Source organism: Rutidosis leptorrhynchoides, chromosome 9, assembly GCF_046630445.1.
Source record: "Rutidosis leptorrhynchoides isolate AG116_Rl617_1_P2 chromosome 9, CSIRO_AGI_Rlap_v1, whole genome shotgun sequence".
In the NCBI taxonomy this organism is placed as follows: domain Eukaryota; kingdom Viridiplantae; phylum Streptophyta; class Magnoliopsida; order Asterales; family Asteraceae; genus Rutidosis; species Rutidosis leptorrhynchoides.
In genome coordinates, this window is record NC_092341.1 from 847,794 (window position 1) to 919,882 (window position 72,089).

The window sequence follows — 72,089 nt, forward strand, 5'->3', positions numbered from 1 at the left end:
TGGCGGTTGATAATTATTCTGATAATTATTTCCAGGCCTTTGGTTTATGTACGAAATATTCTCTCTTTGTTCCATTGTTAATTCAATACTGAGACAATCTTTTGTCAAATGTGGTCCTCCACACTGCTCACAACTAATTCGTATTGAGTGTATATCCTTAGTCATCTTTTCCATTCGTCTCTCCACGGCATCTATCTTTACAGAAATGGAATCTAAGTCATGGCTAGAATCGGCTCTAGCTGCTTTAGATGATCTAACGATATCTTTTTCTTTGTGCCACTCATGTGAGTGGGAAGCAGTGTTATCAATAATTTTGTAAGCATCAGTTTCGGTTTTCTTCATAATAGAACCACCCGCTGCTATATCTATGTCTTTCCTTGTAGTGATGTCGCATCCTTGGTAGAATATTTGTACTATTTGACAGGTGTCTAAACCATGTTGCGGACATCCTCTTAATAACTTTCCATATCTTGTCCACGCCTCATATAGAGTTTCATTTGGCTTCTGTGTAAACGTAACAATTTCTGCTTGAAGTCTTACGGCTTTAGATGCAGGAAAGAATTGTTTAAGAAATTTTTCAACTAAAACGTCCCATGTATCAATCGCCCCTTCAGGTAACGATTCCAACCAATCTTTGGCTTCTCCCTTTAAAGTCCAGGGAAATAACATGAGATATATCTGTTCATCCTCCATTTCTTGGATTTTAAATAGTGTGCAGATCCTATTAAAGGTACGTAGATGTTCATTTGGATCTTCCTTCGGCGCACCACTAAATTGGCATTGATTAGTCACCATGTGTAGAATTTGTCCTTTGATTTCATAATCTGGCGCATTAATGTCTGGATGAGTAATTGCGTGACCTTGGCCCGTGCGTGTAGCTCTCATTCGGTCTTCCATACTTAAAGGTTCCAGATTCTCCATAATTGAATTTGTTGAATCGGAATCACTAGAGGATTCTGATTTAATGGTCCGTTCCTCAACAATCTCTGTTTGAATAATTGGTGGTTCCGGAGGAAAGTTTAGTGGTTCAGGATCTACGAATCGTTCCTGAATATTCTCCGGATTCTCAATTGTGAGGTCGGGTTCAAAAAATGGATTATCGGAAATTTGAACTGGAGTACTTGGTCGACTGGATGACGATTCTAAAGAGAAATTAACGGCAGTAATATTTGCTAAATGTCTTGATCTAGTTACAGGTGGTGAACGTACAAAAGGTGGTGAACGTCTTGCTCGGTGCATTCACTGAATATCCTATTAGTTTTTAAAAGGAAAGAAAAATTATAATAAGTTATCCAATCAATAGACTTTTCTGATTTTGCCCACGTTTCGAATAGCCAAAAGATGCAGCAGAGGGGCAGGATTCGTTTGGTCTCAATATAATTGAGGACTGTTTGGCTCCAATAACCCGGTCCACGTACAAATCCAACTATTACTACGAACCAGAAAATTTTGATGTCTATTAATTTAACCACTTAAAATAAATTTTCGTAATTTTAAGAAATTTAGATAAGAAGTAGAATAAAAATCTATGTCCTAAAACTAGAATAGCGAGAAATAAGAAAGAAAAAGAGCGTGTCGAAAAAGGTCGAAAAAGAAAAATGGTTGAAAAATAAAAGGTGACGGAAAAATAAAAGAAACTTATAAAACTTAAAACACTTGACTAACCTAACCTTATTACTATAACTAACTTAAAATTATAATCGCAAATTGAGATTACTAATTGGAATGATAATTGATACATAGGTAAAAGTTGTCTAAAAATATTAAAGCTTACAGGAAAAACTAAATCCTAAATGGAAATAACTTAAAAAGAAACTAAAACTTAAAAAGGCGTCGCAAAATTCTAAAGCACTAAATCTTAGTCTAAAGAAAAAGCACTTAAGGGATTTTACGGCAAAGCCTAAAAATCTAGAAGTAAAAATAACTATGGCAAAAACTAAGTTTAAAACTAAATATGAGCTAAAAATATAAATATTACGCTAAAACGATTAAAAAGGGACAAAATATAAAAATATACAAAAAGTTGTAAAAAGTACAATTTTTATAAAAATATTATTTTTATATTAATTATTTAATAAAACTACTAATTTTACAATTTAATTAAACTAATTTAACTAAATAAAACAAATTAAATAAAAAGTAAAACTTAAAATAAAACTAATTATAATAATAATAATAATAATAATTAGGGTTAAATAATAATAATAATAATTAATTACCCGTAATTAATTGCAGTTAGGGTTTCTGTCGGTGTCAGAGTTACTCCGCGACTTGCGGTATTTCAAGCAGTAAACCCCGCGAGTCGCGGGGTTTCAAAATTCAACCCTGGAACAGTTTAAAACTGACGCGTTTTTTTTTATTTTCTATTTTCTGTATTTTTTTTATTTTCTGTTTTATAATCTAATTAAAATATTTATATAATTTAAATAAAACTTATCTTTAATAACTAAGATAAAAATAAAATACTTTATAACAATCTAAAAAATAGATTTATATATATTTATATTATTTTTTTTTCGGTCTTTATATTTATAAAATATATTTATAAAATAAATTAAATAAAACTTATATTTTTACAAACTAAAGAAACTTTATAAAACTTAAATATTTATCAAACTTCTAAAAATATTTATATTTTTGTTTTTCTTTTAATATTTTTGAATATTTAAAACGTATTTTTATAAAAACGAATTTTAATAAAAGTAAACTAAAAATCTTTTTTTTTATATTAGCGTTGCGCTTCCGACGTTTAAGAGTATTCCCCGGCAGCTGCGCCAAAAATACTTGATGTTTGCAGCGGGGTATACGAAATAGCTTATATTTTTACAGGAAATACTATTAAATACGATACAATTTTACACAAGATATTTATTTATTTAGAGAATGGATATACTTAAACCTTGCTACAACACTTATAGGAAGTGTACCTAATCGTACAGTAGTGTAGTTTTTAGTAAGTCCGGTTCATTCCACAGGGAATCTTTTTAAACAAAGCTTAACGCTATATTAGTTTACTTTTATAAAAATACAAATATATATATAAGTAATATTATTATTATAAAGGGGGGTTTTTACCGTTTAATGACCGGTTTGTCGATTTTAAAACTTTAGTCGCAGTTAAAACCAAATGTAAAATAATAAATAAATACAAGACTTAATTTAAAGCGTAAAGTAAATAACGATAATGAAATTGCGAATAATAAAAGTGCAATAAAATAAACTTGCGATAATTAAAAAGTACGATAATTAAAAGTGCAATTAAATACAATAACAATAAATAAAAATGCGATAATTAGAAGTGCAATTAAATATAAAATAAAGGAAATTAAATATGAAATAAAAGAATTATGCTTATTTAAACTTCCGTAATCATGATGTTTGACGTGTTGATTTTAGTTTTATGCCCATGGGTTAATTGTCCTTTGTCCTGGATTATTTAATATGTCCATACGGATTTTGTCCATAATAGTCCATCAGTCATAAATATAAAGAGCGTAAGCCTTCGTCAAATTATTCTTATTCCCGAAGTCAAATATTCCAACTAATTGGGGATTCGAATTGTAACAAGGTTTTAATACTTAGTTTAATGAATACACCAGGTTATCGACTGCGTGTAAAGCAAGGTTTTACTACTTTGTTAACAATTACACCAATTACCCTTGAATGTAATTCACCCCTGTTTCAACAAGTTTATTAACTATTAATCCAGTTCCGTATCCGGTAAAATGAATAATTATTGGTATTTATAGATATCCCGCCCACCGTACCCAGTCAAGCGTATGTGGTTATATATAAATACGTCGAATTATAAGTTTGTATATTAAATTAACAAGGTATTGTTTAGTTAATATAAAACCCATTAATAGCCCATACTCTAATTTCCACAAGTGTCGTTCTTTTATCCAAACCCCAATTATGGTACAAAGCCCAATTACCCAATTTTAGTAATTAGCCCAACATCATGATTACTTCGGATTAAATAAGCATAATAATAACTTAGCTACGAGACATTAAATTAAAAAGGTTGAACATAACTTACAATGATTAAAAATAGCGTAGCGTTACACGGACAGAATTTCGACTTACACCCTTACAACATTTGCTAACATACCCTTATTATTAGGATTAAAATTAAAATTAAAATTAAAATATAAATTATAAATATAAATATTACGTATATATTGAGAGAAGAAGGAAAAAAAAGATGATTTTTACGATCAGAATGCGCGAGCTTTATAGGGAGTTTCAGAATTTGGGGCTCCGCGACTCGCGGCATTTTTTGCCTTCAAACTCCGCGAGTCGCGGAGTTTGCTTTTACAGCTCACACAAGTTTGGCTCTTTGTTTACCGACGGATTTATAAATAAATATAATATATTAAATAATTATAAGAATTATTTAAATATTATATTATATTTATGTGCATAGTTGACTTGTAATTTTTAGTCCGTTGCGTCGAGCGTTGAGAGTTGACTCATGTCCCGGTTCCGGATTTTCGAACGTCCTTGCGTACAATTTAATATCTTGTACTTTGCGTTTTGAATCTTGTACTCTTGTAATTTCGAGACGTTTCTTATCAATAATTGGAACCTCTTTGATTGTATTTTGTACTTTTGAGCTTTTTGGTCGTTTGCGTCTTCAATTCGTCGAATCTGTCTTTTGTCTTCACCTTTTATTATTTAAACGAATATCACTTTTAAATAGAACAATTGCAACTAAAAGCTTGTCTTTCTTGAGGAATAATGCTATGAAATATATGTTCGTTTTTAGCATTATCATTGACTTTCGGTTGACTTTGACTTTCAGTTGACTTTTGTTGACTTTCTAATTAAGGAAACTTTCCTAACTTATAAACTTTCCAAAAATAGCAACTCTCTAAATATGGTAACTTTCCAAAAATAGAAACTTTCTAAAAAAAGAAACTTTCCTAAAATAGAAACTTTCCAAAGATGGAAACCTGCTAAAAATAGAAACTTTCTAAAAATTGAAAGTACGTGTCCTTACGCTGTTTTGATCAAACCGAAGCATACTGAGTGTTGTTCTATGTTTACTTGCAACAAGTACTATAGCTATCATACTAAGACTTGACCTAAGTTAGTTATTTATATCGACCTGCTTTATTTATATGTCGGCGTTGTGATCATTCTTGATCACTTTACTTCATGCAATTCACGTTTTCTGTGATACTACTTCATTTTTGTTAAGGTGAGTTATAGTCCCATTTTTCTATTTTATATCTTTTGGGATGAGAATACATGCATTTTTTTTATATTGGACACAAGTGGAAGTTGGTTTAAGTTATTCATTGTGAGTTGAACGAAAATATTCCCTAACCTTGTAACTGTAATCACTGGTTTCTACTGGTGAACGCGAATCCTATGGATAGATCTATCGGGTTTGACAACCCCATTTTGTGCTAGTCGCGCTAGCAATTTTTGAAGAAGGAATGTATTAGTACTTCGTAATTATTTGAAGATACACCTGTTCAGTGTATATTGTGTTTGGTAAGGGTGGAATTGGTTAAGTGGTTACCAGGTGGCTTCGGGTTAATGGAATAATGTTTTATATGTTTTCGAGCATATAATTTTTGTGTTCCAAAATAAGGCTTTATGTTTTCAAACATAAATATTTACGGTTTAAATTAAATATTATTTGCAATATTAAACCTATAATTCACTCAACATTTTTGTTGGCAGTTACTCGCATGTTTTATTCTCAGGTTCATGATTGATTGCTTCCGCTATGCTTAGAGAGTCTGCATATTTATGATGGCAGCTTTTGTTAAACATTAACTTGCATTCTATTTTGATACATTAAATTGTGGGTGTTTGTTGACTTTGTTTGGGTCAACTTTTGATTAAGTATTTATGTATGGTTTTTCTAAACTCACATATTTTGGTAGGTTTCCTTTATAGGAAATCATTTTTAAATAAAAAATGCAAGGTTATTTATTAAATTCATTTAAAGTTATCATCAAGCTGTGGGACCAAGATAACGATGGTCGTCAATTGTACTTTGACGGGTCATTAAACTCTGATACCACATGAAGCGACCCGTCCTAATCCATAAGGACGAATACATTTACAAATGGATACATCGCAAGGTTCTGACCTCTAAATGATACATTTTACAAACATTGCATTTGTTTTTAAAAGACAAACTTTCATTACATCGAAAGTTGACAGGCATGCATACCATTTTATAATATATCCAAACTATAAATGACTTAATAGTAATCTTGTTGAACTCAACGACTCGAATGCAATGTCTTTTGAAATATGCCATGAATGACTCCAAGTAATATCTCTAAAATGAGCAAATGCACAGCCGAAGATTTCTTTCATACCTGAGAATAAACATGCTTAAAAGTGTCAACCAAAAGGTTGGTGAGTTCATAAGTATATCATAAAACAATAAAATTCAGTAATTTTGATAGACCACAAGATTTAAATATTGCATGGTACAAATGGGTCCGAATCTTATACCCACCTGTAATGTACATGCGATTTCTTTTAAATACAGTACACATATCTCGTGTACGAAATCATTTTTCAAAATGATTCATAACCGTACACATATCTCGTGTACAAAATATCATACACATATCCTGTGTATAAAAATCATTCTCTCGATATATAACATTCACTTTACTTTCTTTGCTTGGTAACCGACCTTAACATTTAATGCGCATCATAAATATCCCTAAAATAAATAGAACTTTCAGTCTGTAATAAATATATAAACCTCAAAGTACTAAACACCACGCCCACTAGCTCTTCCGTCTAGTGAACATTCTGGTGGGGGTTTAGGATTCGCGTGAATTAGTGGCCATACCCGTTTCCTAATTCTTAGGTTACCAATCTATAATAATCAAGGGGAAATATTCACATCAATTAGTGGCAATTATAACGTCCAACTAATTCAACAATAATCAACAGAACTTCTGTCTGTATAATAATTCATTCGAGGAATGTTTTGCTTGTGTCTATCTCGTCAAACATTTATAAAAGCATCTCATGTATTCTCAGTCCAAAAATATAGATTTCAAAGGCATTTAATAAAACAGTTGTAAAAACAGCGCATATATTCTGTGTTCTAAAAATATAAAGAGTGAAAGGGAATCAAATGAACTCACAATACTGTATTTCGTAGTAAAAATACATATGACGGTATTGACAAATGCAAGGTTGGCGTCGGATTCACGAACCTATATTAAGTATATATATTTATATGTTGGTCAATATCTGTCTAACAATTTAGGTCAAGTCGTAGTGTATCACAATCCTAATGCTCGAGATTATCATGCAAAAGTCAACAAAAGTCAATTTGACCAAAATGACTTTAAAAATCAATGCATGTTTATTATATAACTTAAATAGTCATTTTATATATTTAAATATATTTATCAGAATTTATTAAAGTAAATAATGCAAGTCATATATTAATAAATAAAAATTTATAATAAAATTTATATATGATAAAAATATACTTTTATATATCTCGAGTAATAAAATTTATATAGTTCACTCCAAAATCATAAAAATATAGTGGTATGTATTATTAATGTAATTATATTAGGTGTGGTAAAAATATCTTTGTATCACATATTTATTTGATAAAATAATATTGATAATAATAATAATGAGTAAAAGTTGTATTATTTTGTAATAATAATAATGATAATAATAACGATAATGTTATTAAAAGTATTTTAATATAAATAATAATGGTAATAATAATGATGATATTAATAATACTAATAAAATTGATAGTAACGATAATTTTAAATAAAACAATAGTTTTAAATTCTATACTTTTTAATGATAATATATTCTAATAAAAACGATAATTTTTAATAATAATAATAATTTTTAATAGAATGATAGTTTTAATAAAAATGATACATTTTAAATGATAATCGATAGTATTGATACTTTAATATTAGTAAAAAAAATAATATAACTTATCTTAATAATAATATTTACTATATATAATAATTATCATAAAAAGAATAGTAATAATAATACGTTATAAAAATAATTCTATCAAAAATGATAATTTTTAATAATAATAATCCTAATATGATAATAATGATAATATTTTATAATAAAAATGATATTTCTATTAGAAATGATAATTTTAATAAAAGTGCTAATTTTAATATTAATGATACTTTTAATAATAATAATAATAATAATGATAAAAATAATAAAATGATAGTTTTTACAAAAATGTTAATTTTTAATAATAACGATAATTTCAGTCATAATATCAATGTTAATGATAATAATAATAATAATAATAATAATAATAATAATAATAATAATAATAATAATAATAATAATAATAATAATAATAATAATAACCTTTAGTGATAATAACGATAGTATTAATAATAACAATAACAATTTTAATGATAATAGTTATATTGATAACTGTAACGACCCAACCCGTTATCCGACCAAAAACACGCCTTAAAAAAATTTTGTGGGACAGTACATCTGGACGGCATCCAGCTATCTGGACGACGTCCAGCTCTGAAGGACTGGAAGGCATCCAAGCCTTTTGGACGGCGTCTAAATGAACTAAAAGATTCTGATCAGCATTACCATTTTACGTGAGCGGAAAACCCGCTTCCCGACACTTTCACACGAAAACACTTTCACAATATGTTATAATAATTAAAACTAAGAGTTTTCCACGATAAAACCGAGTTTTAATACACCGGGCCCACATCGGCCGTTTTACGACTTTCGTACAAAATTACGAGTTTTCGACCACGTAAGTTTTAACATAAACTAAAGACCGAACATGGCGATTGGGGATACGCTACCCAATCTTAATCAATCCAAAAGCAATATCTTCTAAAGCATCTACGCGAGTCCACTAGTTCCCACGCTTACCCGAGCCACCGCATCCATGCATATCTATAAAAATGTAAACAACGAGAGGGTAAGCTAATGCTTAGTGAGTGAGAATATACTACATACATATATATGCATAAAATGAACACGCCACACGAATAATCAATTAACACATACCAGAGCATCCACGTATAAAGCAAACTAAGCATACCGTTCAACCGCTATATATAACAAGCTAATAATCAACAAGTAAGTTCACCAACGACGCTATGAACAACACCCACAAGCTACACCCGGAGGGCTAGCTACATCACAACAATACGATGATATATATATAACAATAAAGCGTAAAACGCCCAAGGTTAACCCCTTAACCCAATACCAAAAGAAGATTGGCCAAACTACACGAGCCTTAGTAAATCCGCATCCACACGAGACTACTATCTTCAATATCACAACAACATCGAGGTTGGCCGAACTACACGAGCCTTAGTGAATCCGCAACCACACGAGATCACTACCTCAATAAGATGACCGAACTACAAGTGTCATCGTGAATCCGAAATACACGAGAATCACTTTCTCAATAAGATGACCGAAACTACACGCGTCATCATGAATCCGCATCCACACATGATCCACTTCTCCAGTCACAACTCAATACTAACCCTTCGCCATTGGGGTTGTATAATCTACATCACAAGCACATGTGATAACGTACACGCAAAGTGTGCACCTCGCCAAAGGTGGTCAACCAAAACGCACAACCGTGCCAATTGGACCTATACGCAAGTCCATCAAATCCACCTATATGTGAAGTGAGCTCTATAACCGAGAACCACTTCACCCAACCCGCACCCATCCTACACATACATATGCACATAGGATATTAACACTCACCTTGTTGTCTTGATGAAAGCAACCGAATAATCCGCAACTCGCCAATGGAAAGTACCTATTCCATTATCACAATACAAACAACACTCTTAGAGTGGATTTACAAACCAACTCAAATCGACACTTAGTGCAATTTCGACCCATTGCACTTCCAAGCACCAAACCGCGTCCAAACCAACCAATAATCACTAACACAAGTGAGAATGGTCCTAATATGCCAATTAAACCCGAACACGAGTGTTAAACACTTGTCTTGTCCAAATTGACACCAAACCCTAATTTTGACCCATTTCAAAATTAGCCAACCAAATACCCAAAATGGGTTCCAACACTTCCATAATCACTAACACTAGTGATTATGCCCATTATCAAAGCCTAATCATGGCTAAATTGTCAACCAACCCAAAACCCGCCAAGTGACAAGAATAACTAGTCACCATAAACCCACTTCATCATCTAAAAGGGTTTCATAACTAAACAAGCTCGAACCCTAACTTGAATATCAAATCTAACAAATGAAATTTAGAGTTTGAACTTTTCAATACTACCACAACGTATCCGTGAACGAGATGAACAACTTTAGAACCCGAGCTTTGGCGAGAATCCGACTCCTTCTTCTCCAAATCAAGCTCCCTCTCACTAAAAGTGAGTTTCTCTCACTAGGGTTTGAAGAGAGTGTTTGTGTGGGTGAATGAGATCCACAAATGGCCAATGGATCAGCTATGAAGGCTCCAAACCGACACCCAAGTGAAATTAAAAATTTGCCCCTTTTTAAAATAAAATAACAGCTGGCCCGTCAGTTATGTTGGACGGCGTCCCAAATCTTGGACGACATCCCGCCTTTCTTTACTGGACGGTGTCCCAAAATTTGGACGGCGTCCCATTCTACTGAAACAGGATAAGGGTCTTACAACTCTCCCCCACTTAAATTGGATCACGTCCTCATGATCTCCATCACTTAACCAACCGGACTAACACTCAATGGTCCTCAAACATACGTTCCAAAATGACTTTCGCCACACTTATCGTTAATCTCGAGGATTATTCCACTTACTAAATACATACGTGTACGCATGCCGGAACATGCAATGCACACAACATCTAAAATCTACCACAATCTCTTAACATACGCGGAAACATCGTGTTTCCTTCCAACTTCTCTAGGCAATCCTTCTCAATGAATCGCCTTTAACACTAAATCGTCATCCGCAATTTATCAAATTCACAAATTCGAGCACTAAAACTTGCTCAATCCCTCACATCAGGAAAACTCAACCAATCTCGTACCGAGATATCACCCCTTTAGCATACCCCTAACAAGTACAATGCTAAAGTAACCACATACCAAAATAAGGTCAACAACCCGAACGGTGAAGACCGAACAAACAAATCCTTACGGATTACCCTTACCTCTTAACATCCCTTGTAGTGCGTAATACGACTAATACGCAACTATCGTAGCATCATAAGCAACAGCTAAAACCGATAGCGTCCAAACGACTATGGCAACGCAAATCCCAAGGTGTACAAAATCGACTATTGTCACACCCGTAACAACATGTGAGTGAAACGCGGCTATCGCATCACTAATCACACAACATGGTCCTCGCGACCCCACCATTGGTGTATAAAACAACAAATAGTTTACAAATCCAATCAACATGAAGGCTGGCCGAAACTACACGCGCCTTAGTGAATCCGCAACCACACCCGACTCACCACCTCCATCGCAACAACAATCGGGATTGGCCGAACTACACGCGCCCTAGTGAATCTGAACTACAAGAGAGTCACTATCCCAATAGAATGACCGCATCCACACGTGTCATTGTGAATCCTGTGACAACCCAGAAATTTCTGACCAAATTTAAACTTAATCTTTATATGTTTCCGGCACGATAAGCAAAGTCTGTAATGTTAAGTCTTAAAATTTTGGAACTATGTTCATGTATTCAATTACCCTTCGACTAATTCCAACGATTCACGGACAATTATATCTAAATAGATATGCATATATAATTATATATATATATATATATATATGTATATATATATATATATATATATATATATATATATATGTATATATATATATATGTATATATATATATATGTATATATATATATATATATATATATATATATATATATATATATATATATTGATTGAAAACTTTAACAAAGTATTTAAATGTATGATACCATACATTAAACTTAATTGTTTCAATATCTATTTGATATATCTAAAACGTTTTTCGATAAAAAAAGAATTTGATTGTTAAGTGTTGGAATATTAATTGTTAGAAATAATTATATAAATAACTTGCAACGTGTATTAAAAATGTGTTTATGTATATTGTTAAATTGTATAAATATAAAATATATATTATATATATAAATATTAAATATTTCATAATTAATAATATATAATATTAATATAGGTAATAACAAGTTAAAATATAGTTACTATAATAATATTGTTGTTATTATATTTATTATTATTATTAATATCAATAATATTATTATTATTAATACATTCATTATTATCAATATTAGTATTATTAGAATAAAGATTTTAAATATAAATATTATAAGAATGATTAAAGTTATATTTAAATGAATTGTTAATTATTATCAAACTTATTTTTTTTTTAAATTTATCATTATTGATATTATTAATATTATCATATTATTATTATTATTATTGTTATTATAAATATTATTATTAATATTAATATCATTATTAACATTATTATTAATAATTATTATTATCATTAATATTATTATTATTATTATTATTATTATTATTATTATTTAAAGTATTATTATTATTAATATATTTTAATTTATATATTATTATATATAATAACCATATAAGTCAAAATCTGTTATCAATTTGGATCAATTATTTCTTCTGCTTTCTATTTATCCGTGAGTGTATGTCGACTAGATGCAGCTCTTTATATAACAATCCATTACTCTGGTTGATGGAATCAATCATTTTTCTCCAACATCTATATCAAATATATCTGCTAATGTTTATAGTATCTGTTAAAAAAATTATTATTATTACAGCTCCTTCAAATCCAAAAATCACCAATCCAATTCTGGAACTCCTCAATACGAATTGATTACTGTAAATCATTCACTTTATGATTCCTAAACCGCGTAAATCATCACCACACCTTTACAACAACATATTCTTTGAGAATTAAATCAAATTCGTCGAAACGTGTTCATCTTTGACCCATTTAACCTTTGAACTGATTCGAAACGATTTGAAGAGAAGTAGAAATGCAGAATTTCTCTAAAACATGTCGTGAATGTGTGTGTACAATCCCAGATTCCAATTCTTTAAATCAAGGAGGAATTTTGAGGTCAAAGCTTTTAAATCAAAAGTCAATATTTTTGTTCTTCATAAAATTCATGATCGTTTTAGTGTTTCTGTTTCAATTAATAATTTAGAAAGTTTCTAACAACGATTTACAAACTATTTTGTGTAGGAATCGTGGATTAAAACAGCCTTAATTCCAAAATCACGATTTATGTTCATTATTTTTTTTTTTCGAACTCAGCTACTGCCATTCTTTCTTTGCTCTCGTGTCTGTCAAATTAAAATAACAATTACCAGAGTCTGTGTTTTGTTATTAAATCCTAAACCCGATTCCATCTTTATTGTTATGATTAAATTAGTGCCTGATTCGTTTGAGTTAATGAAGAAGAAGACGAATTAGAAAGACAGTTTAAATATTTATAAGTTGGATATAATATCAGAAAAATTGGAAACGGAGCCATGGTTAAGGGGTGTTTGGTATGAACGAGAGGTCTTGGGTTCGAGCCCGGCTAGTGGCGACTATATTTTTAAGCACTTTTGGAGGTAGTTTTCAAAACCAAAAATCTTTATTATTAATATTATTGTTATTTTTATTAGAATATAAATTATATACATTAATATTAGCATGATCTTTAATTATTATTATTATTATTACTATTATTATTATTATTATTATTATTATTATTATTATTATTATTATTATTATTATTATTAGTATTAGTATTACTATTATTATTAGTATTATTATTATTAAATAATATAGATATTATTATTATTATTTATTATCATTACTAATTATTATCACTATGATTATGGTTGTTGTTGTTGTTGTTATTATTATTATTATTATTATTATTATAATTATTATTATTATTATTATTATTATTATTATTATTATTATTATTATTATTATTATTATGAAAATGATACAAATTATTATTATTTCATTAAAATTAGTACTTGTATCATTTTATAATTATTAGTATTATCATTATGTATTATTACTATTAATAATATTATCAAATCATTATAAATATCATCATTAATGTTATCATGAGTATTATTATATATAATTACAAAAATCATTATCATAAATATCATTAACAGTAAAATAAATATTTTACAGTTATTAGTATTAATATCATTATCATTAATATAATTATTAACATTATTACCTTTATTAGTAATATTAAGTATTATAATTATTATCATTTTTACCAACATTAATATAATTTTAGTATCAATATAATTATTATTAACAAACAAATGATATATATATATATATATATATATATATATATATATATATATATATATATATATATATATATATATATATATATATATATATATATATATATATATAATACATATAAAATAACAAAATTAATATTTTTATATACAAAAAGAATATATGATATATATATATATATATATATATATATATATATATATATATATAAGTTATTAATATAAAAATGATATAACTAATAAATTATATATATATATATATATATATATATATAAATTTGTTCGATTATAATTACATGAGTTAATATATATGTAATTGATATAGGTTCGTGAATCTGAGGCCAACCCTACACTTGTTCAATGTCGTCTTATGTATTTTTACTACAAAATACAGTATAGTGAGTTTTATTTGATCTCTTTTTAAATGCTTTTGCAATATATATTTTTGGGACTGAGAATACATGCGCTGCTTTTATAAACATTTTACGAAATAGACACAAGTAATCGAAACTACATTTTATGGTTGGATTATCGAATCGAATATGCCCCTTTTAGTCTGGTAATCTAAGAATTAGGGAACAGACACCCTAATTGACGCGAATCCCTAAGATAGATATATTGGGCCCAACAAGCCCCATCCAAAGTGTAGTGACCTGAACTTTTCCATGTTTATATATATATTAAATGAAATTGTTATTTACATGATTAAGTGTTTCCAACATGTTAAGCAATCAAACTTGTTAAGACTTGATTAATTGAAATATGTTTCATATAGACATTTGACCACCCAATTTGACCGGCGATTCACGAACGTTAAAACTTGTAAAAACTATATGATGACATATATATGGATATATATATATATATATATATATATATATATATATATATATATAGTTAACATGATAGTATGATAAGTAAGTATCTCACTAGGTATATTAACAATGAGTGATATACATAAAAATGAGTTTATTGAATTAAGAAACTCGAAACGATATATATAACGATTGTCGTTATAACAATGTCTTACTAATTGCATATGAATCATTTTAAGATATTGATACACTATATATAAACATAATAAATGATAAGTAAACATATCATTAAGTATATTAACAATGAACTATATATGTAAAAACAAGACTACTAACTTAAGGATTTCGAAACGAGACATATATGTAACGATTATCGTTGTAACTACATTTAAATGTGTATATATCATATTAAGATATATTAATATATCATAATATCATGATAAATATAATAATTTAACATCTCATTAGATATAATAAACATTGGGTTAACAACATTTAACAAGATCGTTAACTTAAAGGTTTCAAATCAACATTTACATGTAACGACTAACGATGACTTAACGACTCAGTTAAAATGTTTATACATGTAGTGTTTTAATATGTATTCATACACTTTTGAAAGACTTCAAGACACTTATCAAAGTACTTCTACTTAACAAAAATGCTTACAATTACATCCTCGTTCATTTTCATCAACAATTCTACTCGTATGCACCCGTATTCGTACTCATACAATACCCATCTTCTAAATGTAATTACTATTGGTATATACACTCCAATGATAAGCTCTTAGCAGCCCATGTGAGTCACCTCACCATGTGGGAACCATCATTTGGCAAATAGCATGAATGATTACACAAAATTACAAACTAATGGAGCCTATATGGTGACTCCATTTTCACTTGAATGAACACACACATATACACTTTCATTTTGCAACTTACATGCATCAAACTACTCTCTCTCTCAAGTGTTCTTCCATTGTTCTAAGTGTTCTTCATCATCTTCATCAAAATCTAGCTCAATCTAGTTCATAAATCCATACATAAATCAAGTTATAAAACAACTACTCAAGAACACACCAACAACACTTCCAAGTTTGCTAGCTTACTTCCAATCTTGCAAATCCACTTTGAGTGATCATCCAACCTCAAGAAATCTTTCTTTTTTATAGTAAGATATCTTTCTAATACAAGGTAATACTCATATTCCAACTTTGATTCGATTTCTATAACTTTAACAATCTTATTTCGAGTGAAAATCTTACTTGAACTTGTTTTCGTGTCATGATTCTACTTCAAAAACTTTCAAGCCATCCAAGGATCCTTTGAAGCTAGATCTATTTTTATCATTTTCAGTAGGTTTATTCACAAAACCTGAGGTAGTAATGATGTTCATAACATCATTCGATTCATATATATAAAACTACGTTTTTCTAAGGTTTAAATTTGTAATCACTAGAACATAGTTTAGTTAATTCTAAACTTGTTCGCAAACAAAAGTTAATCCTTCTAACTTGAATTTTAAAATCAACTAAACACATGTTCTATATCTATATGATATGCTAACTTAATGATTTTAAACTTGAAAACACGAAAAACACCGTAAAACCGGATATACGCCGTAGTAGTAACACCGCGGGCTGTTTTGGGTTAGTTAATTAAAAACTATGATAAACTTTGATTTAAAAGTTGTTCTTCTGGGAAAATGATTTTTCTTATGAACATGAAACTATATCCAAAAATCATGGTTAAACTCAAAGTGGAAGTATGTTTTCCAAAATGGTCATCTAGACGTCGTTCTTTCGACAGAAATGACTACCTTTACAAAAACGACTTGTAACCTGTATTTTTGACTATAAACTTGTACTTTTTCTATTTAGATTCATAAACTTAAGTTCAATATAAAACCATAGCAACTTGAATCACTCAAAACGGATTTAAAATGAAGAAGTTATGGGTAAAACAAGATTGGAAAATTTCGCTTGTTGTAGCTACGTGAAAATTGGTAACAAATCTATATTAATTATATCCTAGCTAACTTATATTGTATTATACATGTATTCTTATATATTATGTAATCTTGGGATACCATAGATAGGTATGCAAATATTTTGACATATCATATCGACCCATGTATATATATTATTTGTAACAACCATAGATACTCTATATGCAGTAATGTTTGAGTTAGCTATACAGGGTTGAGGTTGATTCCAAAAATATATATACTTTGAGTTGTGATCTAGCCTAAGATGTTTATACACTGGGTCGTGGATTGATTCAAGATAATATATATCAATTTATTTCTGTACATCTAACTATGGACAACTAGTTGTAGGTTACTAACGAGGACAGCTGACTTAATAAACTTAAAACATTAAAACATATTAAAAATGTTATAAATATATTTTGAACATACTTTGATATATATGTACATATTTGTTAAAGGTTCGTGAATCGGCCAGTGGCCAAGTCTTACTTCCCGATGAAGTAAAAATCTGTGAAAGTGAGTTATAGTCCCACTTTTTAAATCTAACATTTTTGGGACGAGAATACATGCAGTTTTATAAATGTTTTACAAAATAGACACAAGTACGTGAAACTACATTCTATGGTTGAATTATTAAACCGAATATGCCCCTTTTTAGTCTGGTAATCTAAGAATTAGGGAACAGACACCCTAATTGACGCGAATCCTAAAGATAGATCTATTGGGTTCAACAAACCCCATCCAAAGTACTGGATGCTTTAGTACTTCGAATTTATCATGTTCGAAGGGAGTCCCGGAATGATAGGGGATATTCTATATGCATCTTGTTAAGATCGGTTACCAGGTGTTCACCATATGAATGATTTTTATCTCTATGTATGGGATGTATATTGAAATATGAAATCTTGTGGTCTATTATTACGATTTGATAAATATATAAGTTAAACCTATGACTCACCAAAATTTTTGTTGACGTTTAAAGCATATTTATTCTCAGGTGATTATTAAGAGCTTCCGCTGTTGCATGCTAAAATATGGACAAGATTTGGTGTCAGCATGTTTGTATAATATTGTTTAAAACTGCATTCGAGATTTACTTTGTTGTAATATATTAATATTGTAAACCAATATATATTGGTAGTGTGTAAGTGTGATATTTTTAGATTATCATTTCTGGATAATCTAGGTGGTGTCCTTTTAACCTTGTCGATAAAATAAAAGTTATGGTTTGTTTTATAAACGAATGCAGTCTTTGAAAAACGTCTCATATAGAGGTCAAAACCTCGCAACGAAATCAATTAATATGGAACGTTTATAATCAATATGAACGGGACATTTCAGTTGGTATCCGAGCGTTGGTCTTAGAGAACCAGAATTTTTGCATTAGTGTGTCTCACCGAGTTTGTTAGGATGCATTAGTGAGTCTGGACTTCGACCGTTTTTTCTTCAAAAAACGATTGCTTAACATTTTTTGTTGGAAATTATATATTATTAACATATAAATATTATGTGATATATTAATCTCTTAATGTGTTTGATATTGTGTGATAGATGTCTACCACTAGTACAAATCCCATCAACTCACTTAATAATAATAATAAGTCAAATATATTTTGGGAAGATTCACAAATTCCCAAAGAATAACCGGAAGAGGAGGAACCGGAAGAGGAGGAACCGGAAGAGGAGGAACAGGAAGAAGAAGAATCGGAAGAGGAGGAACCGGAAGAGGAAGAACTAGAAGAAGAAGAGGTTCCGGAGGAAGAAATATTGATACCTACGGTAAATCGGTTAAATAAAAGAAAATCCTCAACCAACGGACCAAAGTCAATAATGGTCAATGGTGTTTCCGCCGAGGAAGCAAAATATTGGGAAGATTACCAATTTTCCGATGAATCGGATCCCGATGAGGATTTCGATGATGTTATAGAAATTACCTCGACCCAATTTAATAAAGCAAAAGAAAATAATAAGGGAAAAGGTATAAAAATAGAGAGACCTGATTCCAACCCCGATGAACTTTATATGTATCGGCAACACCCGTATTTCCTAAAATGTAACAATAACCCGGGAACCTCTAAACCACCAGGTTTTTCTAAACCATTGTGGAAAATGACAGCTCGTATTAGAGGAACACCATATATCCTTAGAAAATTAGGAAAACGAACCAAGTTCGAAGAAGAAGAAACCAGTGATTCAGATTAGAGGGTTGTAATCATGTTGTGTATTATATGTATTGTAGTATGCTTGTACTTTTATGTTCTATGTAAAAATTGCTTGTATTGTTTGTTAATTATTTTTTACGAATCTAATCCTTGTCTATTTTATAGTATAAAAACAAAATGGACGTTAAGGGTAGACAACCGAATATTTTAGAAGACCTACCAGAGGATATGATTGAGGAAATCTTGTCTAGAGTCGGTCAGAATTCTTCAGCACATTTAGTTATGGCGAAATTAACTTGTTAAACATTTGAAAGACTTTCCAGAAATGCCTTAGTTTATAAAAGGCTTTCCTTTGATAGGTGGGGTATATCACATTGGGGAGACTGTAAGTTACGCCGTGTTTTCTTTAAAACATTAAATGCGGGGAACCCAAATGCAATTTTACGCTACGGGTTAAGAACCTATTTTGACTCAACATATCCCAACATAGGATTTCGTAAATTAGAAAGAGCTTCTAACATGCAACATAAAGAAGCATGTTATGCTTACAGGTTAGTGATGTTCGCTTCTCACCAAAGTGAGAAAAAGAACATCGGATTACAACTATTAAATGAAACATTCCCACAAGTGACGGATTCAGTAGTTGGGGTGAGAAACAAGGTTTTTAGATTATTACGGGGCTGTTGGACATTACGAAACCCTCGTCCTTTTGACGACATTACAACATGCTGCCCAGCCAACGGTCACAACGGTTACTTTCCACAAGACCAAGGATGGGAAGTCGTCTTAGTAAAACCAGAATGCATGACTTGTTTCTGGATTTATGAATTACGTGTCTTTATTTCTTTTGCTGAACGACTTGCGTATTAACTAGAATTGCCTTTATAGCTGTCGGGTAGCAAAGTTATTATGTGATATATTTCATCCTATATGTATAATAGCGGTATTGTAAGTTTATAAAATATTGTATAAAATTTGAACGCGAAATATTATTATAATCAATTTTTTCATATAGAATTGTAGTAGTTGAATTGTATATTAGCTACTAAGTATGAACTTAACGGGTAGGTACTACCCGAATTAAAAACTATAAAATGCTAATACGAAGAAAAAGCTTTTATAAATGAGTTCATACTATGCTACGAAATACTATTGACTACTCTTAAAAATTCTATATGATTAACTTAATTCTTTTGGGCTATTTTTGAAGGAAATGGCACCGACGACTCGTCAGAATTTGAACATGAGCGAGGAAGACTTCCGTGTTTTCCTTGCAGCAAACATAGCCGCAGTACAGGCTGCGATGCAAAATAACAATAACTCTGGATCTAGCAGTGGAACTAATTCCACAAGAAATCGTGTAGGATGCTCCTACAAAGAATTCACTGCCTGCAAACCTTTGAAATTTGATGGAATCGAAGGACCAATTGGATTGAAACGGTGGACCGAGAAAGTCTAATCGGTGTTTGCCATAAGTAAGTGTACTGAAGAGGACAAAGTTAAGTACGCTACGCATACCTTCACAGGTACTGCGTTAACATGGTGGAACACCTATCTTGAACAGGTAGGACAAAATGCTGCTTACGCACTACCGTGGTCAGCATTCAAGCAATTGATGAACGAGCAGTACCGTCCTAGAAACGAAGTCAATAAGCTCAAGGTAGAACTTAGAGAGTTACGAACACAAGGGTTCGACATTACCACATATGAACGACGATTCACATAGTTGTGCCTATTGTGTCTGGGAGCGTTCGAAGATGAAGAAGAGAAGATCGACGCGTTTGTAAAAGGGTTACCAGTAAGGATTCAAGAATATGTGAGTTCACACGAGCCAGCTTCCATACAGAAGGCAAGTCGAATGGCTCATAAACTCATAAATCAGATTGAGGGGAGAATTAAAGAGCAGGCGGCCGAAGAAGCCAACACGAAACAACTCAAGAGGAAGTGGGAGGAAAACGGTGACAAGAGTGACCAGTACAACAACAATAACAATTACAACCACAACCGCAATAACAATCGCAACAATAACCGCAATCCTAACAATAACTACAACAAACGTTCCAACAACAGCAACAACTACAACAACTGTTTTAACAACAATAACAATCCCAACAACAACCTCAATAACAACAAACAACGAAAACAACCATGCTTCAGGTGTGCAGAGTACCATCCAAATGCGTTTTGCACAACATTTTGCACCAAGTGTAAGAGAAGTGGTCATGGCACGACAAAATGTGAGGTTTACGGACCAAAGAACAACAAAAATAAAGAAACAAATAATGTCGGAACAAATAATGCCGACGTAGTTTGTTATAAATGTTGAAAACCGGGCCACATTATTAGAAATTTCCCAAACCAAGGGAATACTAATGGGCAAGGCCGCAGAAGAGTTTTCAATATTAATACGACAGAAGCGCAGGAAGACCCGGAGCTTGTTACGGGTACGTTTCTTATTGATAATACATCTGCTTATGTTTTATTTGATTCGGGTGTGGATAGAAGCTATATGAGTAGAGATTTTTGTGCTAAATTAAGTTGTCCACTGATGCCTTTGGATAATAAATTTTTACTCGAACTAGCAAACGGTAAATTAATTTCAGCAGATAATATATGTCGGGATAGAGAAATTAAACTGGGAGATGAAACATTTAAAATTGATTTAATACGAGTCGAGTTAGGGAGTTTTGATGTAATAATTGGCATGGACTGGTTGAAAAAGGTGAGAGCAGAGGTCGTTTGTTACAAAAATGCTATTCGCATTATACGTGAAAAAGGAAAACCTTTAACGGTGTACGGAGAAAAGAACAACGCGAAATTAAATCTTATTAGTAGTTTGAAGGCGCAAAAACTAATAAGAAAAGGTTGTTACGTCATTCTAGCACACATCGAGGAAGTTAAACCTGAAGAAAAGAACATCAGTGATGTTCCCGTCGCAAATGAATTTCCCGATGTATTTCCAAAAGAATTACCGGGATTACCCCCACATCGATCCGTTGAATTTCATATAGACCTTGTATCAGGAGCTGCACCAATAGCTCGTGCTCCATACAGACTCGCACCCAGCGAAATGAAAGAATTACAAAGTCAGTTACAGGAACTTTTAGAGCGTGGTTTCATTCGACCAAGCACATCACCGTGCGGAGCTCCTGTTTTGTTTGTCAAGAAGAAGGATGGTACATTTAGGTTGTGTATCGACTACCGAGAGTTGAACAAACTTACCATCAAGAACCGCTACCCACTACCGAGAATCGACGATTTATTTGATCAACTACAAGGCTCGTCAATTTATTCGAAGATTGATTTACGTTCTGGGTATCATCAAAGGCGGGTGAAGGAGGATGATATTCCAAAGACTGCTTTTAGGACACGTTACGGTAATTACGAGTTTATGGTTATACCGTTTGGGTTGACTAAAGCACCAGCTGTGTTCATGGACCTCATGAACCGAGTGTGTTGATCAAGCATATTTTCACGGGTTCAAGGTGAACCTACACTTGAGTGCATAAAAGGGGTTTAAGGACTAACAATATTCGAACCTCCGATGCTTGGTCTTGGATAACCCACATCGGTATCGTTTCGATTCCGACAGGGTGGCCGATTTAAGAGTCCACCAACAACCTAGCATACGAGGTTGAGTGGCCTAAAGACATGAAGGTTTTATAGTTCAATACATACCTGAAAGTCTTTGGAGATCATAAGAAGCTTTGTTCGTACGATAGAGATTTGTATGTTGTAGTTTACATATGAGTAAACAAGTGAACGTGTCTGTTTTTAGGGTTTATGAGCTATATATTTATAGGCTCAAGAATTAGGGTTTCGGTAGAATCTTTTCCCTAATTAAATGCAACCTCATCCTTAACTAACTTTCATTATTTAAGGAAGAGAATCCGACTTGATTATACCGTACACTCTTCTAGAATGTACCGGACCCTTATGCAAGTATACGAAACTCGCATCAGATGGTATAGGCGCATAGGGTGCGACTATACCCATAATGTATGCCTTTGTGTGCGATTTAGTGCTTCGGATGCGCATTCGCACAACCCTGCGGATATGCGTATCATTATGTGTGGACCATACCTTGACAAGTTTGTCATTGTTTTCATCGATGACATACTTATTTACTCAAAGAATGACCAAGAGCACGAAGAACATTTGAGAAAAGTGCTAGAGTTGTTAAGTAGAGAAAAACTGTACGCTAAGTTTTCAAAGTGTGCATTTTGGTTGGAAGAAGTTCAATTCCTCGGTCATATAGTGAACAAAGAAGGTATTCAGGTGGATCCAGCAAAGATTGAAACCGTTGAAAAGTGGGAAACCCCAAAAACTCCGAAGCATATACGCCAATTTTTAGGACTAGCAGGTTACTACAGAAGGTTCATCCAAGACTTTTCTAGAATAGTAAAACCCTTTACTGCCTTAACGCATAAAGGGAGGAAATTTGAATGGAAGGATGAACAAGAGAAAGCGTTTCAATTGTTGAAGAAAAAGTTAACTACGGTACCTATATTGTCATTACCTGAAGGGAATGATGATTTTGTAATATATTGTGACGCCTCAAAGCAAGGTCTCGGTTGTGTATTAATGCAATGAACGAAGTTAATTGCTTATGCATCTAGACAATTGAAGATTCACGAGCAGAATTATACGACGCATGATTTGGAATTAGGCGCGGTTGTTTTTGCATTAAAGACTTTGAGGCACTACTTATATGGGGTCAAAAGTATTATATATACCGACCACAAAAGTCTTCAACACATATTTAATCAGAAACAACTGAACATGAGGCAGCGCAGGTGGATTGAATTGTTGAATGATTACGACTTTGAGATTCGTTACCACCCGGGAAAGGCAAATGTGGTAGCCGACGCCTTTAGCAGAAAGGACCGAGAACCTATTCGGGTAAAAGCTATGAATATAATGATTCACACTAACCTTAATACTCAAATAAAGGAGGCGCAACAAGGAGTTTTAAAAGAGGGAAATTTGAAGGATGAAATACCCAAAGGATCGGAGAAGCATCTTAATATTCGGGAAGATGAAACTCGGTATAGGGCTGAAAGAATTTGAGTACCAAAATTTGGAGAGATGAGAGAAATGGTACTTAGAGAAGCTCATAAAACCAGATACTCAATACATCCTGGAACGGGAAAGATGTACAAGGATCTCAAGAAACATTTATGGTGGCCGGGTATCAAAGCCGATGTTGCTAAATATGTAGGGGAATGTTTGACGTGTTCTAAGGTCAAAGAGGAGCATCAGAAACCATCAGGTCTACTTCAACAACCCGAAATCCCGGAATGGAAATGGGAAAACATTACCATTGATATCATCACTAAATTGCCAAGGACTGCAAGTGGTTTTGATACTATTTGGGTAATAGTTGATCGTCTCACCAAATCAGCACACTTCCTGCCAATAAGAGAAGATGATAAGATGAAGAAGTTAGCACGACTGTATTTGAAGGAAGTCATCTCTAAACATGGAATACCAATCTCTATTATCTCTGATAGGGATGGCAGATTTATTTCAAGATTCTGGCAGACATTACAGCAAGCATTAGGAACTCGTCTAGACATGAGTACTGCCTATCATCCACAAACTGATGGGCAGAAATAAAGGACGATACAAACGCTTGAAGACATGCTACGAGCATGTGTTATTGACTTCAAAAATAGTTGGGATCGACACCTACCGTTAGCAGAATTTTCCTACAACAACAGCTACCATTCAAGCATTGAGATGGCGCCGTTTGAAGCACTTTATGGTAGAAAGTGCAGGTCTCCAATTTGTTGGAATGAAGTGGGGGATAGACAGATTACGGGTCCGGAGATAATACAAGAAACTACCGAGAAGATCATCCAAATTCAACAACGGTTGAAAACCGCCCAAAGTCGACAAAAGAGCTACGCTGACATTAAAAGAAAAGATATAGAATTTGAAATTAGAGAGATGGTCATGCTTAAAGTTGCACCTTGGAAAGGCGTTGTTCAATTTGGTAAATGAGGGAAATTAAATCCAAGGTATATTGGACCATTCAAGATTATTGATCGTGTCGGACCAGTAGCTTACCGACTTGAGTTACCTCAACAACTCACGTTTGTACATAACACTTTCCAAGTCTCGAATTTGAAGAAATGTTTTGCTAAAGAAGATCTCACTATTCCGTTAGACGAAATCCAAATCAACGAAAAACTTCAATTCATCGAAGAACCTGTCGAAATAATGGATCGTGAGGTTAAAAGACTTAAGCAAAACAAGATACCAATTGTTAAGGTTCGATGGATTGCTCGTAGAGGACCCGAGTTCACCTGGGAATGAGAAGATCAGATGAAGAAGAAATATCCGCACTTATTTCCAGAAGATACGTCAACACCTCCAACTTCTTAAAATTTTGGGACGAAATTTATTTAACGGGTAGGTACTGTAGTGACCCGAACTTTTCAATGTTTATATATATTAAATGAAATTGTTATTTACATGATTAAGTGTTTCCAACATGTTAAGCAATCAAACTTGTTAAGACTTGATTAATTGAAATAGGTTTCATATAAACATTTGACCACCCAAGTTGACCGGCGATTCACGAACGTTAAAACTTGTAAAAACTATATGATGACATATATGGATATATATATATATAGTTAACATGATAGTATGATAAGTAAATATCTCACTAGGTATATTAACAATGAGTGTTATACATAAAAATGAGTTTATTGAATTAAGAAAGTCGAAACGATACATATAACGATTATCGTTATAACAATGTCTTACTAATTACATATGAATCATTTTAAGATATTGATACACTATATATAAACATGATAAATGATAAGTAAACATATCATTAAGTATATTAACAATGAACTACATATGTAAAAACAAGACTACTAACTTAAGGATTTCAAAACGAGACATATATGTAACGATTATCGTTGTAACTACATTTAAATGTGTATATATCATATTCAGATATATTAATATATCATAATATCATGATAAATATAATAATTTAACATCTCATTAGATATAATAAACATTGGGTTAACAACATTTAACAAGATCGTTAACTTAAAGGTTTCAAATCAACATTTACATGTAACGACTAACGATGACTTAACGACTCAGTTAAAATGTTTATACATGTAGTGTTTTAATATGTATTCATACACTTTTGAAAGACTTCAAGACACTTATCAAAGTACTTCTACTTAACAAAAATGCTTACAATTACATCCTCATTCATTTTCATCAACAATTCTACTCGTATGCACCCGTATTCGTACTCATACAATACCCATCTTCTAAATGTAATTACTATTGGTATATACACTCCAATGATAAGCTCTTAGCAGCCCATGTGAGTCACCTCACCATGTGGGAACCATCATTTGGCAACTAGCATGAATGATTACACAAAATTACAAACTAATGGAGCCTATATGGTGACTCCATTTTGACGTGAATGAACACACACATATACACTTTCATTTTGCAACTTACATGCATCAAACTAATCTCTCTCTCAAGTGTTCTTCCATTGTTCTAAGTGTTCTTCATCAAAATATAGCTCAATCTAGTTCATAAATCCATACATAAATCAAGTTATAAAACAACTACTCAAGAACACACCAACAACACTTCCAAGTTTGCTAGCTTACTTCCAATCTTGCAAATTCACTTTGAGTGATTATCCAACCTCAAGAAATCTTTCTTATTTACAGTAATATATCTTTCTAATACAAGGTAATACTCATATTCAAACTTGGATTCAATTTCTATAACTTTAACAATCTTATTTCGAGTGGAAATCTTACTTGAACTTGTTTTCGTGTCATGATTCTACTTCAAGAACTTTCAAGCCATCCAAGGATCCTTTGAAGCTATATCTATTTTTCTCATTTCTAGTAGGTTTATCTACAAAACCTGAGGTAGTAATGATGTTCATAACATCATTCGATTCATATATATAAAACTACCTTATTCGAAGGTTTAAATTAATAATCACTAGAACATAGTTTAGTTAATTCTAAACTTGTTCACAAACAAAAGTTAATCCTTCTAACTTGACTTTTAAAATAAATTAAACACATGTTCTATATCTATATGATATGCTAACTTAATGATTTAACACCTGAAAACACGAAAAACACCGTAAAACCGGATATACGCCGTCGTAGTAACACCGCGGGCTGTTTTGGGTTAGTTAATTAAAAACTATGATAAACTTTGATTTAAAAGTTGTTCTTCTGGGAAAATTATTTTTCTTATGAACATGAAACTATATCCAAAAATCATGGTTAAACTCAAAGTGGAAGTATGTTTTCCAAAATGGTCATCTAGACGTCGTTCTTTCGACTGAAATGACTACCTTTACAAAAATGACTTGTAACCAATATTTCTGACTATAAACTTATACTTTTTCTGTTTAGATTCATAAACTTAAGTTCAATATGAAAACATAGCAACTTGAATCACTCAAAACGGATTTAAAACGAAGAAGTTATGGGTAAAAAAAAAAGATTGGAAAATTTCGCTTGTTGTAGCTACGTGAAAATTGGTAAAAATCTATATTAATCATATCCTTGCTAAATTATATTGTATTATACATGTATTTTAATATATTATGTAATCTTGGGACACCATAGACACGTATGCAAATGTTTTGACATATCATATCGATCCATGTATATATATTATTTGGAACAACTATAGACACTCTATATGTAGTAATGTTTGAGTTAGCTATACAGGGTTGAGGTTGATTCCAAAAATATATATACTTTGAGTTGTGATCTAGCCTAAGACGTTTATACACTGGATCGTGGATTGATTCAAGATAATATATATCAATTTATTTTTGTACATCTAACTATGGACAACTAGTTGTAGGTTACTAACGAGGACAGCTGACTTAATAAACTTAAAACATTAAAACATATCAAAAATGTTGTAAATATATTTTGAACATACTTTGATATATATTTACATATTTGTTATAGGTTCGTGAATCGACCAGTGGCCAAGTCTTACTTTCCGAAGAAGTAAAAATCTGTGAAAGTGAGTTATAGTCCCACTTTTTAAATCTAACATTTTTGGGATGAGAATACATGCAGTTTTATAAATGTTTTACAAAATAGACACAAGTACGTGAAACTACATTCTATGGTTGAATTATTAAACCGAATATGCCCCTTTTAGTCTGGTAATCTAAGAATTAAGGAACAGACACCCTAATTGACGTTAATCCTAAAGATAGATCTATTGGGTTCAACAAACCCCATCCAAAGTACCGGATGCTTTAGTACTTCGAATTTATCATGTCCGAAGGGAGTCCCGGAATGATAGGGGATATTCTATATGCATCTTGTTAAGGTCGGTTACCAGGTGTTCACCATATGAATGATTTTTTTCTCTATGTATGGGATGTATATTGAAATATAAAATCTTGTGGTCTATTATTACGATTTGATAAATATATAGGTTAAACCTATGACTCACCAACATTTTTGTTAACGTTTAAAGCATGCTTATTCTCAGGTGATTATTAAGAGCTTCCGCTGTTGCGTGCTAAAATATGGACAAGATTTAGTGTCAGCATGTTTGTATAATATTGTTTAAAACTGCATTCGAGATTTACTTTGTTGTAATATATTAATATTGTAAACCAATATGTATTGGTAGTGTGTAAGTGTGATATTTTTAGATTATCATTTCTGGATAATCTAGGTGGTGTTCTTTTAACCTTATCGATACAATAAAAGTTATGGTTTGTTTTAAAAATGAATGCAGTCTTTGAAAAACGTCTCATATAGAGGTCAAAACCTCGCAACGAAATCAATTAATATGGAACGTTTATAATCAATATGAACGGGACATTTCACAAAGTACCGGATACTTTAGTACTTCGAATTTATCATGTCCGAAGGGAGTCCCGGAATGATGGGGATATTCTATATGCATCTTGTTAAGGTCGATTACCAGGTGTTCACCATATGAATGATTTTTATCTCTATGCACTTTGCGAAATACCTGATATGAGATGTATATTTATGAGAAATGAAAATCTTGTGGTCTATTAAAATTATGGAAATGGTCGATTATGATAAACTAATGAACTCACCAACCTTTTGGTTGACACTTTAAAGCATGTTTATTCTCAGGTTTGAAAGAAATCTTTCGCTGTGCATTTGCTCATTTTAAAGATATTACTTGGAGTCATTCATGGCATATTTCAAAAGACATTGCATTCAAGTTGTTGAGTTCTATAAAGATTATTATTAAATAAATGACTGATTAGGTCATTTATAGTTTGGATATTATGAAATGGTATGCATACCTGTCAACTTTTGATGTAATGAAAGTTTGTCTTTTAAAAATGAATGCAATGTTTGTAACATGTATCATATAGAGGTCAAATACCTCGCAATGTAACCATATGTTATTGTATTCGTCCTTATGGATTAGGACGGGTCGTCTCAAATCTGAACTACACGAGACTCACTTCCTCAATATAATGACCGCTGTGACAACCCGGAAATTTTTGACCAAATTTAAACTTTATCTTTATATTATTCCGACACGATAAGCAAAGTTTGTTAAGTTAAATTTTAAGAATTTTAAACTGTTTTCATACATTCATTTAAGCTCGACCAAATTCTGACGATTCACGAACCATTATATAAATGAATAGGATTATATATATATGTATATATATTATAACTTGAGAATATTAACAAGGTATTAGATATATAATACTTCACATGAACATATTTGTTTCAATATAAGTTCATTATATTTATTGATGAGATCAAAAGATAATATCAAATGATTGAATTATCAGATACATTGTGATATGATTACGGGTCTCTATAGTAAGGTCCACTATGATTTAAGAAATCTGTTCTCTTTAATGGTATCCGGAATAAATGGTAAAGTGATTTACAAGTAAGAACAAATGTGTCAATTAACGAATGTTAGACAAAAGGTAGTGGAGAATTGAATTTCATAATATTCAATTGATCTATTTTCAAACGAACGAAAACGCTTTTCGATTCAATAGAACTTGATTATTTAAGATGCCATTGTTCAAATAATGTGTGTTGGAATATTAGTTGTTAGATATATAAATAACTTGCAACGTGTAAACGTGTTTATGTATATTGAATATTTATATATATATATATATATATATATATATATATATATATATATATATATATATATATATATATATATATATATATATATATATATATATATATATATATATATATATATATATATGTATATGTATATGTATATGATTTCAAATTAATTAAGCAAACGATAGTAACACTTGTTTATTGATTCAATTTCTAATTAGATATATTATTTAGAACGTTTGAGAAATTAAAATAAACGTTGGCGCATAAATGAATTATATCAAATTAAGTTCTAGAGCGTAAACGTTAGGTGATATAATAATATCTATTGTTTTAACGATTTTAATTTATATATATTAAACTTTGAAATATAATTACTTTTGGAAAAACTAAAATATAACATTATTAAATATTTCAATTCTATATAATATGTAAAAAATTATATTGAGAATATATATAGATATTTTACAAAGCGATTAAATATATTATTAACTAGATACAAAACGTTTTGGATATAAATTAATATTATCATATGTATATATAACGAGACGTCAATTCATAAAAGTAAATGATCATAATAATCAAAGGTATAGGTTACATTTCTTATAATATAAATTATTGGGATATAAGTCTAATTATTATTAAGGTTACGTGCCGCGAAACATAAAGTACTAGTTTTCTCAGCGTACGAGTTAACGTTCGAGAAATCGGAACCGGGACGTAAGTCGAGTGACAACGTACGAGTAATTGGAACGAAAATTACAAGTTAACTATGCAAGTAATTATACTATAACATTTAAATAATTAAAAGATTAAATATATTATATAAATAAAAAACGTGTATCGGCAGGAAAAGTTAAAACAATTTGAGCTGGACAACATAGCCATGCGATCGCATGGCCTTTGCCCATCAGAACCATGCAATCGCATGGGAGGCTGGCTGCAGAGATGTTTATAAATCGAACTCGTTTCAGTTTTCTTCACACACTCGTCTACTCCCTCTCCTTTACTCTGTAATATATTTAATATTTATATTATTATTATTATTAAGATTAATATTATTATTAATCTTATTATTATTAGTAGTATTAGTATCATTATTATTACATAAAATATTACGACGAGGTCATGAGCGGGTTATTTCAAAACGGGTTTTTCGAGCGGGATAGAGCTAAGGAAATTATGGGTTATAGCTATGGAGGTTATGGGTATTATTCGGGGGTATGCTCGTGAGTCAAAATTTAGTGTTTATCATCTCCGTTGCATCTATGTACTTTCCTGCAATATTAAATCTCAATATTGATACGTGAGCATTCATATCTTATCTTTTATATGTTAATAGTGTATCCCTGACTAGTGCTCGAGTATATATGATCATACATGCTTGTATGTTTTATTTCATCATTAGATAGTGTATGATGAATCACGAATTTAATACATATAATACTGATATAAGGTATATGTTATGCATGTCGTTGGAAAGCTGTCAAAAAATTATTAACTTTTCATTTATAAGTCGTGTGATTTCGATGAACGGATTTAAAGATATGGTCAACTGAATTATCGTTAACTATAATATTATTATTATTATTACTATCATTATTATTATTATTATTATTATTATTATTATTATTATTATTATTATTATTATTATTATTATCGTTGTTATTATTATTATTATTATTATTATTATTATTGATATTATTACTGAAATTATCGTTATTATTAAAAAGTAACATTTTTATAAAAAAACTATCATTTTATTATTTTTATCATTATTATTATTATTAAAAGTATCATTAATAATGAAAATTATCACTTTTATTAAAATTAACATTTCTAATAGAAATATCATTTTTATTATAAAATATTATCATTATTATCATATTATGATTATTATTAAATTATCATTTTTGATAGAATTATTTTTATAAAATATTATTATTACTATTCTTATTATGATAATTATTATATATAGTAAATATTATTATTAAGATAAATTATATTATTTTTTTTACTAACATTAAAATATCGATACTATCAATTATCATTTAAAAATTTATCATTTTTATTAAAACTATCATTCTATTGAAAATTATTATTATTATTAAGAATTATCATTTTTATTAAGAATATAGTATTATTAAAAGTATAGAATTTAAAACAACCGTTTTATTTAAAATTATCATTATTATCAATTTTATTAGTATTATTAATATCATCATTATTATTACCCCTGTTATTTATATTAAACACTTTTAATAACATTATCTTTATTAATATTATCATTAATATTATTACAAAATAATACAACTTTTATTCATTATTATTATTAATATTATTTTATCAACTAAATATGTGATACAAAGATATTTTTACCACACGTAATATAATTACATTAAAAATACATACCACTATATTTTTTTGATATTAAGCGAACTTGATAAATTTTATTACTTGAGATATATAAAAATATATTTTTTAATATAAATTTTTATTAATAAATGAATTGTATTATTTACTCTAATAAAATCTGATAAATATATTTAAATATATAAAACGATTATATTTAAATTATACAATAAACATGTATAGATTTTGGAAGTCATTTTGGGTCAAGTTGACTTTTGTTAACTTGTGCATGATAATCTCGAGCATTAAGATTGTGATACACTACGACTTGACCTAAATTGCTAGACAGATATTGATCAACATATAAATATATATACTTAATATAGGTTCGTGAATCTGAGGCCAACCCTACACTTGTTCAATGCTGTCATATGTATTTTTACTACAAAATAAAATATAGTGAGTTTCATTTGCTCCCTTTTTAAATGCTTTTGCAATATATATTTTTGGGACTGAGAATACATGCGCTGCTTTTATAAATGTTTTACGAAATAGACACAAGTAATCGAAACTATTCTATGGTTGGATTATCGAATCGAATATGCCCCTTTTTAGTCTGGTAATCTAAGAATTAGGGAACAGACATCCTAATTGACGTGAATCCTAAATATAGATCTATCGGGCCCAACAAGCACCCTCCAAAGTAACGGATGCTTTAGTACTTCGAATTTATCATGTCCGAAGGGAGTCCCGGAATGATGGGGATATTCTATATGCATCTTGTTAAGGTCGATTACCAGGTGTTCACCATATGAATGATTTTTATCTCTATGCAGTTTGCGAAATGCCTGATATGAGATGATATTTATGAGAAATGGAAATGAAAATCTTGTGATCTATTATATTATTGAAAATGATTGTTTATGATAAACTAATGAAATCACCAAACTTTTGGTTGACACTTGAAAGCATGTTTATTCTCAGGTATTAAAGAAATCTTCCGTTGTGCATTTGCTTATTTTAAAGATATTATTTGGAGTCTTTCATGGCATATTTCAAAAGACGTTGCATTCAAGTCGTTAAGTTCAATAAAGATTATTATTAAGTAAATGACAGATTAGGTCATTTATAATTGGATATTATGAAATGGCAGGCATGCTTGTCAACTTTCGATGTAATGAAAGTTTGTCTTTTAAAAATGAATGCAATGTTTGTAAAAATTATCATATAGAGGTCAAATGCCTCGCGATGTGACCATATGTTATTGTATTCGTCCTTATGGATTAGGACGGGTCGCTTCATGTGGTATTAGAGCGGTGATCTTAGCGAACCAGGTCTTGCATTAGTGTGTCTAACGGATAGTTATTAAGATGCATTAGTAAGTCTGGACTTCGACCGTGTCTGCATGTCAAAAAGTCTTGCTTATCATTTCCTGTCGGAAATGTTGATTGTACATAGATTATTAGTGATGTACGTATAGTGGGCGAAGTAGGATATTAAATTAAAGCTGACATACTGTTTTGGGCGTCATGCACGCCGCGCACACTTGTGGGAGCGCGCCGCGTACACCACCTGCGACAGAATTCCAGCCTTTTTCTATTTTGAGTTAAATGATGGGCATTTTGGTCATTTCACTTGGGGTCGGTTTGGAGCCTTCAAAGCTGATCCATTGATCATCTTATCCTCATTTCTACACCACAAACACTCTCATCTTCAAACTCTAGAGAGAGAAGAGTTTTAGAGAGAGGAAACTTCATTTGGAGAAGAAGGAGTTGGATTCTCACCAAAGCTCGGGTTTTAAAGTTGTTCATCTCGTTCGCGGCTTTGTTGTGGTAGTATTGGTAAGTTCAAACTCCGAATTTCATTGTTTGATTTTGATATTCAAGTTAGGGTTTGAACTTAAATTGTTGAGAAACCCATTTAAACTCTTGAAGTGAGTTCTTTGATGCTAGTAATCGGGTTTATTGTTGTTGTTGGTGGGTTTTGGGTTGGAAACCGACTTGGCCATGATTTAAGACTCGAAATTGGGTTTAATCACTAGGTTTAGTGATTATGGAAGTATTGGAACCCATTTTTGGTGTACTTGAAAGACTAATTTTGAAATGAGTCAAAATTAAGGTTTATGGGTGATTTTGAGAATGATAAGTGTTTAACACTTGTGTTTGGGTTTAATTGGCGTATTAGGACCATTTTCACTTGTGTTAGTGATTATTGGTTAGTTTGGGCGCGTTTTGTGCTTGGAAGTGCAATTGGTCAAAATTGCACTAAGTGTCGTTTTGAGTTGGTTTGTAAATCCACTCTAAGTGTGTTACTTGTATTGTGATATTGGAATAGGTACATTCCATTGGCGAGTTGTAGATTATTTGGTAGCATTCATCAAGACGACAAGGTGAGTGTTAATATCCTATGTGCATATGTATGTGTAGGAAGGGTGCGGGTCGAGTGAAGTGATTCTCGGCTATAGAGCTCACTTCACATATAGGTGGATTGATGGACTTGTGTATAGGTCCAATTGGCATGGTTGTGTATTTTGGTTGACCACCTTTGGCGAGGTGCACACTTCATGTGTACGATATCACATGTGCTTGTGATGTGGATTATATAACCCCAATGGCGAAGGGTTGGTATTGAGTTGTGATTGGAGAAGTGGATCACGTGTGGATGCGGATTCACGATGACGCGTGTAGTTTCGGTCATCTTATTGAGGTAGTGATCTCGTGTGGTTGCGGATTCACTAAGGCTCGTGTAGTTCGGCCAACCTCGATGTTGTTGTGATAATGAAGATAGTAGTCTCATGTGGATGTGGATTTACTATGGCTCGTGTAGTTCGGCCAACCTTCATTGTGGTAATTGACTTTTGGTATTGGGTTAAGGGGTTAACCTTGGGCGTTGTACGCTTTATTATTATATATCGTTGTATCATTGTGACGTAGCTAACCTTCCGGGTGTAGCTTGTTGGAGTGGTTCATATCGCCGTTGGTGAACTTACGTGTTGATTATTAGCTTGTTATATAGCGGTTGAATGGTATGCTTAGTATGCCTTATACGTGGATGCTCTGGTATGTGTTATTTGATTATTCGTGTGGCGTGTTCAATTTATGCATATATATGTATGTAGTATATTCTCACTCACTAAGCGTCAGCTTACCCTCTCGTTATTTACATTTTTTATAGATTTGCATGGATACGGCGGCTCTGGTAAGCGTGGGAACTACTGGACTCGCGTAGTTGCTTTAGAAGATCTTGCTTTTGGATTGATTAGGATTGGGTAGCGTATCCCCAATCGCCATGCTCGGTCTTTATTTTGTGTTAAAATCATGTGGTCATAAACTTGTATTTTGTACGAAAGTCGTAAAACGGCCGATGTGGGCCCGGCGTCGTAAAACTTGTTTTATTATAAAAACGTGTGAGTTTTACCTATTATAATGTGTTGCGAAAACCGTTTAGTCTAAAAGCGTCGGGAAGCGATAGATCTTTAACGCAAAAACGTAAAATCCGGACAGAAGCTGAACGGCCTTGTGCGCGCCGCGCACAAGGAGGGTTGCGCGCCGCGCTCCCGATCTGTATATATATATATATATATATATATATATATATATATATATATATATATATATATATATATATATATATATATATATATATATATATATATATATATATATATATATATTCTGCATTTTTGGTTGGACAACGGGTTGGGTCGTTACATGTGCATTTGCTCATTTTAAAGATATTACTTGGAGTCTTTCATGGCATAGTTCAAAAGACGTTACATTCAAGTCGTTAAGTTCAATAAAGATTATTATTAAGTAAATGACAGATTAGGTCATTTAGAATTGGATATTATGAAATGGCAGGCATGCTTGTCAACTTTCGATGTAATGAAAGTTTGTCTTTTAAAAACGAATGCAATGTTTGTAAAAATTATCATATAGAGGTCAAATGCCTCGCGATGTAACCATATGTTATTGTATTCGTCCATATGGATTAGGACGGGTCGCTTCATGTGGTATCAGAGTGGTGGTCTTAGCAAACCAGGTCTTACATTAGTGTGTCTAACTGATAGTTATTAAGATGCATTAGTAAGTCTGGACTTCGACCGTGTCTGCATGTCAAAAAGTCTTGCTTATCATTTCTTGTCGGAAATTACCTGCTTATCATTCTTAATCTAGACGCGTCTTACTGCATTCATTGAATAGATAGTGTATAGACAAATTCATATCTTCACATATCTATTACATTAAACTCTGTCTGATATCTCTCGAAAAATTTCTCCGTAACTTATGGGATCTTGGTATTATATATACATATATAAAATATGTAATGAAGAATACCAAACTAAGTCCTATAATCAAATTCATTTCAAAAATTCATATCCTTGATCATACGAGATGAACCCCTCAACTAGTTCAAGTTCCTCGGTTTCCGATATGGAGTTTTACTCGAGCTCCGAAAGCAGTGTGACCGGAATGGATCAACCAATTAGCCATCATCTATTCTGGATGAATTGGGGATGGGTTCGTAGTTTACTAAATCATTGGAGACAAGAAGAAGGCGATCCCTTCCATCCACCACATTTCCCTCTTGGCGAAGAACCTGAAGCATTTACCGGTGAACCTGTTCGAGACACCATTTTCTCTCTCATTTCCAGATTATCTCGTCATGATTATATACTATCTCAAATCCTAGATCTTATTCATCCACTCGTCCGAACCAACAATCACCCCGGTGTAATAGAAGAAGTCAACGAGCTTCGCGCTCGGGTATTGACTTTGGAGGATATGGTGCGAAGATTACAAGCACCATCAGCAACACCAGTACCATCAACAACATCCACATCCCACACCTCAACGTCACAATCTGCACCTCGAGCATCAACGTCATACGCACCGTAGATACCAAGGAGTACCAACAACAATAACCGATGAAGTATTGATTAGAGAAACATTCTGCGGCGATGAAGTAATCTCTAAAGTCTTAGAGATTATCTATTCTAGCCTTAACCATAAATCAGATGAGTAGAAACCCTGACCGGAATAGTGCGTGATTTACAAACGACACTTATTACACAAGCATTAAAAGCAGTACCGTCAGCATCATCAGCACCAGCAGTACCACCGGCAGCACCAGCAGTACCACCGGCACCCGCAACGCCTGCAACACCACAAATTTAGTAAACTTTGTAACCACCTCAGATGTTGACACCACCATCACCAACAGATATATCGTATCAACAAGTTATGAAGTATTAACTCATTCCCACTGAAGGATTTATATGTATATCTTATATATATAAATTTTGAAACCATAATAAATCTTTCCGTACTAAGCTATTACGTGTGAATCTTAACTACTCGGTTTAATTCATATTACTAATATGCTATGATATACATCCTTCGCCAGCAACTTAACAGTCGTTAACTACAATCTTTGTTTCAATTCAATGAATTCCATTTCATAATAAATCGAGTGTATTATTCAAATATATGTTTGATTTTACACTTCATCATCGATTTACTCAAAACTTTTCAGACAACATCATTCGTACCTTGCGAAATTCACAAGAATTCCATGAACACTAACACCATTCACCAGAGAAATATCAATAAAAATGAATAATGAAGTATTGATTCATGATTTCATTTACGTTGAAGAAATAATCCAAGAAGATTATGTAATTTCTAAAGTTCTAGAGATTATTCATTTCTAGTTCCAGTTGAAAATCAAATGAGTTTAATATTAACTCATTAAATCCGTATTACATCCGAAGAAAATATACATATATTTTCATAAAGACTGTGATAAAAATTCTTTTGTACAAAATATTACTGGTGAAATTTTTTTTAACGGGTAGGTAATATCCGAGAAATAATTTAAAGTTCACAATTAATATATTATATTCTTCGATTTCGATTCAGCAAATCATCAACTTTACTCACTACTTTCACAACAATATACATTCTTTCATAGAAATCAAAACAACCATCAAATTCGATTGCATATTCTGATTTTGACAAATCAAAATCCAAGTCAAGATTTAACAGAAGATATCACTCTTAGATTTCTACATCCTTCAAAGCTATACTTTGACTTCAAAACTGTGATAGAACATCACTTCTATTCATAAAACCTAGAAAAATATTCGTATCATTAAAAATTCCAGAACATCACATGTTTATTGACAATTACAATCTACGTTCAAACCCTTCATGATTCTTGAAAACACCTCAACTAAGGAACAATCGAGAGTATGAACCAATCACACGATACATACGAAGAATATATGCACCTGGAGGACACTTGGAATCTAAGTAAAAGTTTAACACATATCTGCGTCAAATCCTTTGTCATTTATTACCAAAAATAACTTTACAATTCCTTTTCGAAGTAGCAAATTTTGTCACAGCTCCAGCAAGTCAACTTCGACTTTTCAGTCAAAACAGTCTTATTATAACTTCGATATATACGTTGTCCTTTAGCCATCGTTACTGGGGAACCTTTTACATTCCACCATATTAATAATAAACGTATCAACAACTTCGCTACCCTTTAATTTAAGCCTCTCCGAAAAATCACTATACTTATTCATTGAGACCCTATCATGTACTCATCTGCATCTTGTAACGATAATTGCCATACCAAAAAGCTTGAATCATTATTCTCGAATTTCGCAGCAATTCTACGCCAACAGTTATATATACACATATAACGTCTAGCTCCTAGACTTACATACTTCAAATGTGAAGTTTCTAAAAAACACCTGCGAACTAGTTCTCTGAATCTTTGAAAAATGTTGATGAAGCAACAAAAACTGTAAACGACCTTAACAGCCAAAAGTTTGATGATAAAGAATAGTGTGTTGGCAAAGCTCAGAAAAAGAAAAGGTTTAGAACTGGAAAACGGATTGAGCAAACTATGAAGAAGGCTGTGGACAAATCACAAAGACTAAATCTGCCTTCAAAGAATCCAAATGATTCAGTGCCTGCTGAAATCATTAGCGAATACCTTGCTCCTTACTCTAAACCTTTCGGACAATATTCTTCATCATCCTCTGATCTTAGATATTCTAAGATATCATCATATCTTTCATTATAAATATCTTTGATGTTTCTGAAGATATCTTCATAACTATTGTTACCCGAAATCATTTACCTCTTCATGCTATCTGTGCTACATCATAAAAGAAACTATTTTAGTTTCTAAATTCTGAAACCTTCGAGTTTAAAATATGAATGTTTTTGAAGAAGTGTTGGGAACTGAAGCATGAGTTAGTATAATATAATGACACTTGATCAACGTGATTATATTACAGTAAGTCATGTTGAGTTTCTAATGAAACATGATGATTCACAGACCATAATGTCATCATGTGTTATGTTACACGACTCTTATATTCTATCTAATCTCCAAACATATTAAGAACATATCTTCTTGATAATTCTATTTTTCCGGATATTCTGGTAATTTGACAAGTCAGATTGTGCTATTACCATTTCTTTCTTAGAACATTAACTATGTTCTTTCCGAAATTCATATCTATGAATTCTAGACCATTATTCGCTTGACTTGAAGTCGGGAAGAGGAGACAAGAGCATGAAACTCTTAAAAGGAAAAATATAAAGCCCGACAATGACACATAAATTACAAACCGTACATATCAATACGTATTGCAATGTAAAGGCACGGGAAAATTAAGAACACTATAACCCCAAGGTAATAGTAGAAGAAAATAAATTTCTCCGGTGACAGATGAAAAAGAAGAATGAAGGATACCATAGCCAAGAAAATATCAAGAATCAGAACTGGATTAAGCATATGGACGAATACTTTAAAGTATGAATTAAGGGAGAAAGAATAGAAGGTATGAGCTGTGAAAATAAGGAAACGAAGAGGGTGAATTTATAGTGAAATATCAGACGGAGCAATCAAGACAGATCATAGCGTTTAACCAAAGAGGATTCTAAATTCCTTAATTACCGAAGAACCAAATCTTATTACGAAGATTTCCTCTAAAATCCCTTAAATTCCAGAAATTAATCATGACTACGTCACTGGTTAAAACGAATCTGCATTTACTCATTTCACTCTTTTGTGATAACTTCACTTGTACGCTCCATATAAAAAAATTATTTTATCCATGTTACCGCTGATGATAAAACTCTAATTTTTAGCTCGTATGCGTCATGAAAACATACTTATTGTGAGCCATGACCATCTCAATCAAATTTCGGGATGAAATTTCTTTAACGGGTAGGTACTGTGACAACCCGAAAATTTCCGATCAAATTTAAACTTTATCTTTATATTATTCCGACACGATAAGCAAAGTTTGTTAAGTTGAATTTCAAGAATTTTAAACTGTGTTCATACATTCATTTAACCTCGACCAAATTCCGATGATTCACGAATGATTATATAAATGAATAGGATTATATATATATATATATATATATATATATATATATATATATATATATATATATATATATATATATATATATGTATGTATATATATTATATCTTGAGAATATTAACAAGGTATTAGATATATTATATTTCACATGAACATATTTATTTCAATATAAGTTTATTATATCTATTGATGAGATTCAAAGATAATATCAAATGATTGAATTATCAGATACATTGTGATATGATTATGGGTCTCTATAGTAAGGTCCACTATGATTTAAGAAATTTGTTCTCTTTAATGGTATTCGGAATAAATGGTAAAGTGATTTACAAGTAAGAACAAATGTGTCAATTAACGAAGGTTAGACAAAAGTTAGTGGAGAATTGAATTTCATAATATTCAATTGACCTATTTTCAAACGTACGGAAACGCTTTTCGATTCAATAGAACTTGATTATTTAAGATGCCTTTGTTCAAATAATGTGTGTTGGAATATTAGTTGTTAGATATATAAATAACTTGCAACGAATAAACGTGTTTATGTATATTGAATATATATATATATGTATAAGATTTCAAATTAATTAAGCAAACGATAGTAACACTTGTTTATTGATTCGATTTATAATTAGATATATTAATTAGAACGTTTGAGAAATTAAAATAAACGTTGGCGCATAAATGAATTATATAAAATTAAGTTCTAGAGCGTAAACGTTAGGTGATATAATAATATCTATTATTTTAACGATTTTAATTTATATATATTAAACTTTGAAATATAATTACTTTTGGAAAAACTAAAATATAACATTATTAAATATTTCAATTCTATATAATATGTACAAATTTATATTGATAATATATATAGATATTTTACAAAGCAATTAAATATAATATTAACTAAATACAAAACGTTTTGGATATAAATTAATATTATCATATGTATATATAACGAGACGTCGATTCATAAAAGCAAATGATCATAATACTCAAAGGTATGGGTTACATTTCTTATAATATAAATTATTGGGATATAAGTCTAATTATTATTAAGGGTACGTGCCGCGAAACGTAAAGTACTAGTTTTCTCAGCGTACGAGTTAACGTTCGAGAAATCGGAATAGGGACGTAAGTCGAGTGACAACGTACGAGTCATTGGAACGAAAATTACAAGTTAACTATGCACGTAATTATAATATAATATTTAAATAATTCTAAAGATTAAATATATTATAAATATATATATAACGTGTGTCGGCAGGAAAAGTTAAAACAATTTGAGCTGGACAACATAGCCATGCGATCGCATGGCCTTTGCCCATCAGAACCATGCGATCGCATGGGAGGCTGGGGGCAGAGATGTTTATAAATGGAACTCGTTTCAGTTTTCTTCACACACTCATCTACTCCCTCTCCTTTACTCTGTAATATATTTAATATTTATATTATTATTATTATTATTATTAAGATTAATATTATTATTAATCTTATTATTATTAGTAGTATTAGTATCATTATTATTACATAAAATATTACGACGAGGTCATGAGCGGGTTATTTCAAAACGGGTTTTTCGAGCGGGATAGAGCTAAGGAAATTATGGGTTATAGCTATGGAGGTTATGGGTATTATTCGGGGGTATGCTCGTGAGTCAAAATCTAGTGTTTATCATCTCCGTTGCGTCTATGTACTTTCCTGTAATATTGAATATCAATATTGATACGTGAGCATTCATATCTTATCTTTTATATATTAATAGTGTATCCCTGACTAGTGCTCGAGTATATATGATCATGCATGCTTGTATGTTTTATTTCGTTGTTAGATAGTGTATGATGAATCACGAATTTAATTCATATGATACTGATATAAGGTATATGTTATGCATGTCGTTGGAAAGCTGTCGAAAAATTATTAACTTTTCATTTAGAAGTCGTGTGATTTCGATGAACGGATTTAAAGATATGGTCAACTGAATTATCGTTAACTCTAATATTATTATTATTATTATTATTATTATTATTATTATTATTATTATTATTATTATTATTATTATTATTATTATTATTATTATTATTATTATCGTCTTATTATTATTATCTATAAATTATTATCATTATTATTATTATTATTATTATTATTATTATTATTATTATTATTAGTATTGATATTATTACTGAAATTATCGTTATTATTAAAAAGTAACATTTTTATAAAAAAAAACTATCATTTTATTATTTTTATCATTATTATTATTATTAAAAGTATCATTAATAATGAAAATTATCACTTTTATTAAAATTAACATTTCTAATAGAAATATCATTTTTATTATAAAATATTATCATTATTATCATATTAGGATTATTATTAAATTATCATTTTTGATAGAATTATTTTTATAAAATATTATTATTACTATTCTTTTTATGATAATTATTATATATAGTAAATATTATTATTAAGATAAATTATATTATTTTTTTTACTAACATTAAAATATCGATACTATCAATTATCATTTAAAAATTTATCATTTTTATTAAAACTATCATTCTATTGAAAATTATTATTATTATTAAGAATTATCGTTTTTATTAAGAATATAGTATTATTAAAAGTATAGAATTTAAAACAACCGTTTTATTTAAAATTATCATTATTATCAATTTTATTAGTATTATTAATATCATCATTATTATTACCCCTGTTATTTATATTAAACACTTTTAATAACATTATCTTTATTAATATTATCATTAATATTATTACAAAATAATACAACTTTTACTCATTATTATTATTAATATTATTTTATCAACTAAATATGTGATACAAAAATATTTTTACCACAAGTAATATAATTACATTAATAATACATACCACTATATTTTTATGATATTAAGCGAACTTAATAAATTTTATTACTTAAGATATATAAAAATATATTTTTTAATATAAAATTTTATTAATATATGACTTTTATTATTTACTCTAATAAAATCTGATAATTATATTTAAATATATAAAACGACTATATTTAAATTATACAATAAACATGTATAGATTTTATAAGTCATTTTGGGTCAAGTTGTCTTTTGTTAACTTCTGCATGATAATCTCGAGCATTAGGATTGTGATACACTATGACTTGACCTAAATTGTTAAACAGATATTGATCAACATATAAATATATATACTTAATATAGGTTCGTGAATCCGAGGCCAACCCTACACTTGTTCAATGCTGCCATATATATTTTTACTACAAAATACAATATAGTGAGTTTCATTTGCTCCCTTTTTAAATGCTTTTGCAATATATATTTTTGGGACTGAGAATACATGCGCTGCTTTTATAAATGTTTTACGAAATAGACACAAGTAATCGAAACTACATTCTATGGTTGGATTATCAAATTGAATATGCCCCCTTTTAGTCTGGTAATCTAAGAATTAGGGAACAGACACCCTAATTGACGCGAATCCTAAAGATAGATCTATCAGGCCCAACAAGCCCCATCCAAAGTAACGGATGCTTTAGTACTTCGAATTTATCATGTCCGAAGGGAGTCCCAAAATGATGGGGATATTCTATATGCATCTTGTTAAGGTCGATTACCAGGTGTTCACCATATGAATGATTTTTATCTCTATGCAGTTTGCGAAATGCCTGATATGAGATGATATTTATGAGAAATGGAAATGAAAATCTTGTGGTCTATTATATTATTGAAAATAATTGTTTATGATAAACTAATAAACTCACCAACCTTTTGGTTGACACTTGAAAGCATGTTTATTCTCAGGTATTAAAGAAATCTTCCGCTGTGCATTTGCTCATTTTAAAAATATTACTTGGAGTCTTTTATAGCATATTTCAAAAGACGTTGCATTCAAGTCGTTAAGTTTAATAAAGATTATTATTATTAAGTAAATGACATATTAGGTCATTTATAATTGGATATTATGAAATGGTAGGCATGCTTGTCAACTTTCGATGTAATGAAAGTTTGTCTTTTAAAAATGAATGCAATGTTTGTAAAAATTATCATATAGAGGTCAAATGCCTCGCGATGTAACCATATGTTATTGTATTTGTCCTTATGGATTAGGACGGGTCGCTTCAACCGCATCCATACGTTTCATTGTGAATCCGAACTACACGCGACTCACTTCCACAATAAGATGACCGAACTACACGCGTCATCGTGAATCCGCATCCACGCGTGATCCACCTCCCAAATCTCAACACAGGAATGGTACTCCCATTCCGATAACGTTATACCATACCGATATAACACTACTCCCATGGTGAAGTTAGTGGACCGAGTCAGCGGCCATAACTCACCAATCACCTACGCTCTTTTGGCCTCAATCAACGAGTAGTGTAACATCGTGCACTGCTACACCATAGTGAATCCTAACGGAATACACTAACCATCCATTCAACCTGCGCCTTTGATGTTAGGCCCCGGCGGAAAGTTTTCCGAAACCGAACAACAAGTATATATACATACTTAGAAACATTTCACTCACATCGAAAAATCTTTGCACACGCATCACACGTACGCGTACACAACGCCACCACAATCGAGCAAGAAACACCTATATCGCACATAGGCACAAAACTAATTCTCTAGAAGAGAATCCGACACGCACATCCCTTAACCGAGGGATCTCATCTTGCTCATCAAATAAGTCAATTATCTCTAATTGAGATTTGCCACATTACCACCTCGGTGATAATTTAAATCCAAAACCATAAGTACAATTTATTCCAAATCGTACTTTACCACAATCGACCAACGTAGGTCTCAACGCTAGCTCCGAATCCATACGAGCATCGTCCCATATCAATACACTAGAGCACCTTCGTGCGAGAGTACAACTCCCTCACTTAGAACACCATTCCATAATCGCATCTTATACACCCTACAATGCTACCAAAGGTAGACTCTACTAACAATTGGGTTCACACGACCCATCACCACATCTTGCTCCAACCTTGAGCATACGAAGGACTTTAACCAATCCTTAAACACTTCGAACGAAGAGTTCACCACAAATTACACAAGCTTTAATCTTGCAATCCTCCGATTGCTCTAGCTTGTCAAATATCCACCTAGTTGCTCATGTACCTAAGGGTTTCTCTCCGGTACCCTAAGTACAATGTAACCGCAACATCGTCGGAGTCGAATACTACGCTAGTAGGTATGAAAGAGGCACCTAACACCGCGTCACGTAGACTCCATTACCAACATACATCGAGGTCAAACACTCGATCTTTAGGGTTCTAACCACCCGTCGAACCTCATGGTTCATCAACTTCAACACGAAAGCAAAAATACACGCTTAACAACCGAACACCAAAGCCCATACCCATGGCTCGGTAGAAATATTTCCCAACACTAAGGAACGCTTGGTTGCACCATGTCTTACGCTCTTCGTCCGTCAATCAAAACGTCACCATAGGGTAATTACATTAGGAACTTCACCCATAACAATAATACGCACAACACAGTCGCAATCTTAAGGGTCTCACTCGAACGAGCTAAACGACCCGATACCAACCAAATGCTTAAGTACCCAAAGATTCGCACAAAAGGGTCAAGGCACAACACACCCTCCATACACTCTACCGAGTGCAACCCGAAACCATAAACGTAAACCGCCCGCTCGCTACTGATCATCTCCAGCGGAAAATAAAGTTTAGCTAAGACTTAAGTACACACCGCATGTTATTACTATCGAACAACATACAATATCACATTAATAGTACTAACGCAGCATCGTTGGACTTTCGTGCTCCACTACCCATCCCGTAGTCACGCTCTAACCTCTTAACTCGATCGTCAAATGATTCGGAACACTCCGACTTTCGGTGTCCCTCTTTCTGACAAACAAAGCACCTGATCGTGCTTAAAGGTACACCCGTACAATCTCGTGCCAAGTGACCTTGTTCTGCACACTTAAAACACGTAGGCCCGTGACCTCCCAACTTTTTGGTCTGCTCAGCAATCAACTCAGGACACTCTGACTTTCGGTGTCCTTCCTTTCGGCACTTAAAACATGCGTCATTATTAGAAGATGCATCCGTGCAATCACACGACAAATGACCCCACCGTGAACAGTTATAACACGTAGGCACGTAACTTCCCTTACTATTCTTCTTCACATTCTCGTCGCCTTCAGGCGTACTTCTCTCCCTCTTATCAGGAGCACCATGCGACTCTAAAATCTCAAGTACTTTTCCATCATCACTACCTCGAGGTTCGGAAAACCTCTTCTCAAACTTTTCCCTTACGACTTTAGTCACTTGGTCTCGGACCATTTCGGTCACCCGTCCTTTGATTGCCTCTTGGAGTTCTTGCTTAACCTTGTCAGCGAACACCGAGGCATATCGTTCGAACGAAGCCTCAATCTTTAACGTTAACTCATCCTTCCACGTATGAATAGGCTCATCCGTTCCGTAACCATCTTCCGTCTTCATTCTAAGGAATGCAAAACGATTAGACCACGAACGTAAAACCACACACGCAACATCGCCCCATCTTACTCAACACTCGTCGTACATCACTTGTAGACACAATTTGCACCCGTAATAAGGTTTACAAGTCCTTATTACGCACACACGCTGTATCGACTCGTTAGTACAACGACTATCTTGCTCGATGATATTCGCAACGCAAACAATAACAAAACACAACGCAATAGTATATTAATAATATTCGCATATTAATATAAACGTTAGTCCACCTACAACCACGGCACTAACTACATTTCCCATTTTGACCCGTTCACCTACAAGTCCCGCAACAAATAAGCACACACAAAAGTCTAAGTCTAGGCACCTATCTCAAGTCGCCTAAATCCCTTAGACCATGCTCTGATACCAATTGTAACGACCCAACCCGTTATCCGACCAAAAAACATGCCTTAAAAAATTTTTATGGGACAGTACATCTGGACGGCGTCCAGCTATCTGGACGACGTCCAGCTCTGAAGGACTGGATGGCGTCTAAATGAACTAAAAGATTCTGATCAGCATTACCAATTTACGCGAACGAAAAACCCGCTTCCCGACACTTTCACACGAAAAAACTTTCACAATATGTTATAATAATTAAAACTAAGAGTGTTCCACGATAAAACCGAGTTTTAATACACCGGGCCCACATCGACCGTTTTACGAATTTCGTACAAAATTACGAGTTTTCGACCACGTGAGTTTTAACATAAACTAAAGACCGAGCATGGCGATTGGGGATACGCTACCCAATCCTAATCAATCCAAAAGCAAGATCTTCTAAAGCAACTACGCGAGTCCACTAGTTCCCACGCTTACCCGAGCCACCGCATCCATGCATATCTATAAAAATGTAAACAACGAGAGGGTAAGCTAATGCTTAGTGAGTGAGAATATACTACATATATATATGCATAAAATGAACACGCCACACGAATAATCAATTAACACATACCGGAGCATCCACGTATAAAGCAAACTAAGCATATCGTTCAACAGATATATATAACAAGCTAATAATCAACAAGTAAGTTCACCAACGATGCTATGAACAACACCCACAAGCTACACCCGGAGGGCTAGCTACATCACAACAATACGACGATATATATATATAACAATAAAGCGAAAAACGCCCAAGGTTAACCCCTTAACCCAATACCAAAAGAAGATTGGCCGAACTACACGAGCCTTAGTAAATTCGCATCCACATGAGACTACTATCTTCAATATCACAACAACATCGAGGTTGGCCGAACTACACGAGCCTTAGTGAATCCGCAACCACACGAGATCACTACCTCAATAAGATGACCGAACTACACGTGTCATCGTGAATCCGAACTACACGAGACTCACTTTCTCAATAAGATGACCGAAACTACACGCGTCATCATGAATCCGCATCCACACGTGATCCACTTCTCCAATCACAACTCAATACTAACCTTTCGCCATTGAGGTTGTATAATCCACATCACAAGCACATGTGATAACGTACACGTAAAGTGTGCACCGAGCCAAAGGTGGTCAACCAAAACGCACAACCGTGCCAATTGGACCTATACGCAAGTCCATCAAATCCACATATATGTGAAGTGAGCTCTATAACCGAGAACCACTTCACCCGACCCGCACCCATCCTACACATACATATGCACATAGGATATTAACACTCACTTTTTCGTCTTGATGAAAGTAACTGAATAATCCGTAACTCACCAAAGGAAAATACCTATTCCATTATCACAATACAAACAACACTCTTAGAGTGGATTTACAAACCAACTCAAATTGACACTTAGTGCAATTTTGACCCATTGCACTTCCAAGCACCAAACCGCGTCCAAATCAACCAATAATCACTAACACAAGTGAGAATGGTCCTAATACGCTAATTAACCCGAACACAAGTGTTAAACACCTGTCTTGCCCAAATTGACACCAAACCCTAATTTTGACCCATTTCAAAATTAGCCAACCAAATACCCAAAATGGGTTCCAACACTTCCATAATCACTAACACTAGTGATTATGCCCATTATCAAAGCCTAATCATGGCCAAATTGTCAACCAACCCAAAACCCACCAAGTGACAAGAATAACTAGTCACCATAAACCCAGTTCATCATCTAAAAGGGCTTCATAACTAAACAAGCTCAAACCCTAACTTGAATATCAAATCTAACAAATGAAATTCGGAGTTTGAACTTATCAATACTACCACAACGTAGCCGTGAATGAGATGAACAACTTTAGAACCCGAGCTTTGGCGAGAATCCGACTTCTTCTTCTCCAAATCAAGCTCTCTCTCACTAAAAGTGAGTTTCTCTCACTAGGGTTTGAAGAGAGTGTTTGTGTGGGTGAATGAGATCCACAAATGGCCAATGGATCAGCTATGAAGGCTTTAAACTGACACCCATGTGAAATTACCAATTTGCCCCTTTTTAAAATAAACTAACAGCTGGCCCGTCAGTTATGTTGGACGACGTCCCAAATCTTGGATGGCGTCCCACCTTTCTTTGCTAGACGGCGTCCCAAAATTTGGACGGCGTCCCATTCTACTGAAACAGGATCAGGGTCTTACAATAACGATAAAGATAATAATAATAATTATTATTAGATAATAATAATAACGATAACTATAATGACGATAGTAATAATAATAATAATAATAATAATAATAATAATAATAATAATAATAATAATAATAATAATAATAATAATAATAATAATAATAATAATAATAATAATAATAATAGAATTAATAATAATTCAGTTGACCATATCTTTTAATTCGTTCATCGAAACCACACGATTTCTAAATGAAAAGTTATTAAATTTTCACCAGCTTTCCAACGACATGCATATCATATACCTTATTTTAGTAGCATATGTATTAAACTCATGATTTATCATAAACTATTTAACGAAAAAATTAAGCATACAAGCATGCATAGTCATATATACTCGAGCACTAGTCAGGGATACACTCTTAATATATAAAAGATAAGATATGAATGCTCACGTTTCAATATTGAGATTCAATATTGCAGGAAAGTACGTAGACGCAACGGAGATGATAAACACTAGGTTGACTTCACGAACAAAACCCATGAACCATACCCATAACCTCCATAGCTATAACCCATAATTTTCTTAGCTCTATCCCACTCAAAAACCCATTTTGAAAATAACCCGCTCATGATCTCGTCGTAGTATTTTATGTATAATACTAATAATAACGCTATATCAAAATACTAATAATAATAAGATTAATATTAATAATCTTAATATTAATAAAAATAATAATATTAATAATATATATCTATTTATTTGCAAAGTGTGTGTGAAGAGAATTGAATCAGATAAACTGCAACTCGCTCGATTTATAAGATGTTAACCACCTAACCTCACCATGCGATCGATGGGTGAGAAAGGCAATGGCCATGCGATCGCATGGCACCATTGTCCAGCTCATAAACACGATTAAATATCTTGCCGACACTCATTTATTATTATTATATATATTATATTTAATTTATATAATTACTTATATATTATATTATATTCTCGTTCAAAGTTAATTTGTAAATTTAGTTCCGATAATTCGTACGTTGACGCTCAACCCAAGTCCCGGTTCCGGTTTATCGAACATCCTTTCGTACGCTTAGAAAACTTATACTTTATGTTTCGTGACTCGTACCCTTGTCAAAATATAGACTAAAATCATTGATAAACAATATTACACGGGGTGTAACTTATACATTTGAGTGTTTTGGTCATTTTTTTTCTATAAATCAACTTCTCGTTGTTTATTAAAATATATTTAATAATATATATAAAATATTACTTAAATCAAAACGTTTTATGACTATATTAATATTACATTGTAATATATATATATATATATATATATATATATATATATATATATATATATATCTTTATTTTAGAAATATAATTTATATATATGTAATTGAAATATTTACTTAATATAATATTTAATTTTTCAAAACCAATTATATTTCAAAGTGCATTTTATATAAGTTAACTCGTTTAAATAATAACAGTTATTATATCAAATAATATTTTTTTAATAATATGAAAACTTAAATAATTAATTTATCAAGGGACACGAGGCAATCAATGTAAAGTATGCTTTTGAAAATTAAACAGAAATCTCCACTAACTTTTAACTAACTCTCGTTAATGACACTTTTGTTCTTACTTGAAGATCACTTTACCATTATTTTCGAATATCGTTAAAAAGGAAAGGTTTCCTAAATCAAAGTGGACCTCTCAACAGAGACCCGTAATCATAACACAATGTATCTGATAACTCAATCATCTGGTATCATCTTTTAATTCCATCGGTAAATACGATCATATAAAATATTATACCTAATACTTTGTTTACGTTTTCAAGTTATAATATATATACACATATATATATATATACAATCATATCCATTTGTATAATAGTTCGTGAATCGTCGAAATTTGGTCGAGGTTAAATGAATGTATGAACACAGTTTAAAATTTTTGAAATTTAACTTAACAAACTTTGCTTATCGTGTCGGAATAATATAAAGATAAAGTTTAAATTTGGTCAGAAATTTCCGAGTTGTCACAATTTGCATTGATTTTTTAAGCCGTTTTCTTTTACTTCAATTGAAAGATACAATTTATTCGAATGAATCAAGCAACTCATGATCAAATAAATAAAACCCACCCAATACAAAAGGATTTTGTTACATATTATGCGGTGCAATGAAATTATTTGGTAAGATATCAATTATTATTTTAGTCTCACAGAGTTTTAGTCTATATATACTTTCTACACACTATGCCTGAAAAGTAAAACAAAACAATACTCTCTCCGTCCCACTACAAGTGTCCACTTACTTTTTGCACACAGTTTTAAAAAATCCCACTAACTTCATTCTCCACCAATCAGAAATCTTCTCTCCAGAATAACCTCTTCTTATTGGTTGAAACATAAAGTGGACACTTGATACGGGACATCCCAAAATAGAAATGTGGACACTTGTGGTGGGACGGAGGTAGTATAATTTTTCATTTCCCAATACACAGAGATTTTGTAGAAAATACATATAGACTAAACATCGAAGGCGGTGTAATGAACTTTGAATACCTCAGCTCAAGTAACGTAGCGACTGTTTTCCATTTCAAGGGTGACATGAATAAAATTTTGGATGTTATTTTATACTAACTGATGAATTAAATTACCTAGTTTCTACCATTGTAGGGTTGAAAAGAATCACAACAAAGATAGAGGAGGGAGACTCGTGATACCACAAAGAACACAATAAATCCTTGTTTATTGCATTATGTCAATCGACTATATGTATTATATACATCAAGTAATCTGGAAAATGATATCTAATTCTCAGTGGCTAACAATGATCTTTATGCAAGTAAGGAGTTTGGTTGAGTCTCGGAAGGAAAACAGCTCAAGAAATCGCTTTCACAGCCACTAGATAATGTTAGTGGTGCACAGGGATATGAAAGTAATCCAAGTCATAAACCTTATCCTGAACCGAACAGATCGCTACTTTTGGTGTCTGATCGCGACCTCATAACTCATCCTTCCCACCTACCCTATCCTTCGAGGGCACCACTAGTATTATCTTCATAGGAGATAATAGTAATTTCAAGTTTAGATGAATCTCCAAACCCGGCGGCATCGAATAACAATCAATTTGATCAAGACGAGATCCTGACATCTACATCAATATGATGTGATAAAGGAAAAATGGTTCATGAAGGATCTTCACAAAAAGTGAAAAAACGTATCTTGTTTAAAATATACTTGGACTCCTCAAATGAGCTTGAGAAGTTTAGTTTATTATATTTTATTTTAATAATTTAATTTATTTAATCACTTAATTAGATACAAATACTAATAATAGATAATAAACTATTAGATTTTCTTTTCTAAATAAAGATAATCAACTACTCCATCACTAAATCGCTTTGAACATTCTAACTTTTACCTATTTTGAACTTCAATATTAGAACGTCACCAACTTCTTGTCACGTTAAATTAAATTACATTTTAATTTTATTTTATTAAAAGGATACCTAAATATATATAATTATAATATAAATATAAATAATTTAATTATAATTAATATTATATATTAAATTTAATATTATACATATACTAATTGTGGTGGGGTTTGTGGTCGTTTTGGCCACCCCACCATATAAAGCGACACCCACCCCAAACTCAACCCCAAAAAAACGCAAAACCCCCCCCCAACTATAACCAACTTACAAAAACTACCCTGAATTTTACGGGGTTAAAACGTAAATTTAGTCAACAAAAAAAAAAAAAAACTCCACCCAACCCCTTTGACAGCCGTATCTTCCTCCTCGCTCTGAGTTAAATGCCACAGACCACACCGTTAAACTCGAAATAATTTTATGAACAAAACGAAACTAACTACGTTCGAAACGGACACTTTTTAAAAAACGCTAAATACAACGACAGCCCGTATCTTCCCGCTCGCCGCGAGTTAAATTTTTTCGACAGCAGCGTCATACTCGAAATAATTTTATGAACAAACGATAAAAAGTACGTTCGAAACGGACACTTTTAAAAAAAAGCTAAAAACAACGACAACCCGTATCTTCCCGCTCGCTGCGAGTTAAATTTTTTCGACAGCAGCGTCATACTCGAAATAATTTTATGAACAAAACGATAAAAAGTACGTTCGAAACGGACACTTTTTAAAAAACGCTAAAAACAACGACATCCCATATCTTCCTGTTCGCCGCGAGTTATATTGTTTCGCCAGCACCATCAGACTCGAAATAATTTTATCAACAAAACGAACCTAACTACGTTTGAACCGGACATATTTTAAAAAACACTAAAGACGACGACACTAACAACGACGCATAACACATGGGCCGTTTTTCCTTCTGTAAATACATAAAGCTACTGATCATATACATAGCATTGTATATGTATATTTTATTTACTAAATGCTAAAAACATAAGTAACGCGAAGTATATTCGAAAGGCTTGGAATTATCGCTGAAAATAAAGATAGCGGATCAGTTGCCGCGTTAATAAAAGAATGCGGGTCACTTCGCTAAAGTTTCCGCGGATAGTTAAACGGTCCGCACACCGCGAATATTTTGAATACTATAAATAGAGAGCTCGGCCTCTCATTTATGGGTTGTTGATTCTCTGCAATTTGCTTAGACCTTTGTAATTTTCACTTGTGATTTTGCCCAAGGAAGATTTACATCGAGTTACGGTGAATCATGCTAATTAACAATCAAGACCGGGTCGGGGTGGTTGATCACTTGATTGAAAAGTGAAAGACGATCATCAGGGCCCAAAATAATCATCAAACATCCCATCCTCCATCTTTATCATTGCACTCAATCCTTAATTAAGTAACTCATTGATTATGGATTGATCAATTGGCGCCATCTATGGGACTCGTTCAAAATTAAGCTCGAAATTTTTTTTTTTTTTTGTTGATAAACAATCAAATTTGCTTGTTTAATTTTAAATCGTGTATTGTTATGATGATTTACAGGAAGTCGCTGAGGTATATTAGTCGATTTGATCATCGGATATGGCGGCTAATGCGAAGCAAGCAGGCGGTTCTGTGAATGCTGATGTGTTGATTCATGATTCGCAAAATGCCTTGCCGAGTAATATGCAGGCAAATGTTAATGCTACCGTGGGTAGTTCAGTCCAAGAACCGCTGGCTAAAGCGCCTAATGGCAATACCGCTGACACTGACCTGCAACTAAAGGATGCTGCTGAAAAATGGTTGCGCGTAGAAATTTGCAGCAAAATCATGAAGAAACTATCGCTGATGGCAAGCGATTAAGAATTTTAGCTGGAAAAACAAGCTTGGAAGCAGATAAAGTCCTTGGCACTGCTATTGAACAAGCTAGAAAAGATGGTCGCGAACCTCGCATACCGCGAACTTACCTATCGCCATTGAATGATTCTGGATCACAAGTTGATCGCCTAATCATTGAACATCGCGATAGTGATAGCGATGATGCAGAAGAACGTGTTGTTTTAAATCCTGTTTATAATTCAAAGACTGCGAAAGCGCCAAGAGAAGAAAGCGAATTTTCTGATGATTCATATAGTGCCGAGATTTGTAAAAATTCCACATGTTAAGCGCAGGCGGCCACCAACACCCTATCCTCGCCATGGGGATGAGGGTGAAGTTTCTGATGCTATGCGCAGAGAAAATTCTCAAAATTTCTTAGCGGATACTTTCAAAAGCATTGCACCTAAATCAATGCAACACAAGTTTGAGCAACCAAGGTTTTTACAAGATATGATAGCTAAATTTTGTGCGGAAAATACTGATATCTGCACAAAAAGGCGACTGAGATTACCACGACTGCAGACAAGTTTGTCCAGCATATCTCTGATTATCCGATTGTTACACAACCCATTGTGCCGGCAATGTTGAGAGTTTACTCAGGATTAACTGACCCCTTAGATTTTTTGCAGCGGTTTGAAGGGGTGGTAAGCACCTATAATTGGGATGAGCCGGTTGCGTGTAGAGTATTTCCTATGGTTTTACAAGGGTCAGCAAGGGAGTGGTTCCATAGCTTGCAAGCTCGCAGTATTATCAGCTTTATTGATCTTCGCGATAAATTTTTACTACGGTTTCATAATCTTTTACCGCAGAAGAAGACGCATATAGAGTGATATTAAACAAGGCAACAAGGAAACTTTAAGCGCATTACTTACGCGGTACATTTATGAGTGCCAAAACATACCAAGTTTGAATGAAGATCAAAAAATCTCTGGTTTTTTGCATGCTATTAATCCGCAGTGACATCCAACGCTTGTGCATCGATTGCGAAGAGATGTTCCGCCAACTTTTGCTAAGGTGCAAAAAGAAACGTATGATTATCTCAGAGGTGGAGAGGATAGTACTATAACCACTGCATGTGGGTGGGGAAAGGATAAAAGTTGGCGAGATGATAATGATTCTTTCCGTGATGGAAATAGTGATAATTATCGCGGTTCAGGATATCCAAGGCGAAATGGCGGCGTAGGTTACCCGCGTAATGACAGACATCAAGGTTAAAATGATAATTATGGATATAATCGTCGAGATCGTTATTCTTCGCGAAAATAGAATAATGAGTCTTTCAATATCATCCAGATGTTAACAAAAACACCCAAAGAAATTCTTTTACAAGAAAGGGTTGCTAGATCCTTTCCTGATCCTCAATCTTTAGCGGAGAACAGCAGACGAGACAAATCCAAGTTTTGTGTTTTCCATGATGATTATGGTCATGATACCAATCGCTGTAGAGATTTGGCAGAACTGATCGCGGAAGCATATGAGCAAGGCAAACTAGACCATTTAATCGCACAAGGTGCTGCAAGTACTGCGAATGTGATTATCTTGCCTGCAGAGTCTAATGCTCCGCAAGGGCCAAACACTGCTGATCGAAAAGCCCCTGCGGTGAAGAATCTTGGGGTAAAAATGGTAAGTAAGAAAGAGAATTTGCGCGGGATTCAGGTCATTAATGTGGTAGAGGTACATGGCGAGATGTCAGTATTCCAAATCTCTGAGCAAATCGCAAACTGGCAGTGTCCCTCTATTACTTTTCCTCCTGTAAACTTGAGCGCGGATCTTGATAAGCCAGTGGTAGTTTCATGCCGCATTGTGAATACTAGCATTGTGATTATGAAGGTACATGTTGCACTGGTAGCAGTGTAGATGTAATGTACGAGCAATGTTTTAGCAAGTTGCCTGCAAACATTAAAGCTTTGATAAAACCTACTGCGGTTTCGCTCGCTGGTTTTTCAGGAGAGTCAACTTGGCCTGTTGGTCAGTTGGAATTGCAAGTTGAACCAGTAGATGACTGCAATGAATCGCTAAGGCGCCAAGATTTGTTGAACCTTTATGTAATGCGAAATCAGTCGTGGTTTAACATGATTCTTGGGCGTACTACTTTATGCATGTTTGGCGCAATACCTTCCACGTTGCATGGAATGGTAAAGTTTTCTGCTTGTAAGGGTATTGGCACGCTGACTTCGGCAGTGGTTGAGCTACTTTGTGCGATGATTATGGCTCAAGAAAGTGTGGGTGTTGAGGGGCATGCAGTGCTCACTGAATAATGTACACATTTGTAATGGAAGAACTTGGATAGAATGCTGAATCGTGTTGGATCACGATCAATATGTTGTTTTCATTCTGCTAAGCTGTTATTGCCAAAAAAGAATGAATAAGACAAAATTAATTTGTGTGTTAGTAATTGTTTCTATACAAAAGCAAAAACACTGCGTGTGGCCACGCGTAGTGATTATTTTGCAGAATACAATTGCTTAATTTTCAAAACACTGAATTAATGTTTGTGCAAATGCGACTAAATGTTCGCAGATATTTTAAAAACATATGACATTGTTTTGCTAAGTAATGATGCAGCCTGCTTATGCTATAATTGTAATGACCTGACTTTTTCGACTTGCTTTTGTGCTTGATATTTCTGCGAAACTGCGAATTTGTGTGTACTGTGCTATATTATATTCTGGGATCTTATTTCATGATTAATTACCTTCGTTTATACCATACAACGTGCCATTAAGTACTTAGTTACTTAACTTGATCCTCGAATGCTTTTATGACCGTTAGTGTCACTTGACGTTGAGAACCAGCTATATGTATTTTGGTACACGTTTAACTTTGGTCGTAATTGGAATATTACGACTACGAAATACTAATTGTTATTTTCTAATAACACTTACTTGGGCTTTTGGTTGCTTAATTACGCTTAGTAATTTATTTATGCTCACTAGTTAGTCTTGTTAGACTTTCTACCTTGTTGGACTCAAGCCCACCCTACTCTAGCTAATGGACTATTTAATTAGCCTAATTTTAATAAGTTTATGACCCATATAAATGTAAGACAAATGTCCATTTATTAGAGGGAACATACTAGCATTTTTGTTAACCATAATCACAATTGTTGCATGGGATCCCAACATAAGCACCAACTTTGGACAACCATTAACCAAAAAGTAAAAGTTTATCCCCCTTGTCCCCCCCCTAAACCCCACGGCCACCACCACCATACCACCCCATCACCTCCTATAAATACCATGCTAATTCCTCACATTTCACACTTGATTTCATTCACAAATTACACACACTTACTCTCTAATTCTCTCTCTAGTATTTCTCACTCTAAAAAGTGTAAGTTTTAAATTTTATTTCTCTTCTTCTTCCCTTCATATCCACGACATCATCATCATCATTTAAAGCATCTAGCTTTTTAGCTTTTGATCTTGTTATATCTTGTAGATTCAAAATTGGGTTTAAATCCTTCAAGAACATGAAAGATTCAAACTTTCTAGTTTTGAATCTTCATTTACTTGTTAGATCTAGCTGATGATTTCTTTATTTGGTTATAAGGATCAAAACTTGTGTTTATGATCTTCATGTAACTTGAAGATCTAATCTTTTGCTTTAAGGATCTTCAAGAACACTAAAGATCCAAGCTTTCTAGCTTAGGGTTTCATTATTTTGTTAAAGATCTTAGATTTTTAGCTTATGGTCTCATTACTTTAATTAGATCTTAGTTTTCTAGCTTATGGTCTCATTAATCTTGTAAAGATCCAAGCTTTCTAGCTTAGGGTTTTCTTAATACTTGAGATCTAAGTTATTATTGTAGATCTCACTTACTTGGAACCTTTTTGTGTTTTTTGTGATGATAAAGATCAAGTCTTCATCATCACATATGATGGAGATGCATAAACTTGTGTAAAAAGGACAAAGGTTGAAACTTTATTGGATTTATGCAATAAAGAGGCAATCTTGATGTTCAAAACTTGTAGAATGATAGATTTTACTCTTAGTTGTGTGTTGATGGTTGAAACTTGGTCAAAGTGATGCTAAAACATCAAAGAGTTGTACACTTGAAGCTTACACGCATCAAGGATGAGAACCGTGATGAGCATTAAGCACCAAGAAACCCACCGGAGCACTTGTTTGCTATTTTTCGGGGTCTGATCAGACTCCTGGGCTTCTGTAAAATTGATTTTCAGATAGTTCGTTTCGAGTAGATGACTTTTCTTTTAGGTCTCGCCGAAATTCGATATACGGTTTAGGATTTATAGCCTTCTGAAAGTCACTACGCCTTTGTAACGACGTGCTAAAAAATTCTGACCTACTCGCACTTAAACCATTACCACGGTCAAACAAAGACTAGTTAGATTCTGAAAATTGGAAAGCAATTAGAGGACTCACATACGGAGCCTTGGCCACTGAGCACGCGTCTTTTCATTTTGTATAGAGGTCGTAGCAGCTATCCGAAATCAGCCTTTTGTTTCGATCTCTTTTCTTTTTGAAAAGTTACTTTATCTTTTACGAATGATGATGACGAGGATGATGTCTAGGACTTTACTTATGTACTTTTAAACCTTTTGGGACAACATACTGACTTAGTGACCTTTGACTTAGGTTGACGACCTTTCGGACCGACTTACTACCTGCATACTTTTCATATCGACTTTTACTGCTTATTCACTGTGAGTTATAGCTTTCCTTTTTTACTTTACTATTTTTGGGACTAAGAATACATGCACTTTTTATGTTTTACATACTAGAAATGAGTACTTAAACTTTATATATGTGTGGGTGATATAACGGCACAAAGATTCCCCTTAGCAAGGTAACGTTTAATCATTGGTTTTTGAACCGGTGAATGCGAATATTAGATATGGATCCATAGGGTTTGACATCCCCACTCGGGCTAGTCGCGCTCGCATTTAATGAGTGTTTGATACTTCGAGGACATACGTACTCGCCAATTGTACTTTTAGGGGGTATTATTATTACGTTAAGTTAGTTACCGGGTGCCCAAGGATAAGCATATACTTTTCATATTGTTTTGGAATACGAAATCTCGTGGTCTACATTACATTACTGAATACAAACTATAGCTCACCAACATTCGTGTTGACTTTTAAGCGTGTATTTCTCAGGTGCTTAGACGTTGTTGCTTCCGCTGTTAGACTTGCTGTCTTGGTGTTTTAGACTTGCTGTTACAGACTCGCTGTGTTAGACTTCCGCTGCATAACTTAGAGATGTCTTAATCATGGAACTTTTATCTTGCATTCACAACTTATGTTATTTGAATAATGGCTTGTAAACGACATTTGTGTCACGTCACCTTTTGTAAAACGTTATCCTTTTTTAATGCAAAACTTGTTTTAAAATAGCATGTAGTATTGTACCGTGTAATGGACCTGTTATTGACGATTTGTACATGATGGTTGTAGCGACCCGACCAAATCGTCATTGACGGCGCCGACTACTTAGGTCCCGTTGCGTGGTCGTAGTCCCTATATGAGACTCGTTTGACCAAAATTATGTCGCGTTCATTTGAAAGGTACAAAGTTTAGTTTAGCAAACGGATCGACAATAAGTTTAAGTTTACAAAGTTATAAGGTATGAATGAATAACTTGCGACATAATTAGTTTGAAACCACAGTTGCTAAAAATAGCGTAAGTATGTAAACAAAAGTTTGAATCCAAAGGTGCTATCACTAGAGTATGTATGTATGTATCTTGACTCCAAGCAATTAATCAGAGTGTATGCATGTATGCTTGACCCCAAGCAAGTATGAGTGTACGCGGAAGCATGTATCAAATAGCCAAGTATGAACCTGAGAAACATATAGAAAACTGTCAACGCAAAAACGTTGGTGAAATCATAGGTGTATTAGTAAAAGTTATATTTTGAACCACAAGATTTAGTATTTCCATAAATTGATCATCCAAAAGTTGCATTCCAAAAGTTGGTTCGCGAGCACCCAATTATCAAGACTTAACGTTTCCTTCCATAGAACCCCATCACAATAGTGTTAGAACATACACTGTTTCCCGAAAATATATTTCATCCGTAGACGGTAGCGAACCGTCCGTAATGAGGGTTTGTCAAACCCGTATGGCCACACAATATAAGTTCTCGCTTACACCCTGCAAGTGTAACTAATGATAATCGAATTGAGGATTTTTGTTCTAACTCGCTGTGGAATGTTTGTTTTCCTTGTACTTGTGTTCAAAGTATAAAAGCAAGTAGTACAAAATGTAACAAAGTATATGTTTCTCAGCCCACAATTTAAAGTATAAAAAGTTGTTGAAAAGGTGGGACTATGATCTCACCTCGAGTGCACGAGTATAAAAGTACTTCAACAAGTAAACGTGTGCATGAAAATTGCTTAGCCTTGACCTAAACAAGTAAGTTATATCAATTAACCGGTTACGACACAAGGTCGGGTGAAATGTGTTCAATTAGTCCTATGGCTCGTTACGACTCGATTAAGTATAGCATGTGAATCACGTTGTCAAGTTTCATACAAGAAACAAGTATAAAAGCATGTTAGAATGATTGTATAAAAGTTTGGTTAAGTTTGACTAAAAGTCAAACTTGGTCAAAGTCAACGAAAAAGTCAACACGTTCGGGTTCGGTCCCGAACTATTTTTCTGAGGTTTTTATTCATATATAAGCATATTAGAACAAGTTTCATGTGAATCGGAGGTCGGTAGCTAGTCAAACATTTCGCGTGAAATGTGACAAAGTGAGCAGAATCTGGCCAGGCGATTCTGCGCGCCGCGCGGGTATGTGGCGCGCCGCGCCACTACCTGGCCAGAGAATTCTGGTCAGTTTTTCCAAGTGTGCACGAACCAAAACCTTTTCCAACCCAATTCTTGACCCGCAAACACTTATAATGCCTATCATATATCGTCGGAAAGGTATTTTGATGAGGAATACAACTAACCACATATCATCAATCAAAAACATCATTTACAATAACCGAAAACTCGTCAATTGATCAAGAAAGGTTTATTTTCAAAGTTTCAAGTTCGTAAAACGTATTTTATGATTCGGGAATCCAATTTACACATACGATATGCCGTTTTGAAGGTAATGAGGCATACATTACAACTAAACACTAACAATTAACATTCCATGGCATTCAAGCATCCAAAAATTCATGTCAAGAACTATCAAACCCTAGTCAAACATCACAAAATCAATATTCATGTTTTTGAAGTTTTCTTAATCAACCTACGCATCAAAACGAAGCTAGTGATACTAGTAACACAATTAAAACATGCACTTTAACAATCTAACAACATTAACTCCTCCAAAATCAAGGATTAAGCACACCCATTTCAAGTTCATGCTAGTTACTCCAAAAACAACAAATCGAGCAAACCAAACATATATTCATGTTAGACTTGAGCCATAGACACTAACTAACACCATTTCAAATCAAAAACACGAATTTAGAGAAATCTAGAGTTTTAGAAATGTTACCCAAAAGAGATGAAGTTGGTATCAAATCGTAGAGGATGAAGAGAGGATTCCAAATATGTAATTTGTTTTGTTGCTAGCTCCCTAAACCGAATTTAGATGATGATTTTGTGTTTGAGGTTTTGAGAGAATAAAAATGGAAGTAATGAAATGGGGAGGTTGAGATGGATGGAGGAGGGTGAAGGTTGACTAGTTGACCTAGTCATCTCTTTGCCCTCTTGGCAAGTTTAGTCCCTCAAGTTTCAAAGCGGGTGCGGGAATTAACCAAACGAATATTTTTAAAACGCAAGTTAACGAGAGATGTTATAATTAAATGACGGAATTATTATGAACGTTAGTCAATGGAAACTACGAATTTAAATAACGAAATGTATTTGTAACAACCCAAACCAACCCGCGAACAAACCACGTGAAAATACAAAATAAATTTTTTTTTTGCTGAACTGCCACCTGGCGCGGCGCGCCATATAGGCCGCGCGGCGCGCCGAACCTGACTGTCCGGAAAGTCTTTAAATGCGAGAATGTTTGACTAGTTCCCGACATATTTAGGCGTAACGCTTTTAACCCCATGTTCCATATATAAAAACTAGCACGTTCTATTAATAAAATTATGTTTACGAAGCGGGGCCCACATCGACCCAAATTACCCTTTAAGTATCAAAATACAATTTTCGACCATAAGACTTTTAATACAAAACAAAGCCGAGCATGGCGATTGGGGATACGCTACCCAATCCTAATAAATCCAAAAGCAAGCCTTCTACGCAAACTATGCAAGTCTTCTAGTCCCCGCGCTTACCCGAGCCACCGTCCGCATGCAATCTATAAAAAGAGTCAACAACGAGAGGGTAAGCTAACGCTTAGTGAATGATAATATACTACATACATATATATGTATAAAATGGACACGCCACAAAATAACAAATACCGCATACCGAGGCATCCATATAAGGCACTACACTAAGCATACCGTACGATCTCTAAGCAACGAGCTAAAGATACAACAACAATATAAGTTCACCAACGACGATGTGAACAACGCCAATTAGCTACACCCGGAGGGTTAGCTACAACACAACAATACATTAATATATAACAATATAAATGAACAAGGTTAACACCTTAACCCAATACCGAGAACCAAATACCACAATGAAGATTGGCCGAACTACACGAGCCTTAGTAATCCGAAACCACACGAGATTACTATCTTCACAACATCGAGGTTGGCCGAACTACACGAGCCTTAGTAATCCGAAACCACACGAGATTACTACCTCAATAAGATGACCGAACTACACGAGTCACCATGAATCCGAACTACACGAGATTCATTCGATAAGATGACCGAAACCACACGCGTCATCGTGAATCCGAAACTACACGCGATTCAATTCTCCAACTCAAACCCACGGTCACGGGATTATAAAATCCACCACATCGGGGCCACAACATCCAAATCACAATCACGTGTGATAATGTACACACGAACGTGTACTTCGCCAAAGATGGTCAACCAAAACGCACAACCGTGCCAATTGGACTTATACAAAAGTCCATCAAGTCCACCTACATGTGAAGTGAGCTCTATAGCCGAAAATCACTTCACCCGACCCGCACCCATCCTACACATACATATGCACATAGGATAATATCACTCACCTTGAAGTCTTGAAGAAAGCTTCCAAGTAATCCGCAGCTCGCCAATGGAAAATACCTATTCCATTATCACAATTACAACAATACACTTAGAGTGGATTTACAAATCAACCCAATTCGTCACTAAGTTCAATTTCGACCCAAATGCACTTCCAAGCACAAACCGTGCCCAAACTAACCAATAGTCACTAACACAAGTGAGAATGGTCCTAATATGCCAATTAAACCCGAACACAAGTGTTAAACACGTGTCATACCCATTTTGACACTTAAACCCTAATTTTGACCCATAAAGGTCAAAATCTCATTCTTTGCAAGTTTTGACACCAAAACACATTTAACTCGGTTTAATACTTCAACTTAATCCATTTTAAGTTTATAAACTTCATTAAATCGCCAATTGGGTCATAATCACCACGAAACCCTAATTTGACCCAAAGTCAAAGTTAGTCAACCAAATACCCTAAATGGGTTTCAACACTTCCATAATCACTAACTTAAGTGATTAAACTCAAATTAAAGTTCTAAACATGGCCAATTAGTTCACCAAACCCAAAATCCACCAACAATTAACAACAACCCGATTACTAGCTTCACTAAACCCATTTCATCACATAAAAGGACTTTACAACTAATTAACTCAAAACCCTAACTTGAATATCAAATTAGATAATTGAAATTCGGAGTTTGAGCTTACCAATACTATCACCGTGTAGCCGAGAACGAAAGGAACAACTTTAAAACCCGAGACTTTGCACGATTCGAGCTTCTTCCTCACCAAAACCTCCAATCTCTCTCTAAACTCTTACTCTCTCTCTAAAAATGGATGAAGATGATGAGTGGATGTGAATGGGATCCAAAACTGATCCAAACTAGCTCATAAGCCTCACAAATCCGGCCTCAAGTGAAATTACCCATTTGCCCTTCATTTAAGCCAATTAAAAACAAGGGAGTTCTGTCAGCAGCAATCGGCGCGGCGCGCCGAATCCCCGCGCGGCGCGCGACCTAACTGAAACAGATTCTTTTGCATTTTAAACTTTATATAAATAATCCGCGAAACCCAATCTCGAACGTCTTAATACACAAACAAGCAAGATAAATATTCGGGTCTTACAACTCTCCCCCACTTAAACTCGATCACGTCCTCGTGATCCTCATCACTTAACCAAGTGGACCTCACCCTACGGTCCTCGACATAAGTCCCAATCCGACTTTCCTAAGCAATTCCTTCCCAACGAATCGCCTTCCACAACTAAATCGTCACCCGCGATTTATTCAAATCACCATCCGAGCACTAAAACCATGCTCATTCCCTAACATCGGGAAAACTCAACCAATCTCATACCGAGATATCAATCCCTTAGCGTACTATTACCGAGTACAATGAAGAACGAACCAAACGAATCCTTACGGACAACACCAACCACTAACATCCCTTGTAGTGCGCAATACGACCAAAGCGCAACTACCGTAACATCATAACAAACGGCTAAAACCGATAACGTCCAAAACGATGATGGCAACGCTAAACCAAGGTGTACAAAATCGACTTTCGTCACACCCGTAACAACATGTGAGCGAAACACGGCTATCGCGTCACTAATCACACAACATGGTCCTCACGACCCCACCATCGGTGTATAAAACAACCGACAGATCACACAACACGAAGGCTGGCCGAAAACACACGCGCCTTAGTGAATCCGAACTACACGCGACTCACTACCTTCACCACAACAACAATCGGGAATGGCCGAACTACACGCGCCATAGTGAATCCGAACTACACGAGAGTCACTATCCCGGAGGAATGACCGAACTACACGAGTCATTTGTGAATCCGAACTACACGAGACTCACTCCTCAATACAATGACCGAAACCACACGAGTCATTTGTGAATCCGAACTACACGAGATTCACTTCCACAACATCGAGGTTGGCCGAACTACACGAGCCTTAGTAATCCGAAACCACACGAGATTACTACCTCAATAAGATGACCGAACTACACGAGTCACCATGAATCCGAACTACACGAGATTCATTTGATAAGATGACCGAAACCACACGCGTCATCGTGAATCCGAAAACACACGCGATTCACAACCATGATGAAGTCAGCGGACCCGAAGATCATGCTTCACCAATCTCAACACCGGATGAAGTCAGCGGACCCGAAGATCATGCTTCACCGATATAACACCACGCTCATGATGAAGTCAGCGGACCCCGAAAGTCATGCTCCACCAATCACGTACTCCCATGATGAAGTCAGCGGACCCTAAAGATCATGCTTCATCAATCAACCATACCATAATGAAGTCAGCGGACCCGAAGATCATGCTTCATTAATCATCAATACCACGATGAAGTCAGCGGACCCTAAAGATCATGCTTCATCGATCACATACGCACTTTCGGCCTCAAACAACGAGTAGTGCAACATCGCGCCCTGCTACACTATAGTGAATCCTAACGGATACCACTAACCATCCCCACAATCGAGCAAGAACCACCTATATCAAACATAGGTACCAAACAATGATTCCCCAAAAGAGAATCCGACACACACCTCCCTTAACCGAAGGATTTCACCTTGCTCACCAAACACGTCCATTATCTCTCAACGAGATTTACCACATTACCACCTCAGTGGTAATTCCAATCCAATATCATAAGTACAATTTAACCAAAATTGTACTCTACCACAAGTTGACCAAAACTAGGTCTCAACGAAATTTCCGGATCTACCAAAAACATCATCCGAAATATCACACTAAAACTTCCTCGTGCGGAAATGCGACTCCCCCTCTTGGAACCACGTTCCTATATCACACTCGTACAACCGTACAATGCTACCAAAGGTAGACTTTACCAACGATTGGGTACACACGACCCATTACCACATCTTGCTCCAACCTTGAGCATACGAAGGATTTCAAACAATCCTTAAACATTTCGAACGAAAAGTGTACCACGCATTACACAAACTACACCCTCGCAATCATCCAATTACCATAGTTGTCAATTTCACCGAGTCACTCGTATACTTAAGGGTTCCTCCCGGTACCCTAAGTACAATGTAACTACAACACAATCGGAGTCGACACCACGCTAGTAGGTATAAAAGAGGCACCTAACGTCGCGTCATAAAGACTCCATTACCAACGCCCATCGAGATTTAAAACACTCGATCTCAAGGGTTCCAACCAACCGACGAACCTCATGATTCGTCAACTTCGACACGCAAGCGAACACGCGCTTAACAATCGAACACCAAAACCATTTCCGTGGCTTGGTAGAAACATACCCCAAATACTAAGGAACGCTTGGTTGCACCAAGTCTTACGCCCTTCGCCCGACAATCAAACATCACCTTAGGGTACTTCCATTAGGAACGTCACCCATAGCATAACATACACAACAAAGGCATGCAACTCAAACTCAAACGGCATTTAATAAATAATCAAAAGACATATTTATCAAAATTAAACGTACCTTAACGTCTCCTCGCCGCACCCGTCCCCGCTAACTTGGGACATTCCGACTTACGATGTCCTTCCTTTTGGCAATTGAAGCACACCATACTACCACCCTTTGGTACCGAACATTCCCAAGACTTGTGACCCCTTACGCCACAATTGTAACATCTAGCCGTACTAGAATCCGATATACCCGTTCGCGTACCACCCGTGCTCACACTCGGACCCTTAGTCCTCTTACTCGGAGCACCATAAGAAACAACTCTTTTCTCACTTGAAGATTCACCCCTCTTCGATCGTGAATACGACTCGAAACCTCTAGCCAAGTCGAATAATTCCGAAAACGATTTCGCTTGACCCCGACTAATCCTACTTTTCAAGTCATCATTCAAGGTCCGATAGAAATCCCCCATCAACAAACGATCATTCCCCAAATACTCCGGACAAAAACGAGCCTTCGCCATAAAGGTCGTCTTAAGAGTACTCAAATCCATAGATCCTTGTCGCAAATTTCGCAACTCATTACGCAATTCCCACAAATCGGCCGAAGTCCGGAACTCCTCAAAGAATTCTTCCTTAAACTCGTCCCATGATAAGGCCATAAACGTCTCACCACCGACAAGATCAATCTTACCATCCAACCAATCCCTTGCCCTACCCCGCAACAAACTCGTAGCGAGTCTCGTCTTCCTCTCGGGAGGGCAATCAATAGTACGAAAACACCCTTCGACATCCGAAATCCAAGTTGTGCTTACCAAAGGATCCGGTTTTCCGTCGTACATCGGGGGTTTAGTCCTCATGAAGCTTTTAAGATAACGCTCCATTTCACTACTACTTTGAAGTTCGGAATACTTCCTTTCCATTCTTTCTTCCAACGCACCCATTTGCTCCGCAACGGCGGCCGCAACTCTAGCGTTAACCTCCGCGTTGTTCGTATCGATCCCACTTCCCGTCGCCATTCTAAGGAATGCAAAGCGATTAGATCACGAACGTATAAGTAAACGCGCACAACACCGACCCATCTTGCTAAGCACTCGTCGTACATCACTCGTTAGACACGATTTGCACCCGTAATAAGGTCTGCAAGTTCTTATTACGCACACACGCCGCATCGACTTGTTAGTACAACGACCGCCTCGCTCGATGATATAAACAAACACAACCAAAATTCTACGCGGTACAAACACACGCGAGAATTACCATCACAACACAAGAGCATATTAATAATACCCGCATTACTAATATAAACGTTAGTCAACCTATAAACAAGGCACTAACTAAACCCATTCCGACCCGTAATCCTACAAGTCCCGCAACAAATTAAGCACACACAAAAGTCTAAGTCTAGGCACCTATCTCAAGTCACCTAAATCCCTTAGACCATGCTCTGATACCACTTGTAACAACCCAAACCAACCCGCGAACAAACCACGTGAAAATACAAAATAAATTTTTTTTTTGCTGAACTGCCACCTGGCGCGGCGCGCCATATAGGCCGCGCGGCGCGCCGAACCTGACTGTCCGGAAAGTCTTTAAATGCGAGAATGTTTGACTAGTTCCCGACATATTTAGGCGTAACGCTTTTAACCCCATGTTCCATATATAAAAACTAGCACGTTCTATTAATAAAATTATGTTTACGAAGCGGGGCCCACATCGACCCAAATTACCCTTTAAGTATCAAAATACAATTTTCGACCATAAGACTTTTAATACAAAACAAAGCCGAGCATGGCGATTGGGGATACGCTACCCAATCCTAATAAATCCAAAAGCAAGCCTTCTACGCAAACTATGCAAGTCTTCTAGTCCCCGCGCTTACCCGAGCCACCGTCCGCATGCAATCTATAAAAAGAGTCAACAACGAGAGGGTAAGCTAACGCTTAGTGAATGATAATATACTACATACATATATATGTATAAAATGGACACGCCACAAAATAACAAATACCGCATACCGAGGCATCCATATAAGGCACTACACTAAGCATACCGTACGATCTCTAAGCAACGAGCTAAAGATACAACAACAATATAAGTTCACCAACGACGATGTGAACAACGCCAATTAGCTACACCCGGAGGGTTAGCTACAACACAACAATACATTAATATATAACAATATAAATGAACAAGGTTAACACCTTAACCCAATACCGAGAACCAAATACCACAATGAAGATTGGCCGAACTACACGAGCCTTAGTAATCCGAAACCACACGAGATTACTATCTTCACAACATCGAGGTTGGCCGAACTACACGAGCCTTAGTAATCCGAAACCACACGAGATTACTACCTCAATAAGATGACCGAACTACGCGAGTCACCATGAATCCGAACTACACGAGATTCATTCGATAAGATGACCGAAACCACACGCGTCATCGTGAATCCGAAACTACACGCGATTCAATTCTCCAACTCAAACCCACGGTCACGGGATTATAAAATCCACCACATCGGGGCCACAACATCCAAATCACAATCACGTGTGATAATGTACACACGAACGTGTACTTCGCCAAAGATGGTCAACCAAAACGCACAACCGTGCCAATTGGACTTATACAAAAGTCCATCAAGTCCACCTACATGTGAAGTGAGCTCTATAGCCGAAAATCACTTCACCCGACCCGCACCCATCCTACACATACATATGCACATAGGATAATATCACTCACCTTGAAGTCTTGAAGAAAGCTTCCAAGTAATCCGCAGCTCGCCAATGGAAAATACCTATTCCATTATCACAATTACAACAATACACTTAGAGTGGATTTACAAATCAACCCAATTCGTCACTAAGTTCAATTTCGACCCAAATGCACTTCCAAGCACAAACCGTGCCCAAACTAACCAATAGTCACTAACACAAGTGAGAATGGTCCTAATATGCCAATTAAACCCGAACACAAGTGTTAAACACGTGTCATACCCATTTTGACACTTAAACCCTAATTTTGACCCATAAAGGTCAAAATCTCATTCTTTGCAAGTTTTGACACCAAAACACATTTAACTCGGTTTAATACTTCAACTTAATCCATTTTAAGTTTATAAACTTCATTAAATCGCCAATTGGGTCATAATCACCACGAAACCCTAATTTGACCCAAAGTCAAAGTTAGTCAACCAAATACCCTAAATGGGTTTCAACACTTCCATAATCACTAACTTAAGTGATTAAACTCAAATTAAAGTTCTAAACATGGCCAATTAGTTCACCAAACCCAAAATCCACCAACAATTAACAACAACCCGATTACTAGCTTCACTAAACCCATTTCATCACATAAAAGGACTTTACAACTAATTAACTCAAAACCCTAACTTGAATATCAAATTAGATAATTGAAATTCGGAGTTTGAGCTTACCAATACTATCACCGTGTAGCCGAGAACGAAAGGAACAACTTTAAAACCCGAGACTTTGCACGATTCGAGCTTCTTCCTCACCAAAACCTCCAATCTCTCTCTAAACTCTTACTCTCTCTCTAAAAATGGATGAAGATGATGAGTGGATGTGAATGGGATCCAAAACTGATCCAAACTAGCTCATAAGCCTCACAAATCCGGCCTCAAGTGAAATTACCCATTTGCCCTTCATTTAAGCCAATTAAAAACAAGGGAGTTCTGTCAGCAGCAATCGGCGCGGCGCGCCGAATCCCCGCGCGGCGCGCGACCTAACTGAAACAGATTCTTTTGCATTTTAAACTTTATATAAATAATCCGCGAAACCCAATCTCGAACGTCTTAATACACAAACAAGCAAGATAAATATTCGGGTCTTACAGTATTATTTAAAAGAAAAAGACGGTGTTA